The 71,639-nt window shown below is 47.8% G+C and overlaps 1 protein-coding gene, 1 non-coding gene and 1 pseudogene across 5 annotated transcripts; 2 read left to right on the plus strand and 1 right to left on the minus strand.

Annotated features, from left to right (window-relative positions):
• Nucleotides 1–3,137: 3,137 nt before the first annotated feature.
• On the minus strand, nucleotides 3,138–44,564 carry KLHL25 (kelch like family member 25). 4 transcript variants are annotated; one of them, XM_037832985.1, is made up of 3 exons: nucleotides 44,426–44,564; nucleotides 11,839–13,643; nucleotides 3,138–5,006 (listed from the first exon to the last, which is right to left on the minus strand). In XM_037832985.1, the coding sequence occupies exon 2, from the start codon at nucleotides 13,630–13,632 to the stop codon at nucleotides 11,863–11,865; it is 1,770 nt and encodes a 589-aa protein (XP_037688913.1). In that variant the 5' UTR covers nucleotides 13,633–13,643; nucleotides 44,426–44,564; the 3' UTR covers nucleotides 3,138–5,006; nucleotides 11,839–11,862. The 4 variants fall into 4 exon arrangements, with proteins under 4 accessions (XP_037688913.1, XP_037688914.1, XP_037688915.1 ...); XM_037832986.1 differs by lacking the exon at nucleotides 44,426–44,564 and adding an exon at nucleotides 15,504–15,525; XM_037832987.1 differs by lacking the exon at nucleotides 44,426–44,564 and adding an exon at nucleotides 15,500–15,517.
• Nucleotides 44,565–58,115: 13,551 nt separating this feature from the next.
• On the plus strand, nucleotides 58,116–59,718 carry LOC119532729 (annotated as a pseudogene).
• An 11,291-nt stretch (nucleotides 59,719–71,009) lies between these two features.
• LOC119533561 lies at nucleotides 71,010–71,114 on the plus strand. Its single transcript, XR_005216687.1, has one exon. It is a non-coding gene; the product is annotated as a U6 spliceosomal RNA (small nuclear RNA).
• The last annotated feature ends 525 nt before the right edge of the window (nucleotides 71,115–71,639 follow it).

Raw genomic sequence — 71,639 nt, forward strand, 5'->3', positions numbered from 1 at the left:
GTTCTGGGCCCAGCACAGAGCCAGGAGCACACGCACGGTGGCGGCGGAGGCACGGGGTGGGGGCTGGGAGCAGGAGCTCGGGGGGCAGCAAAGCTGGCCTTTACAGGTGACTCCACGAGTTGTATCATGCAGTCGACACACAGCCTTCCAAGCTGATTATCATTTCCCTTCCTCCACAAAGGACAGTGAGAAGGCTTGAGGAGGGTGGTGACTGTTCAACGGCCTTTAAATGGCAGAGCCAGTCTGTAAGCCCCAGGATCTTTGAGACCTGGTGTTGGAGACCATTAACTGTTATCAGTTACGGTTTAATGAAATTAAAGGTGTGCTCCCCTCCCCCCTTTGAAGGGCAGAGACCCCTGGCATTTGATCCTTAAATCCCAAGCTAAGAATGCCTGTGGCCTCTCCAGGCTTCTTTCTTGACTGTTAATGAGGCAGAGCCACATCCCAAAGCCAGAGCAGCCAAAGCAGACTCAGGAGTGGGGTGGGGCTGGTTTTTACCCAGCAGAAGAGACCGGCCCTGCCCTAGCTGCAGGTGGGGCAGGAAAGCACAGGGAGGCCAGGTGAAAAAGCCACCAGCATGTCATTGGAAGAGAACATTTCCACATCCTAAGGAGCGATCAGGACTGAGACCTGGACATGATGGAATTTGGAAGTTTCTTTGTGTGCAAAATCCACCTAATGATGACCCAGAAGAACCCATGTGGGCCCTTTCCAAGCCACACTTGTTAAAGACAATTGCTTCTTAAAAGGTTCCTTCTTTTTCCATTACGATTTGCAGCTTTGGGTGTTGAGCAAGGGATGGTTGGCACGTGCCGTTGGGGTGATGGGTCTGGGCTTGCCTTCTTGCCAGCTCCTGGCTGAGGAAGGGCTGTTTGCATGCTGGGAGGCCTGGCTGAGGTGCTGTGACAGGGTGGCAATCTGTGCAGGTAACATGGCATGCCTGGGCAGGGCCCCTGGGTGTTGAAGCCTCAGAGGGGCCTCTTCTCTTCCTGAACCAGACCCCATGGCCCAGGAAACCTGTTGGTCATCTTGGGACTGAGATCTCCAGGGACTCCTGACCCATCACTGAGTCCAGCCCTTGGGCAGCTAAGGAACTTGGAACTATGCCCACTGGGCAGAGACTGGGGCATTTTGCAGTATACAAGTCAGCTTCAAATCCCAGTTCTGCCACTGCAATAATGGTGGCTATTCTCGCCATGTCAAGGGTTACCTGGATGCCAGGCACGGTGTCTAGTGTCTCGTGAAATACTTTTATCTCAGTTCCCTGTTAGACCTGCTGCCATAAAGTCCATACTACAGGTGGGAAAATGGAGGCTCAAAGAAGTCAAATGATTCATCCAAGCTCATGCATGTTTGAGAGAGCTACAACCCACACCCAGGCTGGCCTGACTCGAGCCCACCCTGTCGCCTCCAACCACTAGTGTGAGACCTTGGGTAAGATACTTTAACCTCCCTGGGCCTGCTTCTATCTCCTTAGTAGGAAAGGGACAAAAATGTCTACCTCATGGGTCATGAGGATTAAACGGGGTAATTATGCAAAGCACCTGGTCGGTGGGCAGCACACAGTAGGGACTTCCCAAATGCTAGCACATGCATGCACACATGACCAGGCTCTGGAAGGGGACTGAGGCTTTGCCTGTGTGTCCGGCTTTAGCAGCTCCCCAAAGGGAAAGGCAGGGGATAATCAGTCAGTGTAAGCAGACTGCTTGGCAATCCCAGAACTGGGGGCGGGGCAGATGGGGCAGAGACTGTTACTAGTTCCTCAGTGTCCATTCTCCCCTTAGATATTTCTTAGTGACCCTGAGTTTTAGCTGGGCCCTTCACAGCCTCCCTTGCAGCTGGTATGGCCAAGTTCTAGCCCTGGGAGTTGTGCAGAAGTCATGCACGCAACCTCTGGGTCATGCCCTAAAGGAGCTTGCCCAGACCTTCTGCTCCTCCCCTTCCCACTGGCTGGAATGTGGATGGGATGAAAGGGGCTGGGGTGGCCATGTGAAAACCTGGCATGGAAGATGGCAGAGCAACAAGACAGAAGGAGCTGGGGCCAACCCGGGTGCCTTCACTGGCCTCAGACTGCTCAAACTCAGATTGTTCTTGCACGAAGGCAGGACTCCTCTACCTCACTCTGGGCTGTTTTTGTAGCTGTCTGACTGGAGGCCACCCCCCTGGCTTCTGAGGTGCAGTGCCCAGCACCAGAGCCTGCTCAGATGGGAGGTGTTTGCCTGCTTTTTCCCCCTCTGTGAGGAGGCCAGGATGTCCTTCCCAGCCCCCTAACTCCCTCAGCGTCCCAGTGGGAGGTGAGAGGGCGCCTCAACTTTTGGAGGATTTATGCACATACTTTTGAGATATGCCCATTCATTCTGGGGATAAGAATTCAACCTCCACCTCAGCATCTGAGGCACCTCTTCACACTTGTAAAGCCCAATGAGGATGGTGTGGGCCTGCACACAGCCCAGTAGCACTGAAGACAGAGCCCCTGGGCAGCCAGCTGAAGTCAGAACACACCAGGCCCCCCCAAACTGTACTGCTTTTATGATCTCCTATAGCTCTCCCATGCTGTCTGGGGGTGGGGGGCCTTAAAGGCTAGACCACCTGAACATGAACCTCTATATGTTTTTTTCTGTAGGCAGACACGCAAGTTTACGGTTCCTAATAGCTACCAAAAAACTTAACCAAGAGCAGATAAACAAGAGCATTGTAGCATAATTAACTAAGGGGAACTGTTTTGTCAGGTTGTGTTGAGGGCCGATGTCCACTACCTAAGAAATTAGGCCCATCTTAACAGCATTTCGGTTATTTTCGCAGAGATGAGCGTCAGCCAGGGGCTCACAATGAATATACGTTTTATCCACTGAAATGACTGGAATTTTCAACTTAGAACTCAGCACTCAGGGTTTTCAGGAGAGGAGGACCGGATTCTACAAGTGACTCAGTTTAAAGGCCTCTGCAGCTGAAATGATTTGAGGAAACAGAAGTGCATCCTCACCTGGGTGGCCTGGGGGTCCCTGGGGAGGGCTGGCAACCTCCTTAGAGATGCCGCTGGGGTGGACACTGAGTTCTGGCAGGTCGTGGGACAGAAATCAGAGCCTGCTCTCGCCTTCCCTCCCAACAACTGGTTCCAGCGCCCAAAGGAGGCAAAGGACTTTCACAACTGTTTTATTAAGTTAGGAAACTGATGAAAGCAATACAGCTTTGAGGAAAGCACCACCACGAGATCCTCTGTGCTGTGTGAAGAAGTGTGCTTATCTTGACCAGGCTGTTCCAACAGGCCGAGGGCACCCAGGGCAGGTCAGCTTCCCGCGCAGCTCCCTCCAGGGCCCACCTTCAGGCCTCCTGGAGTTCAATGCAGCGCAGTCTCTTGGGATCAGAGCCAAGGGCTGCAGGCACTGAGATGAAGCACCCACGGCAACGGAATGGGCCTGATCTGGGCAGGGTCTGCAGAACCTGGAGACCAGCCTTCTGCCTCAGGTGGCCGGTGGCCGCAGGCAGCCCTGCAATCCCTTTCCCCTGGTGGAGGAAGCCAACAGGGCCAGCATGGAGGGGAGGGACCTGAAAAGGGGCAGGGCTGGAATTTGAGACAGCCTCTGGTTTGTAACTGGGCTCCCCAGGCAGCAATGCTTAAAGGAGGGTAGCACCTTGTGGAGCCACAGCTCCTTACCTAGCCATGCAGCATTATGCAAAAGGTGGCTGCTTGGGAAGCCCAGGGGTTGTGGCACCTGCGTGGTGCCCTACGCGGGCATCAAAAGCTTATGGCACCTCCCTCCATCCCCTGCAAATGGGGTGAGCAGGGTATGAGCCCAGAAACTCTAACACTAGGTGTCAGGGTGGCCACTGTAGGAGCCTCAGGGGCTGGGGACATACTGAGGGACCCCAAGGACTCAGGAGGTGAAAAAAAAATGGACAAATGTTTGGTGGTTCCCTTGGGACCAACTATACTTTTCTGATCTCAGGAAGCAAAGGCAGTCCTGACCCAGTGTTACCAGCCAGCAGACCATGAAGCCAGAGAGGACCACGGGTGGGGGCAAGGGGCAGGACTGTGGGCCATGTGGCTGTCCCAGGGAGCTGAGACAAATCCAGCCCGGGTGGGGTCTGCTGTCCCCAGCCCACCATCCACTCCAGGTCTCCCCGAAGGAGCCTCCAGTGCTGTGGGCAGGTGTTGGCCTGTCAGGTGGTGGCATCACGGTTGCCTCTTAGGGAGGGTTCTGAGGAGGGAGGGTGATGGGATCGCTCCCAGGGTACCCCATCCCGAGGGCACTCCAGGGCCTGAGTCCTGCTGACTGACCCCAGCTCCTTCAGTGTGACCGGGCACTGAACATCGGTGGCCAACGCCTGGGGTGGGGGGGGGCACAGTTACTGAGGGGCAGATCCCCAAGGAGACTTTCCCATGAACCTTGGGGGATCTGGGTGTCATGTGAATGAAGCCTGGTGAATGTCACTGAGGTTTCCCTACAGGGCTTTTGTCCCTTAGAAAATCTTTCCTTGATTTTCCTCTTGACAACTCTCTGTTCTCAGTCCTGGTGGACCTGTTCCCCCGAGGCCTGGGCCCCTCTGTGGGGTGATGTTACAAACCGTGACAGGGCAGCTGGGCTGAAAGGCTGGATCCTCAGAGCTGTGTGGTCCTTGGCACCCCCAGTGCTGCCCCTCCCCATTCTGAGTTGTCTCCTCTCCCCCACGCCCACTCTGCCCTCCCTGGCCCAGTCCAGGACTTGCTGAAATAGATGAACTCAGAGCTCTGCAAATGCTTTCTTCTCCCTGAGGGAGAGTCCTGGGGTCCTCACCCCTGCAAACCATTGCAAAGCTGAAAAGGCCTTCAGTGGGCACAGAACGCTAGAGACGGCTTCTCTTCTCTTGTCTAAAACTCACAACAGCCCCTGAAGCTGGTGGGGTCGGCTCTGGCCACTCAGAGTGCTGGTCCAGGGCCAGCCTGAGTGTCCTGCCCTGGCAGGCGGGTGAAGGACATGCTGTAACGTCAAGGGCTGTGGCCATGGGGAAGGGAGAAGCACCAGAGCCTGGGAAAGAAAAGGAGAGAACATCAGTGTCCACGCTGTTCCACCCTAATCTGGAACAAAATGATAAATCAAGGGGCTATACATCAGGGCCAGAGCCCAGCCTTGACACCGGAAGGCCTGGGTCTGCGAATCTAGCTCCATCATTTATCAGCCATCCTGAGCCTGGCATCCCACCCTGGAATTGGGGATAAAGCTCATCTATCCATTCACTCATTCGAACCCCACTGCCTGAGCAGCCATGGCCTGCAGGCACCGTGCCAGACTCACAGGACACACTGACAGCCACCACCCCATCGACCATCCTCCAGGGGATGAAACTGCAGATCTGTACAAATACAGTCAATAATTACACATTGTAAGATGTGCTACACATTTAAAATAAAAAGGTTAATGAGAGATCAAAACCAAGACCTCTATATTATTTTGGTGGAGGGTGTGGGAAGGAGGTTTAGGAAAAAATTCCCTAACAAATAAAGGTTAAGTTAGGGGTTAGCTAGAGAGGGGAGAACAGGAGTCCAGACTGAAGGAATGGCAGGTGCAAAGGCCCTGAGGTGGGAATTTGGTATATTTAGAAACCTCAATGAAAGCAGGCCAGCGAGGCAGAAACCCAGTGGCCGAGGGCAGACAGGGGTGGTCTGGGAGCAGGGAGGAAGACAGGCCACGTGGTGTGATTGGCCACATTAGGGAGAACTGACCTGGCACTCAGCATGTTTGTCTGTGCACTTGACCAGTATCTACTGCACAGCATTCGGATTACAGCCCCAGGCTGTGGGGGCGCAGCGGTGCACAAGGCAGGGCAGTCAGTGGGGGACTCTCAGTGGACGCAGGGCCCACACTCTGAGTGTCTTCACATGGGAAGTGAAGCTACTGCCTGCCTCCCAGATAAGGACCAAGTCATGCCACGCTTTTGAAAGGCTTCGTGGACAACACCCCTAAAGCACTTGGTAAGGAGAGATTTGCTGGTGTGATTGTTTCTAAAGCCTGACCCACAGCCATGGCTTGGTGTATGCCCCAGCCTGAGGCTGGGCAGGGCTGTGGCTGGAGACATGCTGGCCAGAGCAGGAGCTCCTGAGCAGGTCAACATCAGACCTGGCAAGCTCTTGAGAAATAACACGGCAGGTGCTGGAAGGGGTGGGAGGGGAAGGAAAGGGGACCATGCAGGGCAGCATTGGGGGTGCATCTACTCAGCCCTCTCGGCCTCCAAATCCCTGAGAGGGGTGGAGGGTCAGTGTTTTCAAAACTAGGTTCTCTGGAGTATTGTATGTGGTGGTGGGGGTCTCCAAAAGGATTTTCTGGTGCTCCTGCATGTCCACAGCAATGTTGGCACCCGATTCTGCGTTCGCTCTGGCGAGCAGTGTGAGGACCACAGACTGACAGACGGCTTTAAACCCAGGAGGTGCGGCTGAGTCAAGCCAGATGGTGCCCCACACCACCGAGCTGCCCAAGGTCTCAGGGCAGCTCCAAAAGAGAGAAGGGGAGGAGTGAGTGTTCATGGGCACAGGGTGTCCCAAGTGGGCTGAGCTCTCCATCAAAGCTGCCTAAGCTGTCCAAGAGGCAGAAGCAATAGTCTCAGCAAAATATCAGTTAAGGGAAGCTCTGGTTGCATTTGCCCCATATGTTTGCTTGGCTTTATTGTTGGGTAAGAGCTACAAACTTAAGTTGCTTGTACCTAGTTTCAAGTTTGTACACACATAAACAACAGTGTAATAAAAATAACTTAAGCCAGCACCGGGGATCCAGGGACCTCTTTTCCTTTAAATGGAGTGTGTGCTCATTCACATTGTCCTGCCCAGGCATTCAGCAAGCTCCCAGATGCTGGGCAGGGCAGGGTGGTCACTGTTTCCTCAGCTGGACCCCCAAATTCCCCCAAGCTCCTGACATGCAAGAAACTGGGTCCCAGGCCCCTAAACACCGTGATGTTGTCAGACTGCTAACTGGGACCTGTGGGCCTGGGACACCTATTAGGCTGTCCCTGGAGAGGGGCTGGGCTTGGTCCTTCCCCCATCCCAGCACACCAAATGCTGATATGTGGGTCCCCTCAGGGCAAGGCTCCACTGCACCCCCAAACTAAACCTCAAAGTAGCCAAACAAGGGCCAGAGGCCTGACCTACCTGGGGGCAGTGCCCCACCCTGGGCTGCCCTAAGGGGCTGAGAGGAGTGAGGGATGCACCCTGAAGGCAGAGGGAGCTGAGGAGCTGGGCAGGGGCCCCTGCCACCCTCCCGGCTCGCAGGCCTCAGTGTCATAGTCTGGGCCCCTATTTTTGGCAGCATGGCCCAGGGCACACTGCTTCTCAAAGACCCAGTTTTCTCATCTGTGAAATGGGGCTAATCCTCCGCCCTGTGAGTAGGCATGGAGTTAGCGCACCCCTACGCTGCCTGGGCATGGGGGCCCCCTACTCTCTGGGGAGTTAGTGTAGGGTCTGCCCTGTGGACCATGAAGATAGAAGTGGGAAGGCACCTGTTCCTAGGCCCAGTACAGGATCGGGCCGTGGCTGAGGGGCGGAAGGAACTACTGCAGGAGTGGGGATGGACAGACCTGGAATGTCTGGAGAGGCCCGAGTCCCTGCCCTGGGCACCTTTCCCACCATAGCAGGTATGTGCATGGCACCATCCCGTGAGCCTGAGGAGAAATCTTCATTCTGGACTCTGGGTCACCTCTCTGTAGCAACTTCCTTTAAGGCAGGACAGAATGTGGTGGATTGCCCCTCCTGCGGCAGTGGCTGGGCCCGGGCCGGGCCCCACAGTGACTAAGGAGTTCAGCCCTTCCCAGAGCTGGGATTGTGACACTCCAGGCCCCCATCCCCCTCCACCGGGCACCCCAAGGGGCTGGGCCTCAGCAATGCCTGCAAAGGGAAGACAAGCTCCCAGGCAGCCTGGCTGCCTGCCCTGGGCCCTGGAGAGCTGGATCAGGTGGGAGGCAGACAGGGCTAAGAGAGTGCAGGGGCAGGACATGGGAGAAGGGCTGCATCTTTAAACGGCTTTGTGGAAGTGGGGAAGGAAGTGGGAGACTCAGTGGGAGAGAAGAGAAAAGGACACCTGTTGATGGTAAGTCCATGCTTCCTGGGTGACCCAGGGAAACAGGTGCCCACACTTGCCCCAGGGGCCTCCTGCCACTTCAGGCCATTGTCACCTGGACTCACAGATCCTGGACAGGGCACTGGAGCAAGGCTGCTGGCCCTGGGAGGACCTGCTGGCATCGTTTCCTATATGACATCAGTGCTTGGTACTCGATGATCCAAACGCCCAAAGGCATGGGGCCCATTGGGGTTTGCAGCCCCCCAGCACCTATTAGCTGTTCATCCAGTAGCTCTCCGAATTTCAGCTGCCCCATCTGTGATAACAGTGCCCCTGACAAATGGTTGTGGGAGGATTCAATGCATTACTGACTCTTTGCACTCAGCACAGAGCCAGGTGCCTGCTGACCTCAAAAATGGCAGCCAAGAAACCAAGCGCAGTGCACGGGGGTGGGGGAAACATCATGCCTGGTGATAAGGGAAGGCTGCAGAGTGGTGAGGACATCTGGCTGGCTCTTGAAGCTGCAGAGTTCTGTTTGTGAACAGAGGTGGGGATGGGAGACTGGACGAGCACTCCAGGCAGAAGAAGTACTGACATGTGGCACGGAGGCAGGGAAGTTAGAAAAGCTCACAGGGACCGGCGAGAGCTGGATTTCTCAGCAGGACCCTGATCCTGGCCCGACCCTGCTGCCTGGCAGGAGGGAACCAGGACAGCAGAGTCAGGGATGGCGAACTAGAGAGGATGTGCTGGGGGGAGGGACAGAAACCATTCTCTGGCCGAGGCCTTGCCAGACGGTGAACACATTTCATGGAGCGTGCTGACACTGATGCACTGGGCTGGGTGAGGGTTTTGCAGCGGCAGCCAGGCTTGGTGGGAGGCTTTGGGGGTCGACTGGTGACGTCTGCTTCTGCCCTTCCTCTGCCCAGGCTCCAGCTGAACCTTGTTTTGGTTCTTCTGCTCAGCTGCCATGCCAGGCTCTCTCCTGCCTCCCCACTAAGGGTCCTCCCCTCTAGAGTCCTGGTCTGCGGCTTGCTGGGTTGGGAGCTCGTCCTCCAGCTCAGTCCTGGCAACACCACCGTGGACCCCAGAGCACCAGTGGCAAGAGGTGGCTTTCTGCTACCGCTGCTCTATTGCCCAGGGAGGGTCACCAGGACGCAGGAGGGCCAGGCACCCCTGGGTGTCTGCTTCCTGCCTCCCCAGGGAGCACCAAGTTTAGGCTCCTGCCTTTGAAGAGGGACCCAGGGACTCAGACAAAGGAAGGCTCTGCAGAGTGTGGAGACAGGGTCACTCTCATGGGAAGCCCCAGGAGGTGTGGTCTCTGGCTGAGAAGCAACTGCAAGGAGGGTCTCTAGTTGGTTGCCGGGGCCTACGAGAAGGAAATGACTGAAATGCAGGCAACTGCTACAGCCTAAAATAAGCTTGCTGCTCCGAGGCAGACTAGAGGCTGGTGCAGGAGTTTGGGAAACCTCCAGCCCTGGAGATGCCTCAGCTCTGGGACGGGAGGGTCCTGGGCTTTCCAGTTGGATCTAGGACAGGCTAGGCCTTGTGCTGTTAGCTCTGTGCCTGCTTGCTCATCCTAAATTGGGCTGCTGGGACCACTTGTGCTGTGGGCTGGGGGGGCCTGTGCAGCTCTCTGCCTGGCACATGGAAGGTGCCTCCTGAATAATGAGGCCTAGGACTGTGGAGGGTGGAACTTTCTAGAGGGAGGGGCTGAGCTGGGGGATATTGAGAGGCTCCTACTGCCCAAAGCATCCCAAGACCATTGGCATCACCGTCTTCCTCCAACTCACTACTTCTTATGAAAGCTGACTCTGAAGCGGGCACCTCATTCGTTCTCTTCTATTCAAGTGCCATGAGTAATACAATTATTCTTCCAGGCGGGAAAGCCAAGGTTCAAGGGAGGTAAGTAACCTGCCCAGGGTCAAGCAGTCACGAGTCAGAGCTGAGAGGTGATGCTTGTTACCGTCCAGGGCCCATCAGGCAGGCTGGCAGGAGGGGCCTCTGAGCTGGGGGGTGGGTAGCCTGTCCCTGCCCCTCACCTCCCACACTGGTGAAGAGCTGTCATCAGGGCCCTGGGGAGGGGTAGCAGCAGAAGGGCTGGGGGGGGGGGGGGCGGATCTTCCACCCCGGCCCTGAGCTGGCCTGAGGTCCAGAGAAGCCTTAATTTCCCACGGGGTCCCAAGTAACCTAGAAAGTGAGAACAGGGAGCTGATGTTGAAATGCTAGTATCCACTTGAACACTTATTTCCCCAAGAAATTTGGCAGATCAGATTTTTCTCCCAAAGACGAAGAGAGCAGATGAACAACAAAAACAAAACACAAACCTTAGAAGAGAACAAAGCTGTGTTCCGACTCATGCTGGCTTTTCTGAACCCCACTGCTCTGTGTTTGCCACACCCACAGCCCACCTGCTGCCTCTGCTCGGCCCTCCCTGCTGTGGGTGCATCCCTTTAGTGGACCCAACAGCTTGGTGGGATTTGATTAAAAGCAGAAACCCCAGATTCCATTTAGAGGCTCTCCCAGCTAAGTTGGATTGCTTTTGCTTGGGAAGAGCTTTCAGCATTTCAGTGTCTGCAGGCACTGGTTCATCGAGGAAATTAGTTTTTCAGCTCCAGTTGGTTCCTGCAACCTGGCCAGGATAGTCTTTGCCCTGGGTGTCTGTGAGTTACAGCTGCAGAGCCATGGGGGCAGGCGGGGGCCAGGAAGGCTGCTCTTCTTCCTCCATGGTCTCCTGGGCTGGAGCCACTGGAGTAGCAGGTCATCACCCCTACCCCCCAATTCTCAGAGCCTCGGGTCTCATGCCCTCGCCCCACCCACACCATCCTGGGACCCCGGGACCCCGGGACCTCCCAGACCTCTCAGCCCACAAACCCTGCTCTGGTGCCTACAAAATCCACCGCCAGCTCAATGTGGCCACTTGGCCTGTCACGTCTCATGGTCCCCAATCCCTGGAGCTCCTGCAAAGACCGGCTTGGGACATCCTACTTCAATCTACTCCTGCCCTTGGGCCAGCTGCAGGGAAGAAAAGGCCGTAACAGACTGAGTGGGCCTCCCTTCCACCCTCTCTTTTCTGCCCACCAGACTCTTTACCCACTCCCAGGCCCTGGCTCAAGCTCCCCCAACCCAGAGCACTGGACTGAGCCACCCGCACTCCCCGTCTGTGGCTGCCCTTACTCGTCATTGCTGTTTTCACAGATGGTACCAAGGACAAGGAGCAAGGACAGTAATTCGGAAGGATTCCCTGCAGCGAGCCCTGCTCTGAGGGCCCCTGAAGGATCCCTTCACTTCACTGCAATGCCAGATTTCGAGGGGGGGCATTCTATCCACCTCACTGAAGAACGGGAGGCAGGGGCCCCTCATACACCAGCGAGCACACAGGGAGCCCCAGGAGAGGCAGGACTCAAACCCCAGGCTGCCTGGTCCCTTTGCCTCGGTGCCAGCCCCCACCACCCCCAAAGAGGGCCCCGTGCCCCACAACACCAACTCGGGGGATGCTGCACCCCTTGCCTCATTCTCTCTCATGAGAACCCCAGCTGTGGTTCTCAACGTGGCCACACACCGGCCTCGCCTGGGACTTCAGCTGCTGCCCTCATCGAAATTCTTGGCTGTAGAATTTCTAAACGATTCCCTGGTGGTTCTAGGGTGCAACCAAATTTGGAAGAGGCTAAGGACTTGCTCAAGGTCACCTGCAAGTAAGATGTAGAGCCAGGATTTGGCCCCAGAGGGGAAAAAGGGCCCTGCCGCCCCACCCGGCCTCTGGAAGACGTGGCAACCTGCACCTGGGGTGGGGTAGAAGGAGACATGTCCACCGCCTCACCTGGCTGAGGCCCGCAGGGTCGCCTCAGGCGGGCAGGTGCTTCCAGGTGCTGACGAAGGCCGTGGGGATGAGCGAGTAGGGCACGGTGGTGATGCAGTTCCACGTGTCCGAGGTGGGGTCATAGCAGTCCAGGGTCTTGCACCGCTGGGTCCCGAAGTAGCCCCCCACCACGTAGAGCTTGTTGCCCGAGGCTAGGGCATGGCAGGACATGCGCTTGGCGGTCATGTCGCCGATGCGCGTCCACTGGTTGGTCTCGCAGTCGAAGCGGTAGGCTGAGGCCGCGGTGAACTCCGTGTCACCCCCCATGATGAAGATCTGGCTGCCCAGCACAGCGGCTGCAGTGTACCGCCACGGCTGGGGGCATTCCGCCTTGATGGTCCAGCGGTTCTCCGAGGGGTCGTAGCACTGGACTTTGGACACCATGTCCCGGTGGATGCTGGTGCCCCCGAAAACAAAGAGCTTCAGCTTGGCGCTCACCACTGCAGCGTTGCTGACGCCATCCCTCAGTGGGGCCACCATCATCCACTTGTTGGCCCCGGGGTCATACTTCTCCACCTGCTTCAAGGACACCGAGGGGGAGGCTGGGAAGACGCCGGCCAGGGAGGTGTGGCCGCCGACCACGTAGAGGCAGTTCTCCAGCTCGGCTGAGCCATGGCCGAAGCGGGCGATCAGCATGGGCGCCGCCTTGGACCACTCCTCGTGGACGGTGTCATACACCCAGACGTCTTTGGAGACGCCGTTCTCGGAACCCCGGCCGCCTGTCACATAGACCTTGCAGCCGATGGCCGAGGCGCTGAACTCCTTGCGGGGGCTCGGCAGGTACGCCTTGGGGATGATCTCCTTGGCCTGGTGGTCCACCTGGTAGATTTTGTCACACATGAAGGTCTGGCCGCCTAGGATGAGCAGTGTGTGGCCGGCCTTGCGTGGCCGGGCGTAGGGGCTGGTCACCACCCCATCGTTCTGCAGGATCTTGGCCTTGCAGCAGAGGGCCTCATCGACGATAAGCTTGGTGCGCTCATCCTCTGCCAGGAGGGCCTCGCCAGAGACGGCCTCCTTCAGGCTGTCAGAAGGCAGCAGGGCCAGCCGCACAGCCCGGAGCAGCTCGGGCAGGTGGGCCTGGCGCTGTTCTAGGTTGTGCTTCACCCACTGCAGGACAGCCTCCAGGACCACTCGCTCGTCCTCGGCCTCCAGCTCGTCACTTGAGATGAGGTCCAGCAGGGTGTCCTTGGACAGGCTGTTGAAGTCCTCACTCTGCCGCACGGCCTCAAAGTGCACCAGGCACATGCGCCAGGCGAGCTCGTACAGCCGGCGGCACTGGTGGGCGTCCGAAAGCAGCATCATGCCCAGGCAGTTGGAGGGGAAGAGGTTCTTCTCGAGGAACTCGGCAGCAGCATCGCGCACGTCGTGGAACTGCAGCATGTCACCCGCCTCCAGCAGCGACTCGGCGTTCTCCTCGTTGATGACGATGCGCGAGGAGTAGGCGAAGTCCAGTAGCAGCTCCAGCACCTCAGGGTGCAGGTTGTCCTGGAAGTTGACCGTGTCGTCTCGACTCTCCCGCAGGCCGTGGCTGAACATGGCCTCGAAGTAGCGGCTGGAGGCGGCCAGCACGGCCCGGTGGCAGGGGAAGGCATGGTCGCCGGCCCAGAGGGTGACGTCGGTGAACATGCAGTGCTTGCGCAACGTGTTGAGGTGGGCCAGCACACAGTCGGGGTGCGAGGCCTTGTGGAAGAGCGTGATGTTCATGGAGCCTGTGCTGCCCCGCGACTTGCGGGTCTCGTGGACACTGACCGACATGGCGAGCCCACCTGTGGGAGACAAAGGCCCACGGTGAGAATGCCACTCCTGGGGGTGAGCCCTGCAACCCATTCCACCTCTCCTCTCTGCTCAGCAATGCCAAGCCCCTCTCCCTCCTCCAGGACACCACAGTGGCTGCCCTTCAGAAGCTGGGTTCACTCTCATCAATTTGGTCCAACTCTGGAACCAAACATCCTCAGCATGGAGATGGGCCCTCCTTGGGCCCAGCTCCAGAGAAGGCTGTCTTCTAAGGTTCTGAGAAGATACAGAGGGTGCCCCTGTCCAGGTCAAGCCCATGGGAGGGCAGTGCCATGCAGGACCCACACCCCACCACAGTCTACTCTCAGAACAGTCCTCTGGGGAGGTTCTGTTGCCAAATTATTAATAGCTGGGGAAGCCAAGGCTCAAGGAGGCAAGACGGCTGCCCAGAGTGACAGGCTGGGAAGCCCGATTCTGACCCTCTGCTGGCCAAGGAGGCTCTGCTCCCTGCAAGGTTCTCTGCAGAGCCTTTGAAACGAAGCTGCTTGGGAGCTGCGCACACCCACCCTGAGCCTCCCTCCCTCTGCTCCCAGCACCTGTCCTGAGCTGGGTTCCCAGTGTAGCTGGCCACACCACCTTGCCCTTGGAAATGTGCCCAAGAGCTACCACTGTGGCCAAGCACTCAGCACGGACAAATTCTCTGAGTCCAGGGGGGTCTCTAGAGGCCTCTCCGCTTGGGTGGGATGAGTGAGGGTTCAGAGGCCAGGATGACTGAGCAGTGGCTCAGCCCACAGGGTGCCCTGCTACGTTCTGAGGTCCCCACAGGAAGCCAAGACAAAGGCCTGAGACAGCAGGAAATGCTGAAGGCTAAAACCATCCAGGTTTGCCTCAAGCAAAGCAGCTGGAAAACTCGTAGCTGCAGGACCCCTGGTCCTGGGAGGCAATCCGAGGACCCAGCCATGGTGGGCACCTCACCTGCCTCCCCATCTGTCCCTCACTGCCAGCCCAGAGCAGGGTGCTCAGACAAACATGGGGTCACCACCTGGCCTGGGCTGGGGGATCCAAAGCAGTTTAAGTCCAGCCAGTGGCATGACCAAAGACCCCATTTCATAGCTATAGAAACAAGGCCCAGCCTATAGGCAGGCAAAAATCATACATGAGAAAAAATGGCCAAAAGAAAACCAGTCGGCCTCCTGACTTGCAAAAGCCTGTGCCACCTTCTTTCTACTGGTAATGAGGCAAAAAGAAAAAAAAAAAAAAAGAAAGAAAAAGAAAAAAAGGTGGTCTTTTTCATTTGAAAAAATCTGTAACTCCCCTTTCCCTGCCTTGAATCAATTTTCTACTTAAGTAATAATATGGTAAAGGAAGGAAGCGATTTCATGCAATCAAATTTTAAGTTAGTGCCCAATTACACCTCTATTTCTCCCTCTCTCTCTTTCTGTCTGCCCCGGGGGGGGAACCAAAGAAGCCGCAAACCAGTACAATCAGTGCTGCTTGGGCAATGCCTCGCTCTGTCTGTTCCCCAGCCCATGCTGGGCATGGAGGGCAGTGACCTGCTGGCCGACGTGGCCACTCTGCCCAATTTTGCCACTACAGGGCTGCAGGGCTCCAAGAGCAGCTCGCCTGTGGGGACTGCCGGGAGATGACTGTTGTCCCCATCTTCCCAGAAGCTTCTGTACAAGTTGGGGGTGGGGGGAGGGGAGGCATGGCACAGCATAGGGGTGCCAGCCCCAGGCCCCAGGTCCTCCCTGCATACGGCGGTCCTGACTCTGTCCCCCATGCTGGGCCCCTCTCCCCCTCCTCTGTGCCCCAGTTTTCCCTTCTGTGAAATGAAATCCCCACCCGGCTCAGGCCTCCCCGATCCACGAATTATTTGGGAAGTATTTACTGACTGCCTCCTCTGTGCCAGGCCCTGGGACTGGACGTCCACCTCACAGCAATGGAGAGGCTGTACTGACCCGGTCACAGAGGCGTTACTGATAGCTCAGCCGACCACAATTGCCCAATAGGAGTTTGGGCCTCTGCAACACGTTTACCCAAATCATCCTGTGATTGCTGCATCCTCTTCTGGCTCCCACTTTCCCCACTGTGGTCGTCCATCCGGTGACTGAGTCCCGCCCTTCCCCACCCACACCCACTGCACCTGTTTTGGAGGTGCACGCTCCGCTGGGAGACACAGGGCGGAACCAGGATTCCAAGTCAGGTCCCGGGCTCCAAGGCCGGGTAGGGCTCAGCTGCCCTAAGGCTGGAAGACTGGCTGGTGGTGGTGGGGGGCGGGGGGGCGCTGCCACCAAAACAGGAGGTGGGAAGGTGGGGAACACAGCTACCTCCCCTCCCCCCACCCCCATCTAGGTACAGCAGGGCTCCAGGCTCACAGGTGCTTGGGGGTGGGCAGGGGAACCTGTTTGGGGTGTATGTCTCTCTGGCTGTGTGGGGGTGGGGCTCTGTGTACAGAGGTGGTGTGCTGGGTCCCGATTTTGGCCAGTTTCTGGGGGGGCCCTAGGGCCACCTGCCTACTCAGCACTGGCCTTGGAGAGGTCACCACTTCACTTTGTTCTCAGGGCAAACTCTGTTTGGATTGCTCTTTGGCACTCTCCATGTTTTATGTTTCCCAGCTGCTAAAACAAGTACCATACAATGGATTGGCTTAAACAATCGGATGCTAAGAGGAGTCCAGAATTGAGGCATCAGCAAGGCAATGTCTTCTCCCCACAGACTGGCGTTCTGGGGCTGGCTGATAGCACCCCTTGGTCCTTGGCTTTTCTGTCATGTGGCAACGCACATGGCAGCGTCTTTTCCTTTCTCTTCTGGGGTTCTGTTGACTTCCAGCTTCTGGCTGCTCCTGTGATTTCTCTCAGGGTCCAATTTCCTTTGCTTATAAGGATATCAGCCATATTGGATTAAGGTCCTCTCTCATTCAGCTTGGGAACCTTAACTAATAACACCTTCAAAGGCCCTGTTTACAAATGGGTTCACACCCACAGGACCAGGGATTGGGATGTGAACCAGCCTTTTTTTTTGGGGGGGGGGTGTGGCCTCATATTTAGGTTTATTAAAAACTGACACAAACAAACAAAACCTGTACAAAAAAACAGCCCAAATCACTTACCACTTTGAAACACTATTCTTGAGAGACATCACTGCCTAGGACCCCCCCCCCCCCCTTCCTCTATCTTAGCCACGTGGGGGATATGATTCAATCCCCATAGTCTGCTCTCTGGACCCCAACAAGACATGTTCTTTTCACAAGCAAAATACATTCATTCCATCTCAACATTTCAAAACCTTAAGTCATTTCAATAACAAGGCTAAGTAAGTTCAAAGCCTCATCAAAATAAATTATGGGGGCAGGGGATGCTCAGTTATGGCTGTGGTCTGTCCTGGGGTAAAATTCCTCCCCAAGGGACCGGTAAAACCTAGAAAACATGTTATCTGCTTCTAATATACAATGGGAGCACAGGCATAGGATAAAGATTTCTACTCCAGAAGGGAGAAATTGGAAAGGAAACAGGAGTCACAAGTCCCAAACAATTCTGAAACCCAGCAGGGCAAGCGCCATTAAATTTTGAGGTCTGACAGTCATCTATGGATTGATGTTTTGTCCTCTGGGCCTGAGGGAGTAGCAGTCCCACCCCTCCCAAGCGCTTGCACTGCAGCCATGCCCTCCCTGAACACTGGGGTGAAGGCTCCACCCTCTCCCAGCGAGAATCAGAATGGTGGCCATGCTGCCTGTGAACGCTGGCGCACAGGCCCTGTCATCTTTGAGCACTGGGGGTGGCTGTACTCTCTGGGGACAATGGGGCACAAGGCTCGCCCCTCCAAGCGCAGGGCCAGACCCACCCCTCTACCCCACTCTCTTGACCTTTGCGTCCATGGTTCTGCCCTTGAATCATGCTTCTTTGAATTTGTTCCTTCTCTGTCCCTTTCAGTCAAAGCTGGCAGTGATTCTGCTCATACAAATTTTGCAAAAAAACTTGTTGGCTTTGCATGCAGTTCAAGATGGTCCAAACCATCAGACAATAGATCCTTCCACAGATCCTTTCTGGATAACTGCATTTCCAATCCTGACTTCCACTGAAATGGTTGACTGTATCATGTTAGCAAAGTGTTAGTTCTTTAGCAAACGGTTGTTCAGTTAAACCCCACATAGAGCCCAGTCTTCACTTCCCAAAAGCTCAGGGAGGCCCTTCCTAGAGCCACTTCTGGCCCTAGTCTCAGAGCACGTGGCCTGAATAGGCTGAGAAGTTTCCAAATCAATTGCTGGTTTCCTTGTGTTTAACACTGTTCGATCCTTAGCTTATCCCTTTCCTCTCCCATTTTACTATAAGCTGCCAGGAGAAACCACGCTGTACCTTCCACACTTAGTTTAGAAATCTCCTCAGCTAAATTACACAAGTTCATTGATTTCAAGTTCTGCCTTCTACCCAATATCAAAACACAATTTCCCCAAGTTCTCTGCCACTTTATAACAAGGCTTACCTTTCTTCTAGTTTCCAATAACACATTCGTCATTTCCTTCTAAAGCCTCATCGGAAGTACCTTTAATTTCACCTTTAATTTCCATACTCCTGCCGCCAGTCTCTTCAAAGCAATCTAGCCCTTTTCTACCAAACACTTCATAATTCATCCAGCCTCCACCCATTCCAATTCCAAAGCCATTTCTGTATTTTAGGTTGTCTTAGCAGCACCCCACTTTCTAGTACTGAAAACTGTTTCAGTTTTCCAGCTGCTAAACTAAAACTAATACCATACAATGGGTCAGCTTAAATGATGGGAATTTATTGGGTCATGATATCGAGGTAGGGTTAGTCGAAAATTGAGGTGCTGGCAAAGTGACACTTTCTCCCTGCAGCCTGTGACGGGCCGGGGCTGGGTGCCCTGGCGGCATCTTCCCCTTTCTCCTCCGGGTTCTGCTAGTTCCCCGCTCCTGTCCTCTTGCCATTGCTTCTCTTTCAATCCCCAACACTTGGTCTTTGAGTCTCGGTTGTCCCCCCCTTAACCCCCTCAAGAGGGGTGTCTCCACCTGGATACCTCGGGCAGCTTTGATAACAAAACACCCTGAGTGGAGACCAGGGCCCTTCCAGTGCTGGCAGCTGTGAGGGTACAGACAGGACACTGAGGGGGACTGTGGGGGGCGGGAGATGTCCCACCCGAAGGGCACTGCACAAGCCAGAACGCCAGCAATGATGTCTGCCTATGGGGTGGGATGCCTTGTGGGCGACACCCTGAGTGCACGGCCCGGGCCTTGGAGCAGCCCTCAGAGCCTCGCTCCCCAGGAGCAGGTGCTGGTGATGCCTGGTCACAGGGCCACGGCTCACAGAGCGGAAAGCTGGGATTCTCCCCAGGTCTGTCTATAAACAAATCCAAGAGGAGTTGCCCCATGTGCAGGGTGTCCAAGCCCAGTTCAGGAAGGGATGGGTTGGGGTTGATGGGGTAGGGCAGGCGCAGCGAGGTGCTCAGGCCACAGCTGCATCCTACTCTAGGAGGTGGGCCATCTTGTTATTCCCAGTTTCCAGGCGGAGCTAAGGGTGCAGAGGCCCAGGTCCTCAAGACGCCAGGACCCTGCAATGGGGGGACCAGCATGAAAGCTGGGAGGCTTGGGTGCTGCTCTCCAGACCACAAAATACCTGGAGGACTGCGCAGGTTTGTATATATTATATCCCCCAGAAAAAGCCATATTCTTTATCGCAATCTTGTAGGTGCAGACGTATTAGTGCTGATTAGGTTGGAACCTTTGGATTAGGTTGTTTCCATGGAGATGTGACCCACCTAACTGTAGGTGATAACCCTGATTAGATAATTTCCATGGAGGTGTGGCCCCGCCCATTCAGCATGGGCCTTGATTAGGTCACTGGAGCCCTATAAAAGCTCAGACAGAGGGAGCTCACTGCTAGCTGCAGCTGAGAGACACATTTCGAAGACAGCTGTTGGAAGCTGACACTGACATTTTGGAGAAAGCCATTTTGAAATGCAACCTGGGAGCAAGCCACATGACTTCTCAGCTAACAAAGGTTTTCTGGATGCCAATGGTCTTTCTCCAATGAAGGTTTCTGATTGTTGATGTCTTACGTCAGACACTTTATGGCCTTAAGATTGTAACTGTGTAACCAAATAAACCCCCTTTATAAAAGCCAATCCATTTCTGGTATTTGCAAAATGGCAGCATTAGTAAACCAGAACAAGGACTAATCATTACCTCAACTTCAACATGTCCAAAAGGGCACTCTTGGCATTTCCCCAAACTTGCTCCCCTCTGACTAGCCCAGCTCAGGAAACAGCACCAACCTTCTCCTGGTTGCTCACACCAAATACCCAGGCTCCCCACCCCCATCCCACACCCCAGCAAGTCCTGTGGGCTCCATCTTCCAAATGGATGCTGGGCCTGACCCTTCTCACCACTTCCACTGCTCCCACCATTGTCCCATCCCTCCCTGTCACCAGCTTCCTGCTTCTTCTCTTGCCCTCCTGAGGTCTGCTCTCCACCTGGAGGCTACAGTCATCTTTTAATAATCATCAACCAGACCACATCATGCCCCAGTTCTAAGCTCTCCAGGGGCCTCCCCTAAGCACCCTTGGTCAAACCCCAGTGACCTCACTGTGTCTTCCAGGTCCCTATGTGTGCTGACCCTCCCCACCGACTACCTCTATGTCTGGTATCCTGTCCCTCTCCAACCTGCTTGTGCCCCTCAGGACACCTGGATGCTCCATGAGCCTCGGGGCTGCTGCACCTGCTGTCCCTCTGCCTGGACCTCTCACTCCATTCAAGCTTCAGCCTCACTGGTCTCTCCCCACACACCACCCTCTTCCACCTTCCTCGCAGCATCGCCACCCCTCAACAGGATACGTTTATTGCTTACTGTCTCCCCGACTAGAAAGGAAGCCCCATGAAGGCAGAGGCTGTGTGGCATGTTCACTGGTGTGGCCTCAGCCCCAGGCATGGGACCTGACACACAGCAGGTGCTCAGTGTGTTGACTGAATGAGCCTTTCTCCAGGAAGAAGCTGTTGAGACACATAAAACACATAAAATGCACAAGACTCATCTCCTTCAACATCTACCCTGACTTCAAACCTGGATGCTTCCTTGAACCAGAGAAGACAGAGGCTGATATGGCGGCAAGAGGACAGCAAGGTGGCTGGCCCCTGGACACCTGTGGTGTACAGCCCCTGTCTGGCTTTAGCCAGACAACATCCCTCCTTCTGGAACGACACCCTGGCTATCCTCTGGGATCTACCTCCTCTGGGTTTGGTCCCCATGGTTGAGGACACTGAACCCCAGGAAGGCCGTATCGCCCCAGCTGGACAAAGCAGCCACTCCCTGGGCCACAGGGATTGGTTCAATAGCAGCTGCGACTGAGGCCTGGCCCTGCAGCCTATTCCACCCCCCACCTCCACCCCACCAGGATGGGATGGCCCCAGACCCATGATGGGCCAGTGAGACTCAATTCTAAGATAGTTACTGGGACTGCTGGGGATAAAGCAGGCTTTTTCTCAGGACTGCTGAGAGGACCAGACGAAGGCTTAGAGCAGGAGCAGATGATGGCCATGCTACCGTACAAGGGCAGACCCTAGGCTGAGAGCCTATGGAAAGGAAGGAGAATGGGGCAGTGCCTTCACCGGGCCCCTCGCGCCCACTGGGCCCGAGGCCAGTCTGCCCCTAGACATCCAGGCTTGTTCGAGAGGAGTTTCTGTCACTTGTCACCAAGGGTGCCGACGAATACAAAGGCTACTGCTTGCCTAGGGACCCCCAAATGATAAAGGGTCTTAGCTGTGTGAGACCCCCACCCTTTCCACTTCCAGGGAGCCCACCTAGTCAGTCTCTAAGGAGAACTGGTTTTGTGAGATTATCTTTTCCAAACTTGGGATGTTTGTCAAGCTAGGATAGCTGGGGCTACCAGGTACAAAAGGAATGTGGGAGGGAGGTTCCCAGCAGAGGGAGGATGGGCACCTGAGAGTGTGTGTGCACAAAATCAGCTCTGCCCAGCCTCTCGGAAGCCTCAACACCTCCACGGCTCCTTGCCTTAGAGGGGTTACAATAAATCAGACCCTTTCATACTGTATAGGCCATACAACTATTTTGACTACGTAAGCATCATCCTGGACTTTGATGGATTTAAGGCACATAATATAACTGCATGGGATTGTAATGCTAGAGACCAGCAATTCATCACCTGCTAAGAGGTATCGACCCGCCTCGGACACCTCCCCTCCACTCGGCCTTCAGCACTGCGGCCAGGCAGTCCTTACCTACGAAATACACAAAACATGCCCAGCTCACAGCTCTCATTGTCCTTGGAAATTTAACTAAACACACAAGGGAACAAAGCAGCCAAGGAGCAAGACCTCCAGAAAAGAACTTGCCTCACTCAGAGAAGATTCCAGTGACTAAAAACTAAAGGCATCCATTCTTTTAGAAGCATGAATCAGCGGTAAAGCTGCTATCTCGGTGCTGTCTCTGGAAGGGCTGATCCCATCTGGTTGTGGCACTAGTCCCCGCCCCCTTAGTCCACCAGCCAGAGGTCAGCAATCCTCAAAATGAGGGTGTCAACTCCGTCCTTCACTAGGCCACTAGCGAGCGAGGTGAGCACAGCGCTCAGCTGGTGGGCTGATCACACTCTACCTGGTTCCCAGGTTTGAATGACCCCAGCCCACTTTGGGAGCTCAAAGCCATGGCCAACCCACATGGGCTCCCTGTGCATCTGGTCTCTTGGTTATCAGGGAAGCATCTTTGGAATGTTAGAAAGGCCAATCCTTCCAACGGTGGAGCAACTCTGGGCTGGGCACGAGGCTGGGCGAGGAGACTGCAGGCTGGATTTCAGTCTCACCAGACCACTGCTCATGTGCAGTGAACAACCTGCATGGTGGTTTGGGACCACCCTGCAGGAGCCAACACTGTCAGCCAAGACAAACCCTCCTTTCCTGGGCCCTGCTCCAAGGCCTCAGATGGGGCCCCAATATCTCCCTTCCTCAGAGCAAAGCCCTGCCTTTCCTGGGCAAGTTGAAGATTCTGGCAACAATGGAAACACAGAGCTGCAAGGACCTCAAGATGTCCCTTTGCACATTCCTGTGGCCCTGCCCCAGTGAGATTCACAAAGAACCTCTCCACTACTAGCTGACTCCGATCAAGTCCTTCCAGCACACCACGGACTGTGCTGGGAACTTTACTAGCTTATCTCATTTCATACTCCCATATTCATTATATAGATAAGGAAACTGAAGCTCAAAGCTACACTCCTAGAACTCCAGCCTGGTTGCAGGCTCTGAGCTCTGAACTCCGCTACACTGAAAAAGAAAGTGTGGCTAAGGGGTAGGCTTCGGAGGTAACGGCAGGAAGGACGACGGAATGATAGAGTTCCTTCCCTCCACTTTCTCCTGGGAGCCTCTTCCTCTCCCGAGAACTGGCAATGCAGAAAGAGAGGCCTCGGCCTGCTCTGGTTTCAGCAAGGCTGTGCCAAGGTCTGTCTGAACACATGCCATGGTGGTGCCAGGGCTCGGTGGGGTGGGGGTGGGGGGGGGCTGGAAACCAAAGGTGGGTTGTCAGAGGGCTTCCAGCAAAATGAGTTCCAGGAAGCAGAGAAGCAGCTGAGAGGGTCAGTGTTGCCTCTGGGAGAGGGTCCGTCACCCAGGCGCCCTCACACTCCTCTCTTCCTGCTCGCCTGCAATTTTAATCACAGGTAAACGTGAGGACTGGCCACTGTGTGAGGACTGGCCACTGTGTTCTCAATCGTTCATTCAACTCAAGTTTCCTGAACAATCCCCGAGAGCCACGTAGATGGTGGAGGATGGAAGAGACGAAGCTCCTGCCCTCAGGGACCCGCACTCCGGAGTGGAGGCATGGGGGGGTGGACAGACCATAAATGAGTAAACAGATCCATGAACAGGACATCTTCACGTCGCGTAAGTGCTGCAGAGAAAATAAAACAGCAACGGGCTACAGAGTGGCAAGGAGAGGGTGGGCTCACTTAGCTAGAGACATCCAAAAAGGCCTCTCGGGAGGGGGTGTCTGAGCTGACACTGAAGTGACGAGCCGGAGCCAGTAGGTGAAGGGGGCTAGAAAGGAGGGCTCCAGGCAGAAACGATGAGTGCACAGGCTGGGAACAAGGTTGGCACATTCAGGGAGAGCGAGGCCAGGGCGAGACCCCAGAGGGCCAGCGGGGTAGGTTAGAGATGGCCACAGACTCTCCGACGTGCCTCCCATCGGGGTGGGGTCCATGTCCTCACCCCTTGAGCCTGAGCAGGTTCTGTGACTTCTCTGGCCAGCAGAACAGGACAGAGTAACACTGCCTTTTTCTGAGCCTTAAGTGACTGGCAGCTTCCGCTTCCTGTCTCTTATGACACTCACTCCAGGGGAAGCCAGCTACCCCAGGACCACAATGCTGTGAGGAAGCGTGAGCCAGCCCCGTGGAAGGAGAGAGACCTGGCCAATTCCAGCTGTCCTAGCTACATCGGCGCAGGTGCTAGACGTGTGAGTGAGGAATTCCCCTTGGATACAAGGTGGAAACTGAGGACCCAGCTGCAGCCAGAACATACATCTGTGCAGCCCAGACACATGACCCTGTGACTGCAACAGTCACATGCCACCCAATCTAAACACCCAAAACAAGTCTTGATTAAGCACCTGCTGGGTGCTATGCTGGGCTGAGGGCTAAAAAGTATGTATAAAAATCAAGACAGCATGGTTCTATTCTCTTGGGTTTTAAAACACTCAAGCAGAAAATGAGGGCTAACCTATGACCAAGATGGGAGGGAGCCAGCCCCAGAGTGGCAGACAGTGATTTTGGATATTTCTTTCAGGGTATTCTGACCCAGTTGAATTGACACAACCAAGATAAAGTTCCTCAAGGCCAATGAGGAGGAACAGGGCCCCCAAAGGCAGCTCAGCCATTACTGTGAGACCTTGCGAAAGTTAATTTGCCTTCTTGGTTAAGTTTCTTCAACCATAAAGCAATGATAAAAGCAGTACCTACTTTTATGTGTTCAAGGAACATGGTGGGTATACACAACCCACCTTCAAGTGTTCAGAAAACATAAATAGACACAGAGAATGATACAGCAAAGGTGGCAAAATGTTAAAAGTGGTGGATCTTAGCATAGGGGTCAGTTTATGTTGGAGTTTTCTGTATGGACTTTGTATTATTTTTGCAAGCATCCTGTAAGTTTGAAATTATTTCAAAATAAAAAGTTTAAAACAAAAAAACAAACACCTACCTACTTTTTAGGGTTGGTGTGAAAAATAAACAGATGAAGGGATAAACGACATGTGATATATACATACAATGGAATATTATTCAGCAGTAAGAAGGAATGAAATCCCAAAGCAAGTGACAACATGAATGAACCTTGAAGACATTATCTTGAGTGAAGTATGTCAGATACAAAAGGACAAATATTGTATGATCTCACTGATATGAACTAATTATAATATGTAAACTCACAGAGTTAAAAACTAGAATACAGGTTACCAGGATATACAATGAAACTAAAGAATGGAGAGCAATTGCTTAATATGTGCAGATGTTTAACTAGGTTGAACTTAAGGGTTTGGAAATGGATAGAGGTGACAGTAGCATGTTATTGTGAAAACAATTAACAATGCTGAATGGTGTCTGAATGTGGTGGAAAGGGGAAGTTTAGAGTCATGTATGTCACCAGAAGGAAAGTTGGAGGTTAAAACATGGGAGTATATAACATGGGAAATCTTGAGGTGGACAATGTCTGTGATTAACTGTACAAATATTAAAAAGTTCTTTCATGAACTAGAACAAATGTATACCACTATTATAAGGAGTTAATAATAAGGGAAAAATGTACCTATTGCAAACTATGGATTATAGTGAACAATAATATTTTAATATTCATTCATCAACAGTAACAAATGTACCATACCAATAATATGGGTCAATAATGGGGGAGGGGGGATAAGGGGTATGGAAGGATTTGGGTTTAATTTTTAATTTTTATTTCTTTTCTGGAGTAATAAAAATGTTCTAAAATTGATCATGGTAATGAATGCACAACTATGTGATGATGCTGTGAGCCGGTGATTGTACAATTTGGATGGTTTGTATGGTGCGTGAACATATCTCAACAAAATTGCTCTAAAAAAAAAAAAAACTTACCTACTTTATAGGGTTGTTGTGAGAACTAAATGAGATGATAAATGAAAAGCAGTTAAGCAGCACTGCGAAGATCTCAGTCACTCTGTAGTTGTTGATATTTTGTCTTTGTTGCCACTGTCACCAAATAAAGACAGAGCAGAAACTCCAGATCCTAAACCCCCACTCTGAAGAGGGGGATTTCCACTGTCTATTCATTTTAAGTTCTCTGGACTTCTAATGAGTAGGGATATATATTTTTAATAATCTGGAAAAACACTAAAGGTTTTTGTCAAATCTACAGGATCTGGGTCTCTCTGGAAATCATAATGACAAAGGATTTCAATGATATTTAACATCACGGATGTGGCGCACCAATAACTGCTGCAACAACTGTCCCCGACTGGGCTTTCTCGGGTGAAAGCACAGGCTCTGACGTTGTGCGCAGCCCCCCAATTTGTGATGGAGTCAAATCAGGAAGCCCTCAGGGGGCAGAGCTGTCCATCTTTTAAATATTTCAAATGGAAAACAAACTGAACCTCCTTATTAAGCAGCCAAATCAAACTGTTAATTTAAAGTAAAATGAGCAGGACCACTATAACTGAAGCACAGACCATTCTAGATGAGTTGCTTATCAGACAATGCATTCCCCAGATGTTTCTGCCTTTATATCTATTCATTTAATAAATCTGACATCCCCTGTTTTAAATTTAAAATGCAACTGATTAAGAATTGTTTCTATTGTTCGCTATCCATGCATTTATTTAACTTCTGGTTGTTTTTCAGCTTTTTATTGTGAAAAGGATTCAAACCTGCAGTACGCCTGCAAGAATAGTGTAAACACCCACCTTCTGGGCTTGTGGGTTAGTCCGCTGGATGGCACGTGGCTCCACCCCAGCTCTCCTGCAGGAGACTGAAGAGGTGGCCTCGGAAGGAGGCTCAGGGAAGGGATGAGGATGTCCAGGTCGCATAATGCTCATGGGTTTCCAATCCAGGCATGACCTGACTTAACCAGCTTCCCATGAAGGGAGGGCCAGCCCATGCCCGCCTGAGCTCATCCCACAGTGGTGGCACCACAGCCCCCCTTCTACATGTTCCCCAGCCCCTCTGATGGCGTTCCATGGGACTACCTGATTCACGAACGCGCTTCTGGGGTCACTTGAGTCACGAGCAGTGGTGCCACAGAACCCTCTCAAATGTGTTCCTACCTCCCTAAGAAAAAGTCCCACTTGAGCAACGAATACCAGGATTCCCTCCCATTTGGTCCACCTGTCTTCTGCAGCCTAAGCTAGAAGAGGAAGAGGAGACCAAGCAGAGCCAGGGGGCAGGCAAACGTTTCAGCGCTTTCTCCACACGCTCCAGGCTTTTTACTTAATGCACCAAACTGTTAAGCATGCTTGAGGCAAGGAAGGTACTTTAGCTTCCATGACTGATGGCCTTGTTCTCAGCAGACTGCAGCCTCTCAAGGCCAGGGAAGCAGAATTATTATTGCAACTTGATGGACGCTACTGAGATTGATGCCCAGCTCCACTAATGGGAAACCACCTGCTCTTGGACAAATGATTTGGGCGACTCCGCTGTGGGTGTCACCTCCAGGACAACAGACTCTGCCTTTCCAAAGAAGGTAAAGAGCAGGAGGTAAGGGGTCAAGGCACGTGAAATCTTGTTGAAAGATGAAGCAACACTTGTTGCAAAGAATCAGAAGGGAATTCTGGTTGGGGAGGGAGACAAATGAAATGAGCGACTCCTTTGTGCTGAATACTGTGCTGGGCATTTTACATATAAAATTTCATCATTGCAACCAACCTTGACAGGGCTATGACTATTTAAATCAGGATAGGCTAGGTTACGCTGCAGAAACATACAACCCCCAAATCTCTGTGGCTTTAAGGACAGAGAATACATGAACAGTGGTTCAGTTGGGGGATGGTGTTATTCTCATCACTGTCACTCCCAGGAACCCAGATAACAGAGCAGCCACCATCTTGAAAGTGAGCCAAAGGAAAAGTACGCTCTGGAGAGTGTGGCACCGACAACTAAATGCTTGGCTTGGAGGGAAACACATAATTTCTGCTCACATCTTACTGGCCAAACCATTCACATGACTTCACTCACCCAAGGAGCCAGAAAATACAATCCTACCATATGCCCCCCACAATCTCTGTAGATAGCAGGTTAAGAAAACAGAAGTTCAGAGGTTAACGAGGAAGACACCACCACCAATACCAACTTAACTATAATTTATGGTTGCTTTGGGTATTTATTGTGTGCAGGGCACTGTTCTAAGTGCTCTACATGTTAAATCATCTAATCCCTACAGCAGCCTCAGGTAGGATTATTGTTGGCATTTCTCATGTTAGGAAACCGGGCAGGGAGGTGTTGGGCAATCAGCACCAGGTCACATGGGGTGTGGGTGCAGAGTCCAGGGCTCTGGCTCTGAGTCTGTGCTCTGCCACACCTTGTGGGCTGAGGTCACCAGGCTGGGGAAGGGGCGGCAAGCAACTCCAGGTTAGCCTCACTCTTCCTGGTTCACAAAAGGGGACAGAAGAGGAGGTCTGTGGAGGCTCGGCCTCACGCTCCCCATCGGGTTCCAGCCACTGAGGCAATTCCCTCTAGTGCCTACCCCTTAGAGCAGTCCTCACCGTCTTCCAGAGAGAATTAAGCCCAATATCCTAAGATATCTACTACACGTAATGAATGAACTCTCTCCTGTGCATCAAGAATGCTCCCAGTTTGGCACCACCCTGGGAGAACTGAGAAAGCAACCTCTCGGGTTGTCTGTGCCCCGTGGTCAGAGGAGGGACCCTGTGGAGAAAGAGTATCTCAGGGAAGGACTGTTCAGGATCCAACACTCTCACGGACCTTGTCCAGCAGGGATTTTGCCAGTTCCTCACCAACATGGTGTTTGTTTTTTAAGAGAAGCCATCTTGCAAAGGAGAGTACCAGGGAGGAAAGCTAGGCAGCCCGCAGCAACCCCACCCCACGGGGGGACCATCTGGGTCCCCGTCTAGCCCATAGCAGCAGCCGCCCTGGATGTCTGGGTCACTTTTTCCTTTTTGTTTAGTGTCCTGTTTCTCTGTGACCGTGTGAGCTCCATGAGCCAAGTCAGAGAGGCTTAAAGGCATGCCCAGGGCTCAACCATTTCTACACGGCAAACTAAAGAGCAAGACAAAAGGTGTACACCCCCTAGAATCCAGCCCCCTGTCACAGGCATTTTGAGTGGTGGAGGGGGAGGAAGGAGGAGGGCGAAAATATGTTCTTGGGGATGAAAACCTCTCACCCTTTTTATTTATAAAGCACAGTTATACATAGAGTATATAAAACAGACAGTATATCCATGGTATTAAAATTTAATGGGGTGGGGCATGATTAGGGAAAAAATGCCCAAAAAGGTTCAGGGTGTGTGTGTGGGTGATAACAACACAAAACGTTCAACAACAAAATGCAACACTGCAAACAGAATAACTATTTTCACACTGGCTCATTATTTTCAGTTTTTTTCCAAAATGAACATGTTTATATTGTTGCAATTATAGAATACTGTTTTACATTGTTTTTAACTTAACTTTGCACATAGTTTCCATATTCCTACCCTTCATTCACTGCTGGACCCAGATTAAATGCCTTTGAGTGCAGATGTGGGGTTCTCAGTGAACAAGGCAGATGCAGTTCTCAGGCTACCTCTTGAAACTTAGTACAGTCTCTGTGGTTGTCAATTACAACTTTTAATGTCACTATGAAATATATAGTAATCATTCACCCATAGTTTTATTTTTATCCAAAGAACAAATAACATCCTATTTCTGTTGAATTAGTTTATTTTCTTGACACATTGTTTAGAAAATTACAGATTTTTTTATACCATATTGTTGAACTAAAAGTTCTTCATTTCCCATGTATGCCGCCTGCCAAGCCATGTTTAAACCACACCTGCAACAAAAAGCCTTCTTTCAGCTCCAGGAAGGGTGGCTCAGACATCTCCAAATTCATCAGAGCAGTGGCTGCAGGGCAGCTTCTTTCTGCCACATCCTTCTCCCCCCTCAGCTTGATGAGGCTGCCTGAACTTTCTCTGGCCCCCAGAGATAGGAGTTGTCTGCAAGCCCAGCTGTTGCTCCAGATGGGAGCAGGGCAAGTGAAATGGACACCACTGCTCTAATCACAGAGGGGACAAAGAACTCGGCACTTGGATTCACCCATCTGTTGACATAATTTGTTCACTTTTACTTATCAAGAATGAGACAGAGAAACAAAGAGGGACAGGGCAAACAGCCCCCCTTCAAAGCAAACACTGCACTAACGTCATGGGTTTTTCACTCTACAGGAGGACTGGCCAGAGCCTTTAGCAAGCAGAGAGGGTCTGGGGATGTGGAGGTGGGCTCTCTCTCCTCCTGTGTGGTCCCCTGAAAAATCCTCCAAGGCCCATAGATGGAGCCACTAAAAGCACTCTGGCCTAGATATCACTTTCAGTGACCCACATGGAGTGATCATCTTGTTGGAAAATGAACAGATAGAACGGAACAACAACAAAAGGGTAAAGGTGTCAGCTGCTTGCTGGTAGCCGATTTCCTTCTCCCTGTTCACTGAGGCTTGGGAGATAAATCTCCAGAAGCTTTCTTCTTTTCCCAGCTGTCAGTGTTAGTATCAGATCAGAATCAGAATGCTCCTCAATTTCTCAAGCCCAAGACACAGCTCCTTCTCTCCTCACTGAGAGAGACGAGAGAGCCATGGGAGCATGACTGGCACAGCCTCTTGGGAGAGCAATTTGGCAAAATCTTTCAAAATTACAAATGCACATGCCCTCTGCCCTAGCACTTACTCTCCCAGGAATTTTACCCTCAATTACACATGCCCACACACAAGAAAGGCTGGGAACAATCTCGGTGTTCATGATTAGAGGCCAGGCTACATAAATGTTGGTATATCCCTAGAGCGGAGTACTATACAGCTGTATAAAAAATTAAGTAATTGGCTTTATGTACTAAAATGAGAAAAGCTGTGTACAGGATGCTGTCTTTTATATATGTTAAAAACCAGACTACCTATTTACACACACACACTATACATCTATGTCTGGAAGGCTGTGTAAGAGATTTGCTGATAACACTTCCCCTGGGGAGGAGAGCAGGGGAGATTCAGTTTTCACTGTATACCCTTTTGAACCTCCTGACCTGTGTACCACATGCATGGACAATCTTTTTAAACCTGGCTGTAAGGGAGGCTTTGAGGGAGGGGCTTTCCATTCCTTCTTTCACTTAATCCTTACAATACCTTGTCAAGACGATATTGCCCAATTGTACAGAAGGGCGAACTGAGGCTAAGAGAAGATGAGTAATTTGTACATATCTTCGGTTTGGTTACAGCCAGTACTCAGAGCTGTTTCACTCTGACATCCCTGCTCAAGTGGCAAAATGTGGGCTATTTGTGAAGACGAAGCGCCTCCCTGCCACAAATGCTGCAGGTGCCAGAACTGGACATGCTACTGCACATGAATGACACTCGACTTCTCAAGCATCCTGCTGCCACTTAGCACACCCAGGCCTTCTTTCCTGGGCCTGAGGAAGGAGGGTTTGTGGAGAGGTGGCTCCCGGCCAGGGTGGTGCTGCCATGGCGTGCTTGCTGCCCACGAGGGCGATGACATGAGGATGCAGACCCATGTACATGGCTTTCTCTCAGCCATGTACCTTCCTCCCATCCTGGGGAACAGAGACTTCAGCCCGGGACCTCCTGCCTTGCCGGCACTGCCACCTCCCAGCTATGAGACCCATGCCTGGGATTCAATTCTCAGCGCCTTCATTTCTTATTTGTAATATGGATGAAATGGGGAACACAGACATAGAGACCTGGGAACAGGGTCCAATACACAGTTCCTGGTTCACAGCTGTGTTCACATCGCTCGGTAGTGAGGTCTTCCTACAACTTTAAAAATGACTGAGGACCGTAAGGAGCTTTTGCCTGTTGATATTCACTGTATTTGAAATTAAAACTGAGAAGGAATTAAAATATATATGAATTCGTTTAAAAATAACAATAATAAATTCACTGTAGGTTGGCATAGATAGTTACTTTAAAAAAAAACTATATTCTAAAACAAATAATTTAGTGAGATAGCATGATTCTCACATGTGCTTCTGCATTCAGCGTGTTGTGATGAAAGGATGTGAAGAAAATCCAGTCTCACACAGACCTGAGGTTGGAAAAGCGGCAGTTTCTTAAAGGTCAGCTGCTCAGTAGAATCCGAAAGGCTGTCGGTGAACAATGCGGTGAACAGCCTTCGTGGCGTGCAGATGGAGGGCTTCTAACGGCAAAGTACAGGGGCTGTGCGCAGAGGCTGCACTTGGGCTTCACAGTTTATCATTATTGGTCTCTTGAAATTATATATGTACATATATTTATAGCCAAATACATGGGTGCCCATAAAAGGCACTCATTTCTATGTACACTTTCAGCAGATCGCTCAGCCGCTGAGTTCCACTCAATCTTCCTTCATGGGTCTCTTGCACTAGTGCTTTCTTTCCCAGTCCTATGTCCAGAGACAGGGTGAGGCTCTCACCTCTGCAAGCTGGGTAGTTACTGGGCCCCTGTCCAACCTCTCCGTCAATCTGATGCCACAGGCTTAGCTTTGACCACAACTCTTTCTGGTTTAAAAGCCTTTGATGAGTCTTTGACACCCAAGCCTTGTTCAATCTGTTCCCATTTCTGGCTTCACCACCCTGCACAGCCCCTCTCCCTCCCACTCACTAAGACACCGAGATTTCTTGTCCCTCCTCTGCCCTATTCTCCTCCCTCCACAGTCCCTCTGGTTCAATGACCACACCTTCCTCTGGATACTTCATTGGTCAGCCACATGGAGGGCCCTGCACATAGCAGATGCTCAAAAAATTGATGCAATGAGTCATTCCAAATCTACTATGTGTTCAGTCCTGTGCTATCACTGCACTAGGGATGTAGCAGTAAGTAAATAAAAGAGATTTTTGTCTTAAGAATTGAAAGCAGGGACTTGAACGAATATTTGCATGCTGAGCCGGTTTGGATATATTATGTCCCCCACAAATGACATGATCTTTTAACCCAATCTTGTTGGGTGGAACCTCTTGATTGTTTCCATGGAGATGTGACTCACCCAACTGTGGTGATACCTTTGATTAAATTATTTCCATGGAAGTAGGCCCCGCCCATTCAGGGTGGGTCTTGATTGGTTCACTGGATTACATAAGAGAACTCGAGAGCCGACACAGATGCTTGCTGACGCTTGGAGACGCTAGGAGATGGGAACAGAAAGAGGTCTGGAGATGCTAAGAGATAAAGAGATGAAGCCCAGAGTTTGCCCTGGAGAAGCTGAGAGGACCCCCAGGTGCTTAGAGAGAAATGCTCTGGAAGAAAGAAGCAAGGATGCGCAGGAGCTCACAGAGAGGAGCAAAGACAGAAACCCAGAGACATTTTGGAGAAAGCCATTTTGAAACACAACCCAGGAGCAAAGGACCAGGAGATGCCAGCCACGTGCCATCCCAGCTGACAGAGGTGTTCTGGACACCATTGGCCCTTCTTCAGTAAAGGTAGCCTCTTGTTGATGCCTTAGTCTGGACACTTCTATACCTTAGAATTGTAACTGTGTAACCTGTTTAATCCCCTTTATAAAAGCCAATCCATTTCTGGACTTTTGCAAAACAGCAGCATTAGCAAACCGGAACATACACCAATGTTCATAGCAGCGTTATTCACAATAGCCGAAAGGTGGAAGAAACCCAAGTGTCCATCAACAGATTTAAGGATAAACAAAATGTCTATGCAATGGAATATTATCAAGAAGTATAAAGGAATGAAGTTCTGATGCATGCAACAACACAGATGGACTTTGAAGACATCTTGTTGAGGGAAACATGCCAGACACAAAAGGACAAATATCATATGATCTCACTGATATGAAATAATTAGAATAAGCAAACTCACAGAGTCAAGAATCTAAAATATAGGTTATCATGGGCTGGGGTGGGGTAGGGAATGGGGAATTAATGCTTAAATTGTACAGTTTCTATTTGGGTCAATCATAAAATTTTGATGATGGCGGTGACGACAGCACAACATTGTGAACAGAATTAACAGCATTGATTTATGTATTTAATGTAGTTAAAAGGGGAAATTTTAGGTTGTATTATGTTACTAGAATAAAAATTAAAAAAACAAAACAAAAACCATAGGATTGTACAACACAAACTGTGAGCCCTGATATAAACCATGAACTACAGTTAATTGTACAATTATAATAGTATTCTCTTATCAACTGTAACAAAGGACCACACTAATGCAAAATGTTAATAAGGAGGGGTGGGTATATGGAAACTAATTTTCTGCATGATTTTTCTGTAAACCTAAAAGTTCTCTAATTTAAAAAAGGAGAGAAAGCTTTTTATCTACCTCCTGGAATTAACTTTCCGATACCCTGTTTCTCTGATGCAGTTTTTTGATCTTTCTTCTCCTGCTTTCCTGCATTATTTACTCCTTTGGTTCATTACCTATTGTGCCCTTACCTATATTTTCAACTCCTGGAGGGCAGTATTCTGTGCCATCTTTGCTGCCTAGGATATATCAGATGTTCAATAAGCATTGCTGAATGGAAAGTGGATTAACTACAATATCCAGTGGAATAAGAATCAAAACGATCCAGAGATTTGTTAAACCTAGGGGAGAGGCCCCGGTGTCTGCCATTTACTTAGGAAATGATCAACATGCTTCATGGTGAAACATTTCAAATGCTAGATGGGAAAGCGCAACCTTTATCCCTGTCTCAAATGGTGCTCCACAAATCTTATGAGTCATATTGGAGATGCTGACTGTTGTGTATTGGATCACATCCCCCAGAAAGACACGTTTTCTAACAATCACCGGAGTGTGCCTGGAAGCAGATTCCTCCCCAAAGCCTCCAGGTAAGAGCCCAGCCCAGCAGACACCTTGTCTTTGGCCCTGTGAGACTCTAAGCAAAGAACCCAGCTGAGCCAGCCTGGACTTCTGAACTGCAGAACTGCAAGCTAATAAATGAGTATTGTTTAAGCCACTCAGTTTGTGCAGCAACAGAAAACTATGCAAGCCCAATTAGCTTCTAACCATAATGCATATATATGGACCATTCAAAAGGTACAGGACAATGTGCACCTTCTGCATTTTTAAATTGCTGGATGTGTGTGATCCTAGATAGCAAGGTCTGTCTTATTTATCTCTATCCCTAGCATCTAGCACCTAGCAGAGCGGGTAGCACATAATAAGTTCTCAGTAATTTCATTTAACAAAATTTACATGTCCTGGGCAGTCAGGAATAGCCATGGCTCATTGCTCCCTGGCCAGCCAATTATGAGGGGTTCAGGTTGCAATTATCTGGGCAACTTTTTGGTCTAGAGGATACCTCTAGACACTGGAAGCGATTCAGAGGAAGCTGCCCGGCGACAAGGGCAGGTGCATGTCCATGTGCAGATGTGTCTTGCTTTACACACCAGCTGACCAGCCGTGCAGAGTGGCTCCTCACTCAACCTCCTGGGGCTTCACCAACCAGCCAAACCCTGACATTTTACTTGTAATTGTACCTTGCAGTAAAAAGTCCTAGTTGGAGTGGTAAAAATAGCAACTGCCACTTCCTGCAACACAGATATACCACTTGATCCTGGGGCCTGAAAGGAAACTAGAAGATTCGACTTCAGTGTAACTCAGTTGAGAGACCGTCACACACGCTTAGCTCAGGAGGTGGGGATGGGGGGCAGCCAAGGCAACCAGGCTCCAGGAGGACCACCCTGGACACCAGCTCTAGAGCCAGCTGCTTTCCTTGCCCCCTTATTAAAAATTCAACCCCCAGAATAAGGAGTTGCCTGATAAATGGAAAAACCTGCCTTTGGCAAGGATCTCCACCCTTCCCTCCTCTTGGCTCACTAGCTGCAGAGGCATAAAAGCAGGAGGCCTCTCCACCAAAGCCCTTTGGGAGTCCTGCTGTCTCTGCATTTATACGCCCACCCCCACCTTTGTCTGTGCTCTCTGCTGTCTGTGGCTGTCCCAACCTGGCCAGGCTGATGGGAGAACAGGAGCCTCCTCTGGGGCTCAGGTCTGAGACATCCCCAGGACAGCAGGGAGATAGCAGCCAAACCTCCAATTCCCAAAGGGTGAGGCCGAAGCTGTATTAGGCAGAGTTCACTTGGGGGGTTCCAAGGAAGCCTGGCAAAAACGTCAGTAGTAATGAATTCCTCCAGGGGCCCAGGCTACCAGGTCCAGCAGCCCCCTCACTCCCTCATTGGAGGGCCTGGTGCTGCCCAGGCCTGGCGTTCCCCAGCCCGAGTCCACCTTGCCGTCTGATTTTCCCACACCTGCCGCCACCCTCAACCCAGGTGCATTGCCACCTATGGCCCAGGGAGGCCATCAATCTCCACAGCTTCCCGCCACTTCTGTCTCCAAATCAAGAACACAAGGGCCTATGCAGTAAATTTTTTGTTTTGGAGTTTCCTGTTACAGGAAAACAGAGAAGAACCCTCCCAAAGTAACAAATGTGGACATGCTGTTTTCTGACCCTTTTTCTGAACCAGCTAGAGAACTTTCCCTGCCCTCCTGTGCTCCTTTCTTTATTCCTGCAGGCGAGACAGGAGCAGCCCATCAACTCAGCCAGCCCTGGGAGGAGCTCTCAAGTCCACCCAGACTTTTCTTTCAAATCAGGTGAGGCCTTTTCCATCTCAGAGGGCGCCAGGCAGATGCATCCCACCTGAAGACACCTCTACCTCACATGGGACAAGTCACCCCAACCCTTCTCCAGACACGGCTTTTAGAAGAAACACTTGGAGTCACTCAAATTCTGGGCTTTAGATACTTGGCTTTCACTAGTAAAAACAATGCCTCCTGATGTTTGCAAGAGCTTTTCAGCATAAAGTGAACTTTCAGGAATGTTTTCTCATGCGCAATGCACAGCAACCTGGCAGGGGGCAGGGCAGGGATGAAAGGGCCTCATTTCACAGATGAGCACACAGGTTTCGGAGAGCTTCGCCCGTCCTCAGCCTGGGTCAGGAGACCAGTAAAAGGCTGAACTGGGACTCGCTAAACCCTGATCTTCTGGAAAACAAAGGTGGATTAGAATTTAAAAGAGGACGCCTGAATAAATGGGATAACTGTTTTTTTGTTTTTTTTTCTAAGAATAATGCAATCATTTTTCATCCATCACATTAGCTAAAAGTGAAAACGTGGCCAATCTCAAGTGTGGGTGATGATGTGGGGGCATGAGCATCCAGACACCATTAATGGGGGAGTAAATCCAAGGAGTTTGCAAAAGCCATTTGGACTTAACGGTGAGGATTTAAAATAATCACGCTTGCTCATAAAGATGCTTGATCGAGGATGTTTAAGGCTTCATTGATTGCATGGAAGGACATTAGACTCAACCCAAATACCTTTCGGTAGGGAGACAGTGAAATGAAAGATGGCATTTCAGCCACACTACGGACTATTACATCACAGTGAAAAGAGAAAGAGCTTGTGATGGTTAGGTTCATGTGTCAACTTGGCCAGGTGATGGTACCCAGCTGTCTGGTCAAGCAAACACTGGCCTAACCGTTACTGCAAGGATATTTGTGGCTGGTTAATAAACCAGAAGGCTGGTTTATTAAATCATCAGTCAACTGGCTGCAGCTGTGAGGGATTACATCAACGAAGGCGATGTCTTCCACAATGAGAGAATGCAGTCAGCTGGACTTAACCCAATCAGTTGAAGACTTTTAAGCAGGACACATAGAGGACCTTCACTTCTTCTTGGGCTGACCAGAGAAGCATTTCCTGAGGAGTTCATCGGAGTTGCCAGTTTGCTGCCTGAGGAGTTCATCGAACATTCTCATTGGAGTTGCCAGTCTGCTGCCTGCCCTACGGAATTTGGACTCGTGCATACCCACAGTTGCGTGAGACACTTTTATAAATCTTATATTTATAGCTACCTCTTGTTGATTCTGTTTCCCTAAAGAACCCTAACTAATACAGAGCTCTAAGGTACATTCGGTGGGAGAAGTTGTAGAGTACTGAGTACTGTCCAAATCACGTGAAAACAAAACCGGTATATAAAAAGGGGACTAGAAATGTATGCAGGAAACTTGACAGATATGTCAAGGGAAGTGGGGGACTTTCATACTGTGCCCATTTTTTTCTATATTATTTGTTTACAAAGGTAATCTGTTGATACAGTGTTTAAATTTAAACAGGAAACAAAACAGCTATGAATTGGAAGGTCATGGCCCATAAAGGCTGCAGCCTCTCGGTGAGCCCCAGTCCACACCCCGCCCCAGCCTGGGCAGTTCACTCTTTGCATTTGCTGTGCTCCTGCCTGGTGTACTTTGCCTCGGACCTTCCCGTGGCTGGCTCTCTCTGGGATTGCAGGTCTCTGCTTATACGTCACCTACCCAAAGAGGCCTTCCCTGACCTCCTCTGCAAAGTGGACCCTGTTCACTTTCACACCTCCCCCTCCACTGCCTTTGTGGCCCTTATCACAGTAGTATTTACTTGGCCTCCTTGTTGTCTGCCTCCCCACTCAAATAGAGGCTCCAGATGAAGGAGTCTTTGCCTTGTTCTCTGCTTCTTTCCAGCGCCTGGCAGAGAGTAGATGGCAGAAAATATTCAGTGGACATAGTTGGAACAGAAGGCTTGAACTGCAGTCCACTTCCTCACTTCTCCAATAAGGAACCGAGGCAGGCTCTCTCTAGGCATGCCGCTCACACCAAGTGCTGTGCTACAACCACCTGACTACCTGCCTGCCTCCCATGCCAGACGCTGAGCTCCCTTGCAGGGACTCTTTCTGAACCTGCCTTTTCTTTCCCCAGTTTCTAGTTCAGGGCGAACCATACAGAAGGTACTAAATAAATGTTTGTTGTGTGAATGAAACTGTACCCTTTCTCCCTCTGATTTTCAAGGCTACCGTCAACAGAGGCTTTGACAGGTGGAGGGGTTGGCTGCCTAAGGTGTCAGGAGCCCAGCTGGGACACAGCAGAACTCAAATTCTGCATGAAATGAGGATGAAATCACCAAGACTTTCTAGAAAAAAAGCTCCTCCATCTCTTGGCTGTCTCCTCCCATGACAAATGGGCCTGGCCAACTGCAAACCTGGCAGGCAGCACCGCCTGGGTTTGAACAAGCAAAGCTTCTCTTATCTTAATTAGGGAATTAATTTTGTTCTGTCTTGATTGATCTGTGGTCAGCTTTCCCTTGGGAGCCCAAAAGGGGCAGGCAGAAAACAAGTGAGGCTTTCTTGTTTCCATCCCACCCCTGCATCCTACTCCTGACGATGCAGCTGGCAGTGGAAGGAGTCTTGTTGGCAGAGGTGGGTGGGGACGGCACGGTTTTAGTCACACAGCCCTGCTCCACCCCCACCTCCCTTGCAGGAGGAGCCATGCAACTGGTCTTACAGGGAGCCGTGCCACCTCCTACCCCCTCGTCCCTGAGCACCCTCAGGATCCCACCTGCTCCTCTGAGGTCTTGGTCCATCTTGCTTCTAGGAGATGGCCCTGGGCTCTGTGAGCAACCTCTCACTCCATCCATTCAAGGGGGAGGGGGCTGTCACCCTTGGTGCACATCTGCCCAGCTCCCCACCCAGGACCTTGGGAAAGAGTCACCTGCATGCCACCTTCCTTTGAGACCGGGCCTGCTCCACCCAGGGCCAGCCTGCTTCTTCCCTCACCCTATCCTCTGGCCTTGCCAGCCTCTCCTCCACGGGCACACCCCATGCTTGCAGGCCAGGAAGAGAGTGAGCCCTGTAAACCTGAGCCCCAAACCCCCAGGCAGTGGGCACAGGAAGGGATCTGAGAGAGGCTCAGGGAGGCGAGCCGGTCACTCTGGAGTTACTGGAGAGGTCTGACTCAGTCTCCACTCACCGAGAAAGGAAAGGATACTGCACCCCTCGCATTTTACAGGTGGAAACATTAGAATCCAGGGAGGGAAAGTGACTGGCTCAAAGTCCTATAGCACATCAGAGGCAGAGCTAGAACTAGAACCCTCAACTCCTGACTTCTAACTGGGCCCCTGTGCACTCTATTGGGCTGCTTCTCAAACGCTCCCCGCCCATGAGGGCTAAATGAGTAACTCCAGCTTTACAAAACCGCGCAACATCACAGCTTATAAGAACCTTTGAGTTTTTACAGCAAAACATTTCATAGAAACGTTATACAGAAGAGCATCCACTTATTTTACAGAAGTGCTAAATGAGGCCCCTAGGGGTAAGGACACCTGCAGGCAGTCACATAGCCAGGTAGGGCAGAGCAGGACGGGGGTTCCAGCTCCCACACCCCCACTAAAGTGCACTCTCTGCCAACAGGTTCCAGGTCTGAGGATTTCAACTGTGGGATGGTGTAGAGGCGGAGTTGGCCTCGGGCCCGGTCACACTGAAACAAGAGGTGGTCCACACTGCCTTATCCAGACTCTGCACCCAACCCAGGGGGCAGGGCCCGGGTGAACAATGTGGGGACAAAGAACAGCTGGGAAGCTTTTATGTATTCGCAGAAAGTAAAGTACAATTTCCCAACTAGTCTGGCTTTCTGGGACTACACAGCTGGCACTTTTAAGCGCAGGGCTCAGAGCCACACATGCCATCTTTCATCATCCAAAAGGGTACCAGGATTAAGCTTATGCCACAAGAAAAGTCTGGGGGTGAGAGAGGGAGGGGTATAGTGGGTGGAGGTGGCTGGGAGAGGGCAGCAAGTCACCTGCAGAGAAACAGGCACCTCTGACCTCAACCCCGTGCCCAGAGGACAGGGCAAAGAGGAAGGGGACCCTGGAATGTACACCAGACACCATTCTAGGGGCTTCTGGATGGTATCGTGTTTAATCTCTGCAATAACCCTGGAAAAGGCAGATGAGGCTCAGTGAGTTAAGGAACCTGATGAGACACATAGCCAGGATGGAATCCAAGTCTGGTTCCGGAGCCCACACTCTTGCCCTTTACCCTGTGTTGAAGGGACGCAACGGGCAGCCCTTCCCCTCCCTGAGCCCCCTCTGGGCCCCCTATCCCCACAACATCCTCAACCCTATTCCTAACAGCCCTCGAGGCACCTCTGGGTGGGTCAGTCTGGCAAGGCGATGGCCTGCCACTGAGTAGCTTTAGAACTGGTATTGGGACAGTTCTGCTCAGGGCATGAGGTTGTCCAGGAAAGGGGCTGGGACCCGCTGCAGGAGCTGGGCTGACCTCCATCGGGGCAAGTCCTGCTGGAATGCTGGGCCTAAAGGCTGGGGTTGCATGAGTGCCACCCCTCTCCCACTCGGCAGCCCTCGCTCCCCCGGCTTGTCCCAACTAAGTGTTTCCTGGCTGGGAAAACATAAAGCTTCAACAGCCCTGGCCAGCCGAGGCAATTCATTTATGAAATTTCTCACATTAGACGAAAACCAGCAATCACAATCAGCCAATTCATTTGTGTCTGGCCATTCTGTTTTCTCGTGCCAGCTCTGCCCTCCCATTCAGGCGAGGCTACCCCCACATCGTCAGCTGAAATAGAGAGACTAAGGGCTTAGGCAATCTGCCAACCTCTGGGCCAGTGGGGTGGGTTCTCCCAGGCCCCCCTGAGCAGGGTAGTTGCTTCCAGAAGCCATTCAGCTTCCTGTGGATGCCCCGGACCACTATCCCTGCAGGCTGGGCCACCCACCTCTGCGAACCTTTCTGACCCCTCTCATCTGCTCCTTCCCAGACCTGAGCCTGCTGCACCTATCTCGAGGGTGGCAATGAATTGGCCTCTGGGAGAAATGTGGGTGGGTGTGGGAGAAAAACAGCTGCCAAAGGCTGGGAATCAGGCTGGGCTGTGGCATGCCGTTCCCATCTTTACTTAGCAGAGGCATCCTTTGTCCAGGAAGCCCACCCCCCACCCCATGTCCCTCCTCTATGCCCCCTCACCTCTTCTTGCTGCCAATATCATCGGAGCACTCTGCATATGCATGGCCCAACCCCCCATCACCTAGGAGTTCCCTGAAGGCAGGGTGGCCAGCACCTAGCCCTAGGCCTGGCACATAGCAGGTGCCCCATCAAGTCTGTTCCAACAATGAATGAATGAATGAATGAATGAACCAAGCCACCCATTAAATTCAGCTCTCCCTCTCTCTCACCCCACAGTGATATATAGGAAGAACTAAGCCTGCTTTCACTGCAGACCACGTAGTCCGGGTCCTGGGTAATTTTCTCTTTCCTTCCTGCTCTCCTCTGCCCACACTAAGTGCCCACAGGATTAAGATGTTATTAAGAGTCACTGAACTGCAGAAGCTGCCTCCCATGCAGAGAACGCACGCGCCTCAACTCCTTTCTCTACACCACAAACATAAATCTGGCCGCAACCGAGACCCAAGAAGAAGGTTCCTTCCATTTCCCTCCACCTGCCTTTTAATAATCTCCCTGGAGTCACTTCATGACAAATGGAATGACTCAAGACCAGAACAGCTGCCAGGCCTTGTAGAAGGCTGGGATTCAAGGAACCCGTCTTAGAAGAACACTGACACTGCCCCTGGGTGGGGTGGACCTTGTGTTCTACTCCCTCCCAGGCCCCAAAGGCAAGCTTCACCAACAGTCCTCAGGAATCCTAGCTGCAGATCTGGGCCCACTGAGCATCCGGTCTGTCTATGAACAGTGAGGCCAAGGCCCAGGTCCCAAAGGGCCTGAGCCCAAGTCACAGGCACCAGAGTCTAGTCCATGATAAGAATGTGAGGTTCCTGCCAGGTTAAATCTGCAGGAAGTGGGTCTGCCCCCTCCCCCCCAGCCCCAATCCCTTTGGTTATGGCTCTATAGAGGTTTTCTTTGCTCAAAGATAAAATGAATTTTGAGGAGCTCTGATGCTAGAGCAAAAAAGTGGGTGGTGCCCCTGTTGGGCAGGGGCGGTTAAAAGCCCCTGATGCTTATTACTGCAAAGGAGAGGCTAAACCTGCTTATAATTGTGCCTAAGAGTCTCCCCCTGAGTGCCTCTTTGTTGCTCAGATGTGGCCCTCTCTCTCTAACTAAGCCACCTTTGTGGGTGATCTCGCTGCCCTCCCCTCTATGTGGGATCTGACTCCCAGGGGTGTAAATCTCCCTGGTAACACAGGATATGACTCCCGGGGATGAATCTGGACCCGACATCGTGGGATTGAGAACATCTTCTTGACCAAAAAGGGGATGCAAAATGAAACGAAATAAAGCTTCAGCGGCTGAGAGATTTCAAGTGGAGTCGAGAGGTCACTCTGCTGGACATTCTTACACACTATATGGATAACACTTTTTAGGTTTTAATGTATTGGAATAGCTAGAAGTAAATACCTAAAACTACCAAACTCTAACCCAGTAGCCTTGACTCTTGAAGATGATTGTATAACAATGTTGCTTACAAGGGGTGCAGTGTGATTGTGAAAACCCTGTGGACCGCACTCCCTTTATCCAGTGTATGGATGGACGAGTTGATAAATGGGGACAAAAACTAAATGAAAAGTAGGGTGGGGTGAGGGGGATGATTTGGGTGTTATTTTTTATTTTATTTTTTATTCTTATTCTTTCTGTTGTAAGGAAAATGTTCAAAAATAGATTGGGGTGACGAATGCACAACTATATGATGGTACTGTGAACAGTTGATTGTACACCATGGATGACTGTATGGTATGTGAATATATCTCAATAAAACTGAATTAAAAAAATAGATTGGGGTGACGAATGCCTAACTATATGATGGTACTGTGAACAGCTGATTGAACACCATGGATGATTATATGGTATGTGAATATATCTCAAGAAAACTGAATTTAAAATAAAAAAATATATAAAAGGTCAAAAAACAAAACAAACAAACAAAAAACCCAAACCAAAGGCTTCTAAAACAACTATGAACTAGAAAGGGGATGGGGGGTGGGGGATCGTGCCAAGGTGTGGTGGGTTCCTGGTGCCAGGGCAAAATGTGGGGAAGAGGAGAGTCAGGCTGGAAGAGGTTTGCTTTGGACCTGCCAGGTGGCTGCCACCCAGGTGGGCAGGTGGGTGTGACTTCAGGTGCGACCATTTCTCTTCTGCTCACAGACAAGTTACCCTATCGGGCGAGAGACCTAATCGGCCCGACAAGGAAAGGTGGTCAGCTCTGCCCCGGCTAGCGGTTAGACCTTCGCTCATCGCTGCCCCGGTTTTGCACGGGCGGCCATCTGTCCCTTGGCGTCAAGTGCGCGGGGGGACTTTGCTCCGCCGGGGCGCAAAGCTGCGCCGCTCATATCCTCAAAGACAAGCAGTCTCCTCTTTCCAGGATCAATATTAATTTTTTTAAAAGAGAGTCTGCGGATTCAATGAATCAATCACTCCCAGGAGAGAATCGCAGCTCCCACGCGCAACATCCATTTGTGAAGCAATTCATTCCCTCACCCCGCGCTCTTAGCAAATACCCTCACCGGGTCCCCAGGCTCGGGCGGGGCGGGAGGAGCCGGGACGGGGGCGGGGCTCACTACAGCCCCCACTGTCCCCGACCCGGGGTCCACAAACCCCCCCGGTGGCCGGGACGGTTCCGCGAACCCCAGCTGCGCTCTTCCCGGGACACGCGGCCCCGCGGAGGCTCAGTCTGTCGGGGGCTCCCCTCGGCGGGACGCGCAGGACCCGGCGCTAGCTGGTCCCGAGGCTTGGCAAGTCCCCAACGCCGGCGCCGGGAGGGGAACTTGGGGCGCCCCATTTTCTCGGGCAGAGACGGCGCCGGGCGCGCGGGAGCGGGACGGCCCAGAAGACGGCGCCCCAACCCCCAGCCCAGGTACTCACCGCCCGGAGCGCTGCCGACCGCCGCACTGAGACGCCCCACGCCGTCTGCGCAAGGCCCCGCAGCCCTGTCGCCGCCGCCGCCGCCACCCCCTCAGCGGGTCCGCTGCAGCCTCGGATAGCGTTCCCTTTGCGGTACAGCCCAGGCGCCGCCAACAAACTAGTTTCTCTCGCCTTCCCGCCCCGCCTCCCGGTCCGAAGCATACCAGCCAATCAAAGGCAGCGCGTCTGTGACGGATGGGCAGTCGAACCCGTAGTTAGTACGGAGGAGGAGAAAGGGGTGGGCGCTCAGGCCGCGCCGGTACAGAGAGTGGGCGGGGCAGGCCCAGGAGAAGGATTGCGTCCTGATTCTTAAAGGGACAGGCGCCTACGCGCCCCCAGGGCCAAAGCTAGGAACCCAAAGGAAAGACTTTCAGAAAGTGGGGACTGTGTACATTGCATATACCTCTTACTTCCGTCCCCGGATTACAAGTTTGTAGGCCTCATTACCTAGGACAGATTCACCCTCTTAGTTGCCCGAGTGTTAAGGAAGCCCTTTCTTTTTACTCCGGGCCTGTTTCAATGTTTGAAATTTTCTGCAGCCACCAAACCCCATCTGTACTTGGAATGTGCCTTTTTCAGGGTATCTCAGCGCTCCTACCCATGTCATTTCCCACCGAGCTCCTTTTGAAGCCAACCTTCAAATACTGATCCATTCATTCATTCCACAAACGTTTGCTGGACGCCTGCAATTGGCTCGTCTCCAGGAGCTAAAAAAGATCTGTAATTCCTGCATTCTGGATTTGCATCCTATTCCATCACTAAGCTTTCTATGCATACAGTTTCTTCATCTGTAAAATGGCAGGTAAAAACTCTTCAGAGGCTTATTTGGAAGATTAAAAAAGAATTTCTATGACTATGCACACAACAATTACTCTTTCTTTTCCTCTTCCACTGAAGACAGGTAAGTCAAGTAGGTCACTTAAGGTTACAAATAACTCCAGTAAAGTATAGAAAGTGATAAGAGCCAGCTGAGCATGGGGCAGTGAGAATTTCTGGTAGGCAGAGTTCACTGATGGGAACTCAAGGAAGGTTTGAGGAGGAGAAGGGAGTGAACAAATGGTTTTAAAGGAAGGGTTGGATTTTAACAGGGGGATATGGAAATACAGCCCCATGGCTGGAAAGCTCCTTAGACTGGACAAAGATTCCAGGTTTCAAAGGCTGTCAGATGACAGGGAAGGCATCTAGGGGGGTGGAAATAATATGGTGTAGAGGAGACCAGAGATCTGGGTTGGAATCCCAGCTCTGTCCCAGAAGAGCTGTGTGGGACTGTTTCTTACTGGTAAATGGAGAATTCTAAAACCTATCTTGCAGGGTTTATTGTCAAGATTAAATATGATAATATATGTAATGAACGTGGCACCCAGGAAGTGCTTGACACAGGTTTGTGTCTCAGTTTGGCACAGATCTGGAGATTTTTAAAATGCAAGAGTTCTAATATTGAAGAGCAATCTGGCCATATGTGCCAAGCTGCCTTCAAAGTTTGCCACATGTGCCAAGGTGCCTTCAAAGGGGAAGGAGGCAACATAAAAATAATTGCCTCATTAAAGAAATGACATAGATCACATTTGTAGTTTTAACATCTTGCCAATTTTCTATGGCTAAGGTATTTATATAATTGTTGGTTGGATGAAGCTCCACATGCAAAATTGATTCTCAGCAAGTTTGTAACCACTACTTATTATTCCATACAGGTTCTCTGTCAAATTATAAATGCCAACCATCTAAAATCTGGTCCACATTATCATTTTCCCCCTCTTCAACTCCAAGGCTTAAATTAGGTCCTGGAATATTTTAAATTCAAATATAGGCAGTGGAATGAAACCAAACCAAGGACATGTGTTGAATTATTGCAATTAGATATGAGTTTAAAGGAAAGATGAGATGAAGCTTGCTTTGCCATCTGTCTCAGTCCTCACTGTAGACCCTAGAGCATAATCACCATCATAGCCCTTTCCACCCAGCGTTGTAATGACCAGCTTACCTATTAGTCCACCCCACTGCATAGTGAGTTCTGGAAGGGCCATGACAATCATTTCTAAATCCTTTGTCCCTCATTCTGGTTGTTTGACATACAGTTTTGAAAACTATGAATAAATCTCATATCAGAATTAGTTTTTGCTCCATATGATAGAAAACTCAAAATAACTGTGACTTAAACATGATAGAAGTTTGTTTCTCACTCATGTAAAAGAAGTCTAAAGGTAAGCAATCAAAGGCTGGTTGGCAATTTCACTGTTATCAGGAAACTGGGTTTTTGTATTTCCATTCCACCAGCCTTAATGCTTGGTTTCTATTTCCAGGTTGCCTCATGGTCCAAGATAGCTCCTAGAGCTCCAACTATTGCATTCATATTCCAGGTAGTAGGAAGGAATAAAGGCGGTAGAGCAAAAGATATGTGCCTCCACTTAAGCAGTTTTCAGAAGTTCCACTCAATGCTTCCATTTTCATCTTACTGGATAGAACATAGTCACATGGCCACACCTAACTACAAGGGCAGCTGGGAAATATAAACTTTCACATGAGTGCATTGCCTCCCCAGACAAAATCAGGGTTCTGTTATGAAAAGGGGAAAAACATGTCTGGTGTCAGCCAACCATCCTAGCCAACACCTTCTCCCATCCATCCCCACCCCCGGCATGACCATCTGTCCTGTATTCCTGGTGGCCCAGAATCTAAGGTCTTGGAAATTCTGATGATGTGCAGAATTCAATACATATTTATTAACAGATGATTGAACTCTTGGATCTCCTACTTCTCTGGGTGTTCCTTTCAGTCATCTCTGCTGATTTCTCCTCATTTCCCAGACTTGCAAATTTTGGAGTGCCCTGGAAATGAATGCAGATAGATGGGAAAATCTCTTCCCTACCTACGGACACTCTCTGGGAGACCTCATCTAGGCCCATGGCCTTATGTTCATATAAACGCTGGCAGCTACCACATCTGTATTCCCAACCCTGATTTCTCCACAAACTCCCAGCTCCCAGGGACAACTACTTACTCAATGTCTTTGCTTGGATGTCTAGGGGGCACCTCAATCCTAACACCCCCCCACTGAGCTCCTGATATGCTGCCCTGCAAGGGGGATCTTGCTCCTGCAGACTTCCCCAGCTCAGGAAAGGACAACTCAGTCATTCTTTTTGCTCAAATAAAAAATCTTGCTATCATTCTCTGGTACATCCCACCATCAGGAAAATCTTTGCAGAGTCTGAGCACTTCTCACCACTTATGCTGCCACCATCAAGCTGGTCCAAGCCACCATCCTTCCTCACCTGGGCCATTGTAGCAGCCTCCTGACCCATCTCCCTGCTTCCCAACACCCCTCCCTGGTGGAGTCCATTCTTTTTTTCAGAGTCTATTCTCAACCCAGCAGCCGAAGGAAACTTTTTACAACTCAGATCTGATCGTGTTGGTCCTCTGCTTATAATCTTCCAAGGGCGTCCATCTTCACCCAGAGAGAGGGCCAGAGTCCTCACGGTGGACAGCAGGCCCGCCTGACCCAGCCAGGGCTACCCCTTGCACCCCGTCCCCCACCTCCCCGCCCCAGTCACCCTGCTCCAGACCCATCAACCTCTTTGTTAGTCCTCAAACCAGCCTGTCCCACCCGCACCACAGGGCCTTTGCTTCATTCTAGCTGGAATGCTCTTCTCTCAGATGTCCGCAGGCTTCACTCCCGTGCTTCCTTCAGGCTTTGCTCAAACACCACCTTATCACACGGGCTTTCCCTGACCCCCTCATGAAGTAACCACACTCCCCACCCCCAGAGATCCCTACCCCCTTACTCCATATGGAAATTACATATATGTACATACAGAGAAAGGGAGAAGCAGCCCACGGCATCCTCTTCATTGTCATTGAGCCCTTGGTGTTTTTTACGCATCTTGAGGTGATTTGGATAACCTACGCTTTCCCAGAAAAATCCTGGATATCATTGAGGTTTTCAGAATAGATCATTATACTTCAGCCTGTTGTGTGTATAGATACATAGTGTTTTTACACTTACACAATCCGGCACTCACAGCTGTTCTCCCACGGAACATAAATTATTTCTCGGAACATCGCATCAGGCCACGATGGATCAAGTGAAAAACACCACCACTCGGTAATCAGGTCTAAAACATGAACGCCATCCAAGCCACAAAATACCAAACATCCCCCTCTCCTGGCCAACACGAGTGACTGCTGCTTCTTTACTGATGACTGCAAGCCTCACTCAGGTCAGTCCCACTTCTAGGTAAGATTTGTTGGGATACCCAGTCATAGAACCATCCCCACTTTCTGACAGCACCCAATCCAGAGCAAACCCCACCTTCCTTGAGTCCTCCCCCAAATCACCCACCCCAAGTCCAAATCCTATTATAGGTTCTTCCAACACATCTATGGGATGTCCCATAGATCCCCCCGTGTCTGTTCTCCCTCATTTCAGCAAGTAACAAACCCAACTTATTCAATTACAGATGCCTGGTGGACTCTGGAGGGAGTGCTTTGGCAATACAGACACACACATATACATATATATTTATTTGGTTTTAAATGGCTGTCTTCTCTCTCTCGGAGTGTAAGTTTGCGGAGAGGAGGGCTTTGCTTTGTTCACTGCTCCATCTCCAGATTACTAACAGCACCAGGCATACAGCAGGCTCTCAATAAACCTTTAATTCAATGGATTAATAATTAATTGAAAGAAGCCTCAGAGGCAGTGTTCACCACCATTTAATCAGTAGTTTCTGATCTCAGTGTTGGATAAATCCAATCAGGTCTTCAGTTTTGGGTCAGGTTCCCAAAGGACAGAAGCCCTGGCCTGACCTGACAGGAGGTGGCTATGTCAGCTTTGCTTCCCAAGGGAGGGGCCAGGGGCCCGTGGTTACCTCCCCAGGGAGCACCCTGGATCAGGGTCAAGGGATGAGTCACCGCTCAGGCCCTGGGTGCACAAAGGAGCAGGTCAAGGCAGGGCCTGGGCAGGGACTTGGGCTGCTGGAAGCGAGCAGCTCTTGTGGGAGGGTTGAAGGGTACGAGGCCTTGCTGCTCCTTCTACCCTAAGAAGCTGCAGCCACTCAGCAGTGCCCCTCGAAGCCCCTTCCCTACATAAACTCCCCCACTGCTGGAAATACCACTGTTTAGACCTTTATTTGATATACTGTATTACTACATAGACTGGATATATTATACCAATGCATCTATACCATAAGTGCATCCTGGGGGTGCAGGAAGGGTGAAGGTGACTATTTTGGTGTGTGGGGCAGTGGGCATGTATGGGGATGCCAGAGAGGAGCTTTGGGTATCCAAGGCTCTGTCTGAGATGCCGGCAGGGAAAGGGCAGGGCTGGGGGCTAGGAACCCATTGCAGGGAGGAAGGGAAGAGAGAATCACGGGACATCCAGAAATGCTGTCGGCGCCTGCCCCACTCCCTTCCTTCCCAGAGGCCAGAAGGAAAATCAGAACGTGGAGTGATGGTTTGGAAACAACTTTGGGCCCCAAAGTGGGAAAAATAAGAAAGTACACTTGAAAATGCATGTATGTGAATAAAGGAACTCTGCAAAGGTATCAGAAAAGGAATATAAGGGTCCCTGTGAGTGAGGAGGGCAATGGGGGAAGGTGGGGCTCAGTGAAGAAGACAGCAGTGAACCCGACTGTACAAATTGCTATAGGGATAACAAGGGAATCTACCACTCATTCAAAAATAATTTAAAAATGAAATGAAATAAGACTATATATTTCTATGGGCAGATTAGGATGGGGGAAGAGAAAGGATAAAGAAGAGATGCACTCTGTTTTCTATTTCTAGAAAAATGTATTCATATTTTCTTTGTGTAATTAAAAATGGTTTTTGAGAGGGAAGAAGGGAGGGAGGGAGGAAATGGCCTTTGGAGACAGCTCTAGAATGAACTGGGTTTGTATCCAGTAAGCTCTGCCACTTACTAAGTGACCATGGGCAGGTTATTTTGCCACTCTAAGCCTCAGTTTCCCCATCAGTAATATGGGAATAATAATAATAATACCTATAATATAGAGTTCTTGAAAAGATTAAATTTTTTAAAACTCTGTGTACAGCACTTATCCCAGACCCTGGGACCTAGTAAACTCTGATAGTATTAGCTGCAATTATGACTGGATGTTTGTAAAGTGCCAAGGAGGGATCAATAAACTGTAATTATTGTTTTTTGATATTGTAACTTTGGAGGTGTCTCTGGTGACTCCCCAGCTAGAGTGCAGGAGTTCTGCACACTGTCACCCACCATCCCTGAAAAAGGCTGTCCCGTTAGGGGTCTGGTCTCAGTGGGTGTTGTGGGAGTGATGATGCCGGGCCCTGGTGGAAAGGCCCAGGCCTCCCTGTGGCCTCCCCTCAGCCTTCTGCCTCGAGTCCATGAACGCTGTGGAGCGCAGCCAGAACAGGGCTGGAAGATTCTGGGGCCTTGGCTCATGAAGAACTTTTCCAGAACAGTGTGCCCTGCAGAACTTTGTTCTATGCTTAGATAAGTCCATGTGGGGTTGTTATCTAGGAGTTATTTAAAGGCCACAAGGCTTTGTTCATTAATGTGTAGACTTGAAAACATTTATCAAACACTCAGCATGTTCTAGGCACAATGCCTGGGTGGGGTAGATCCAGAGGGAGTTGGGACAGAGAGGTGAATAAATCATAGTCCAGAGTCCTCAAAAATAGTGCAAATAATGCACAGGGGTGCGGAAAATACGCTCACTATAAAATAAAATAGAGAAGGCTATAGAGAGTCAAATAAAGCTCTATGCTAGAGTCTGGGGGGGAAAGGTGGGTTTTAGCAGCAGCATTTCTGCTGGGGCTTTTTGGGTAGCAGAAATTCAACAGGGGGTAGGGAAAGCATCACAAGATGCAAAGACCTGGCATGGAAAATTTGCAGGGACAGATTCAAGAAAAAAAGAGGAGTCCCTGGGAGGTGTATGGAGTTTATGGGACAAGGCGTGGGAAGGTAGATGGTGTGGGGAGGAGTGAAAAGACTAGAAGGAAAGGAGGAGAGTATGCATTGGTGGACTCCTGGTTAGCAGCCCTGCTAACTGTCCTGCTAAAGGTTGTTTGAGGGCCAGAAAATGATGAAAACTCACAATATGAAAAAACAGGCAGGATAAACTGTTACTGTTTATTCTCTTAAAGGATTACTCCACAACAGTTAAGAGCAATGAACTATCTTTATGTGTCAACATGGCTACATTTCAAAAACATGGTGTTGCATGAGAAAAGCAATTTGGAAATGGATACATAGTGTATGATCGTGTTTATGCAAATTATTAAATCACACAAGGCAATACTATAAAGTATATACTGTTTACAGATAGTTGCTTATATTGCATAAGTGTAAAAACAATCTATGCATACACACATATACATGAAGTAGGCAGCACTGTAATGATTGAGAACCTCAACGATATCCAAGATTTTCTGGGAAAACATAGTTTATCAAAATAACCTCAAAGATATGAAGAAAACACCAAGAACTCAATAACAATGAAAAGGATTTAAAAAGTTATCCAGAATACAAATGGCTAAAAGACACATGAAAAGATGCTCAGCATCATTACCCATTTCACATCTGCTAGAATGGCTACTAATAAAAAAACAAAAATAACAAGTGTTGGAGAGGATGTGGAGAAATAGGAACACTCGTTCATCATTGGTGGGAATGTAAAATGGTGCAGCTGCTGTGGAAAAACTGTTTGGCAGTTTCTCAGAAAGTTAAATGCAGAATTACCATCTGACCCAGAAATCCCACTGAAAGCAGGAATTCAAACAGATTTTTGTACACTAATGTTTGCTACACTAATGTAGCCACAATGAAATACCATTTCATGCCCATAAAAATGACTACTATTGAAAAAAACAGAAAATAAAAAATGCTGGAGAGGATGTGGAGAAACAGAAGCAGTCATTCATTGTTAGTGGGAATGTAAAATGGTGCAACCATTGTGGAAAATAATTTGGTAATTCCTCAGAAAGTTAAGTATAGAATTACCAAGTGGCTGGCAATCCCATGTATAAGTATATACTTAAAAGAATGCAGGGACTGAAACAGATATTTGCACACTGATGTTCATAGTGGCATTATTCACAACTGCCAAAAGATGGAAGTTACCCAAGTGTCCATCAACTGATGAATGTATAAACAAAATGTGGTATACACATATTGTGGAATACTATTCAACCGTGAAAAGGAACAAAGTTCTGATACATGCGACAACATGCGTGAACCTTCAAGACATTACGTTGCATGAAATATGCCAGACACAGAAGAACAAATATTGTATGATTTTGCTGATAAGAAATAATAGCATAAGCAAATTCACAGAGTCAGAAATTATAATACAAGTTAACAAGGGGCTGGGAGAGAGTAGGGAGTGGCAAGTTAATGCTTAATTAGTACAGAGTTTCGGTTTGGGTTTATAGACAAGTTTTGGTAACGGATGGTGATGATGTCAGAACAGCATTGTGCATGTAATTAATACCACTTAATTATGTATCTGAATATGGCTGAAAGGGTAATTTTAGGCGATATAGGTGTTCCTAGAATAACAGTTTTATTTTTTTTTTAATTTAATTTAATTTAATTTTTTATTTTTTTAACAGTTTTAGAAAACAACTACCATAGGACTGTATAACACAAATATTGAACTCTAATGTAAACCATAATAGCTCAATTATAATATTCTTTCATCAATTGTAACAAAGTTATCATACTAATGCAAAATGTTAATTAAGGGGGCAGATATACGGGAACTCTGTATTTTGTGCATGATTTTTCTGTAAGTCTGCCACTTCCTCTAGGATGACATAATGATCCTACATCTGTATGCCCCAAACAATAGAGTGTCAAATACATGAAGTAAAAACTGATAGAGCTGAAAGGAGACATAGACAAATCAACAATTTTAGTTGGGGACTTCAACACTCTTCTCTCAGCAACTGGCAGAACTTCTAGAAAGAAAATCAGCAAGGATATAGATGATCTGAACAACACAATCAACCAATAGGATCTAATTGACATTTACCGAGTATTCTACCCAACAATAGTAGAATATACATTTTTTTCAAGCACCCACAAAACATTCATCAAGACAGACCATATCCTAGGCCATAAAATAAACTTCAACAAATTTAAAAGAACTAAAGTCATTTAGATTGTGTTGTATGACCATAAAGGAATCAAACTAGAAATCAATTGGAAAATTCTGGTTCTGATGTTGTTCTACAGTTTTGCAAAATGCTATTATTACATAAAACTGGACAACACGTACAGAGATCTCTTTCTATATATTTTTTTACAAATGCAGGTGAATCTACAATGATCTCAATAAAAATTTAAATTAAAAAGTTATCAATAAAAAGATCTGAGTTCAAATGGTTTAAAAGAACAGATAATTTCAATTCTATTTAAAGTGTTTCAGCAGAATGAATTCAATCAGTAGATTGAAAGCTACCTAATTCATTTTACTCAATTCATGTCAATACTAAAACTATGCACAATCCCAGTGTATCAAGAGATTTTTTTAAATGGAGCATTTCTGCTTTAGGCAGAGTGGAGAGCTTGTAGTCATCTACTTGCTTTTTCTTCTCCTTCTACCTTTCCCCATTTGCTCTCTGCGCCCCCTCCCCTACTCCCTGCCCACCCCCACTACCCCCAACCACACTTTGGGCCTCTGGAAACTTAAGGCTATGCCGCTCACTGTTTGGAAACCATTGTCATTGCACAGTCCTAACTATTGAGAATTATAGCTGTGAAAATCCCAAACAGAACATTAGCAAACTGAATTCAATTTAAAACAATGATCTCCTCTAACAATGAAGTGGAATTTATCTCAGGAGCATTAAAATGGCACAATAATAGAAACTATATTAACGTGATATGGCATATCAGTAGGTCCAATAAGAAAGTCACATGATAAGCTTAAAGGAGGCTAAAAAAATAAATTAATATAATTAACACCCATTCCTGATTTAAACAAAGCTATTAATTTGCTAAGAAACTTCCTTAACATGATAGAATATCAGGTAAGGAAATATCCTTGGATCTTAATGACATGATCTGAGGTTTAGGAAGCTTTATCTTTTTGGAGAACATGATAAGGACTTGTGTGGGTAAGGGCTCCAGGTGGGGAGACATTTAACATGCTACTGCAGTAGTCAGGGCAAAATTAAAAGAGTCAGAAGGCAGTGTTAACTTTTCACTGAAAAGTTATCTGACATTGGCATGGGCGATGAGAGTAAAAGAGAAACTGAAAGTGACTCCAAGATTCAGGGATTGAATGAATGAGTGATGTCAGAATCGGAAACAGAGCAAAGGAGGAGGAGCAGGTTTATTGGGGTGAGGAAGGGTTGAAAATTCCTGTTTCTGTCCATACTTCAGTAATTCTGCAGAAGGTATAGTGAATGGGGAAATACCACCTCTTTAAAGACCTTCCATTGCTTTCTTCCTGACTCAAGGTCTTCTAATACCCCAGGGAAAATAATTCTTATTCTTTTCTTATTCTTATCCTTATCCTTATCCTTATCCTTATCCTTATCCTTATTCTTATTCTTATTCTTATTCTTATTTTCTCCTTCTCCTTCTCCTTCTTCATGAAATAACTCTGACTAATCAAATTGTTTCAAATAAATGCTAGAGATTGTTAATATGGATTCTAAAGCCCCAAGTGGCTGCTGGAAAAATCCCAGATGTAAGGTGTGGTCTGCATCACTTTAAAATAATACTACTGCTTTTTGGCTTTTGACTCAGAAGAGCCCAAGCTGCAACTTTCTTTGGTAGTCCCACATCTGGGTTCATCCCACACCAATCACATGTCCACCATGACACCCAAGTTCGGCCCCAACAAGATCAAAGTGTTGTTAAAAGAAAAGCTTTTCCTGCAATTTAGAATCTCACTGTTTAATATTGAGTGATTCGTGAATTGGGAAGTATCCCATTCAGAAAGTAGAAGGGAGCTCTGCCAAGAGGGCAGAAAGGGGCAGCTCATAAAGGGCAAACAGGGAAGCAAGTGAGGAAGTGTTTTGATTGGCTGATAGTAAGTTTCTGTTTTACATAGGGGCGGGTCTTACAAAGTGGGCAGCAGATATACATTGATTAGTATGGCAGGCTTGTCCATTCTGGTAAATTGTCTCTATTGGACTGAAACTGGTTTATCACCAGGTGTTGCTTATCTGTAGTTCAGTAGGGTACTTTCCACTTTCTAGGAAACCCCTGCAGGCCAATTGTTTTTGTCTTCTGGAAAATTCTTTGTCTGAAAGGGGGTTACTCCAGGCAATGCCCAATGCAGGCGGCCATTTTATTTTACTTAACACTGTGTACCTGAAGTGCACCATGGGAAGTTGGTGCCATGTCTGTCCTGGCCCCCCAGATAGGCCCCTTGGGTCTGTCTTCAAAAAAGGTTGGTGATGACATAGTCAAGGCAACTGGTGGCTGGAAGGGTCCAAGGATTATGGTGAAACTGACCACTGAGAACAGACTGGCCCAGATTGAAGTGGTACCTTCTGCCTCAGCCCTGATCATCAAAGCCCTCAAGGAATCACCCAGAGACAGAAGGAAGCAGAACAATATTAAGTGCCTTAGAAATATCACTTCTGATGAGATTGTCAACCTTGCCTGACAGTTGCGACTCCAGTCTTCACCCAGAGAACTCTCCAGAGCCATTCAAGAGATTCTAGAGACTGCATTACTGATGGATGCTCCTCTCATGACATACATTCTAATGACATCAGCAGTGGTGCAGTGGGATGCTCAACTAGGCAAGAACTACAGAGGAAAATATTTCAATAAAGGTTCATTGGACAACCAACTCCCCACCAAAACAACAACAGCAACAACAACACACATATATTAATGGCCCCACAATCTGAAGATCGTGTAACTGACCCTGATCTGTTTTTCAGACCTGCCCCTCTCCCCTGCCAAAGCAGCTCCCTCCCTAACTAGGTTGCAAAAGTTTCCATTTCTCTTTTCTCTGAAATTCCCACCTATATACCCCATAGATAAGCTCTTGTTTTAAAAGCTCTTGTCAGCCCAGCCTTAATTAGGTTTCACCGAGACCTCAACTTAAAATGACCCTGGGCCATAAAATACCCTGGGAACAAAATCAAAATGAGCAGAGACAACAAGAAAGAGGAATATCGGACCTGAAAGAAAGCAAGAGGACTGCCCATTACAAATTCCAGCAACATCACAAGCCCACTCCTCAAGATAACAGAATCCATCAGTCAATGATAATAACCAACTTGCAAACCCTAAATTAAATGTAGACATGGCCAATGATAATAGCCAACTTGTGATCCTAAATTTGAATGTTTACCAGCAAACCCCAATGTACCAATGGCCAGAACATCCCTAGCCCCATCTCCCTTTGTTTAAGCCAATAAAATGTCCCTCACCTTGCCAACTCAGAGGGACAGATCTGAGGCACTATTTATCCTCCTGTCTCCACAAGGCTAGCCTTTGCTAAATGAACTTTTTCCTTCAAAAACCCAGTGTCTACTGATTGATTTTGCATGTATTGGGTGAGGACTCACTTTTGAGTTGTAACAGTTGGAGAAATTAGGGTCAATCCTTATAAGAATTATTATCATTATCATTATCTGTCCCTGAATTAACAATAATTGTCAGAAGCTCCTGCTTTTGCTGAAAGATGCATTCTAACTCAAAGTACAGGGAGGAAGAGAGAACTAGACACGTTCTCCTTGATCATGGAGAATACTGAGAGTTAAATATGCTGGGAGCATTTTAAGTGATAAAAGGAAGGCTTCAAGCAGGACAGATGACATTGGAGGGAGACCCACTTGTCCCCATATTTCCATCTATTAATTGTAGTTCCAAGATCTTCCTTAATCAATTTTCGATACCAATGGCAAGGGCAGCACAATAACATTTGTGAGCTTTAGCAAAAATCAAGTTTCTTACAGGACACAAGAAATGACCAAGAAAAATTTCCCTTGAATTTTGTCTAGGATAGGCCCTGGTGGTAAATTTTGAGGGGGGAGTAGGTTAGAAGAGGAAACAGGAATTGGAGGTGAGAGTCAAAGCAACTCAAGGGAACTCAGGGTTCAATCTCTGATGTTGAAAAAAGAAGAGACAAAAGAATTACAGGAGAGAAGTGGTCCCCAATAAAACTAAGAAAACTTTGTAAGTATTTGTGCAGATACTTCTTGTTCTTTCAAAGCAGTTTAATTTCTAATATCTCACTTAATCCTCACCCTATGAGGCTCCCAAAAGGTATCCTAATCTGCAGAACCACCTCAGGAACTCTATAGGGCCTCGCAAGACTTCAGAAGGCCATGGCACTCCTAATTTTAGATGCTACACTCCCCACTAAAGTACATTAAAACATACCCATGTGCCATTCTAAGTGTAATTCATACAGAACCATGTAAGAACTGGGTTGAGTTGCAATTGACTAGCCATCTAGTGTTACATTTTATAGACATTTGGACACATATTCATTTTGATTTTTGAGTTGCCTTTTTATGTTTTAGAGACTACACATTTCTCCAAGTTTCTGACATTACAGTAGGCCCTTTAAAACACCATCAACCTTGGTGGCTGTGATTGAAATGCCTTGTGGATAAAATGCCCTGGGAGCATTGACAAGTCAGGTTCTTAAAGTCCCAAAGAATTTCTTTATAAACTCTGATGAAGAACATAGGACAAATGGTTGGAATACCCAACCAGAAAACACGTCCATTAGCCAGACAAAAACAAAATGGTGGCATTGGCAATGTGAGTGCTGGGCAAAAGGCAAGGTGTGGGGTTGCAGAGCGCGCAATTCAGGGGTCCCTGTGTGGCCGGCGAGGCTGCGTCTGCGCTCACTGTCCCTTGCCTGGGTCGGCGGCGCTCGGGGCTCTCTTCCAGCACAGGCAGCCCGAGCTTGACAATCAGCACAACTCCAGCACCTACCTGCGCCATGTCCTCGCTCTGCCCATCTTCAAGCGGGAGGAGCCCCAGCTGTCCCCTGAGAACGAGGCCCACCTGCAGCCCTTGCAGTATGTGCTGTGTGCCCCGACGTCCCCTGGACGAAGAGACGCTGACCTACCTCAACCAAGGTCAGCCTTATGAAATCCAACTCCTGGAGAATCGAAAGTGGGAGATTTTCTAGATCTGAACACAAAATATGTCAAGAACATCATCTGCATGGTTTTCCATGACCATCGGCTGCAGTATATGGAGCACCAGCAGCTGGAGGGCTGGAGGTGGAGCCGGCCTGGAGACCGGATCCTGGACCTTGGTATTCTACTGTCTGTTGGTATCTTGGACCCCAGGACCAGCCGAACCCAGTTGAACACTGTCGAGTTTTTGTGGGACCCTTCGAAGAGAGCCTAGGCCTTCCTTCAGATGCACGGCACATCAGCAAGGAATTCACCCTGAGGAAGCACGCGGGCTAGAAGGGGGTGACTTTCCGCGTGCAGATCGATAAGCAGAAGGCGATTGATTACCTGCACTCTGCCAGCTGCCTGGTGAAGGTGTTCAAGCCAAAGGGAGCCAACCGGAAGCAGAAGACTGACCAGGAGAAGAAGGAGAAAAGAACTGCCCAAGAGAAGATGTACCAGCTGTCCTACAAGACCACTGTCCTCATGGAGTGCTCTCCATGGCCTGACAGCTACCAGGTGACCAGAGCCCCGTCCCCGAGCTACAATGGCTCTCCCAACAGTTTCTGCCTCAGTGAAGGCAACAGTTCTCTGACCCACCCAGTGGAGACCCTCTCATGGGCAGTGACCACCTGCTCCCATCCACCTCCATCCAGAAAGCCTAGCAGTGGCTGCACTGCAACAGTTTCTCACCATTCTGCAGGCTCTTCACCAGCTTTTCTGGTGCTGACTTGCTGAAGATGACCCAAGATGACCTGATTCAGATCTGTGGACCCACAGATGGGATCTGGCTCTTCAATGCCATCAAAGGCAAGAATGTGAGGCTGAAGGTGACTGTCTATGTTTGCCAGGAGCTGGAGCAGAGCCCAGAGCCCCTGTAGCAGAAGCAGGATGGCAGTGGGGTCAGCAGTCTGTGTGTGTACCATGCCATCTTTTTGGAAGAGCTGACTGCCTTGGAGTTGATTGAGAAGATTGCCAACCTGTACAGCAAACCACCCCCACCCCCCACCCCCCGCCCCCAGCACATCCAGCAAGTCTCCCTGAAGGGACCTAGAGGCATCCACATGGTGATGGTGCAGAATTTCCAAGATGAATCTTGTTTTATCCTTAGCATGTTAAAAGCCAAGAGCAATGATGGCTACCACATCATCCTGAAATGCAGACTCTGAGCAGAAGTAGGACGTGCGCCTGCCTCCAACTCCCAGCCCTCAGGATCCCCGTGGATGTAGAAGTTGCAGCAGTGTTTCATGTGGCCTTGCCTGGTCAGCTGAGGCTAGGAGGGACCTTGCTGAGTCCTGACAGACAGACCATCCACCGCTGAACCCCTTGGACAGACAGCCTCTGGCATGCAGAAAGCCAGTTGCTCCCCTCTCCCTTCCTCCCTGCCCAGCTTTTGAACACTTTCTTGTTCTTTTTTCCCAACCCTAACGTTCTAAAGCGGCAAATGGGGGACCACCTTCTCTGAAACCTCTCACCCCCTTTGTGAGAGGCTGTTGGATATCTTGGTGGCACTTGTATAAGTTCTTTCTGACCGCTCCTTCATCTCACCCTGGACCTTCGGCTCCTCTCTTGTAACTGAACCCCTTGGCCAGGTGTTAACTGGACAGTGTCGATTGCCACTGAGTTCCTGTTTTTGTGTGTGTTTCCCTTCTCAGGGACTCTGGCGAGTGTTTGTCTTCCCTCTTCTTTCACAGATTGATGGGAGTCAGGGTTATTTCTGTGCTTCTGCCTCTTTTGTCTCTGCCTCGTTTCTAAGGATTTGCTCCTGCAAAGACCAGAGATGGGCTCATATCTCTGCACTGGCCAATGTCTGTGTAGGACCCACCACACAGACACTACTTCTGAGGCCCTCAGGGCAGAGAATGAGCATTTTCAGGCATGTTCCCATGAGTAAAAGAAGCATGAGAGCAAAATGCTTCCTCTTGAGCTACTCTGGTATAATGATATTTTATAAACAGACATCAGTAAGGAGGACTCAGAAGCATTCTATTGCATCATCAGATGACCTTGACCTTTGTAATACAAGCTCCTCTTGCAGTAGGCTTATAAACCCCCATTTAGGGAAGACCTTGGTCCTACCACTGCTAAATCTGCCAATTTCCCTGCAGACATTGCATGTTCTGCCGGTACTCTCATTGAAACGTTTATCTTTTTTCATTTGGAGGAAGTATGTTTAGGGTATCTAGCCTGGCTTGGGGTGCTTGGATAACCTTTTGCAGTCACCCAGCTAGAGTGCAATTTGACTATCAGTAAGTGTGCCAGACTCAGGACTTGGTCTTGGTCTTGCCTCTGGGTCCCAGGATCCAGGGATCTGTACTGGCCCAGGGCTTCATCTCTGCTTATTTAGGATCATCTTCCAAAGCACGGTGAGCCCTGGACCACTGAGCAGTTTTTTGTTTTTTGTTTTTGTTTTTTACAAGTTTTCTAAAGTCGAGCTGTTGAGAAATTGAGTACTTGACTCAAAGATTATCAGAACTGGGTAGTCCTCATTTTACAGATGGGGAAACTGAGGCCCAGATGGGCAAAACCACCTTCCTGATGTTACATAGTGATAGGGTAGTCACAGAAATTTATCCTATGGACCAGGACACTTCTGAGAGTGAAAGGGGGCTCTGCTAGTAATTATATTGGGACAACAGGTGTGGTGTTACTGCAGCATAGGGGCAGGCCCCTGAGCCTTTTTCTTTTGTGTGTGTGGTGGTGGGGTGGGGGTGAGGTAACAGCTTTATTGAGATACAATTCACACACTACCCAATTCATCCATTTAAAGTGTACAGTTCTGTGTTTTTTAGTATAGGCACAAAATTGTGCAACCATCACCACTAAGAACTTCATAACATTTTTTATCATCCCTAAAAGAAACCCTGTAGGCTTTAGCAATCAACCACCTTCCCAATCCTAACACCCCTAATCCCCCTAGTCATAGACAATCATGAATATACTTTCTGTCTACAAATTTTCCTATTCTGGATATTTCATGTAAACAGGCTCATATGTGTATTTATACATTGTATACACGGTAATTGCTACCTTTTGTGGTTGGCTTCTTTCACTTAGCATAATGTTTTTAAGGTTCATCCATGTTGTTACATGCATCAGTACTTCATTCCTTTTTATTTCTGAATAATAATCCATTGCATGGATAGACTGCATTTTGCTTATCCATTCATTAGTTGATGGGCATTTGGGTTGGTTCACCTTTGGCTATTATGAATGATGCTGCTATGAACATTTGTGAACAAGTTTCTGCATGTACTATGTTTTCATTTCTCTTGGGAATATCCCTAGGAGTGGAGTTGCTGAGTCATATGATAACTTTGTTTAACTTTTGAGGAACTGCCAGACTGTTTTCCCAAGTGGCTGCACCATTTTGCATTCCTACCTGCAGTGTATGAGGATTCCATTATCTCCACCTCCTTGTCAACACTTGCTGTTATCTGTCTTTTTGGTCCCAGGTATCTTATTGGGTGTGAAGTGGCATCTCATTCTGGTTTTGATTTGTATTCCCTAATGACTATTGACATTGAGCATCTTTCCTTGTGCTTATCAGCCATTTGTGTATCTTCTTGGGAGAGAATTCTATTTAGATCCTTTGCCCATTTTTAATTATGTTACAATCTTTTTATTATTGAGTTGCAAGTGTTCTTATATATTTTAGATATAGTTCTTATCAGATACATGACTTGAAAATATATTCTCCCATTCTGTGGGTTGTCTTTTCACTTTCTTGGTAGTGTCCTTTGGAGCACAAAAATTTTTAATTTTGAATGAAGTCTGTTTTTATTTTGGTTGCTTATGTTTTTGATGTTATTTCTAAGGAACCATTGCCTAATCCGAAGTAAAAAAGATTTACTCCTATGTTTTCTTCTAAGAGTTTTAGCTCTTTCATTTAGGTCTTTGATCTGTTTAACTTTTTTTTAAATTATGAACTTTAACATATATTCATAATAGTGATAACTTTCAAAGTATGATTCAACAAGTAGTTAAAGAGCAAATTTCAAAGAATGTCATGGGTCATAGTTCCACAACTTCAGCTATTTCCACCATTGTAAAATATATCATACATACAAAAAGGTATTAACTTTCGATGTACAGCTCGACAAGCAGTTATATAGGTAATTTCAAAAATTGTTATAGGTTACAGTTCCACAGTCTGAGTTCTTTCCCAATTATGCAATATAAGGTATAGACAGAAAAGTGAAGACTTTCAAAGCACAATTCAACGACTAGCTATAGAGCAAATTTCAAAGGATTTTATAGGTTCCAGTTCCACCAGGTCATTTACCTCCTTCCAGCTATTCCAACACTCCTGCATCTAAATATATATATATATTTGATCTGTTTAACTTTGTATCTATAAGTAGGGTCACTCTTGTGCATGTAGATAAAGCATAGAAGAGTATGTTTTCCCCATGGAATATTCTTGGCAACTTGGTTAAAGGCACTTGATTTTTCTGACACTGGTAAACGGTGCTGTCATTGGGAAGCTCACTTTTCTCAGCCAGTCCTGTTTGGCACCACCGTTCTTACAGCTGGCTCCTAACTTACCTGTCTGATGATACCCGGTCAGATCACCACTTGGCGTTCCGGTCTTTCTTGGCACACGTTCCAGCTCCACATACCAGTCCTGGGGAAAGGTCAGGACTTTTTTTTTCCCCCCTCTGTTGAATAGTGAGGAAACTGAGTCACTGAGAAGAAGAAGAATTTACCCAAGATCCCATAGCCCATTTCTGGCAGAACCAGGACTAGAAACTTTGTTCTGACTTCCAACCTTTCGAGATGGAATCTGTAGTTGCCATACCTGAGGGCCGAATGATGGCAGGCTAGCTTCCTAATTCTAAACAATGTGGTGGTCTAACATTTTCATTTCTCAGTTCGGAAGGGGGTCTGTTAAAGGCCTGGCAGCTTTTCTTTTGGTGATGTCTCCCATCTCTGACACTGCCCACTGCAGCCTGCTTTCCTTACCTGCTCCAGTGGTTACTGTTAAATCTTGCAGCGTGATTCCTTCCACTTATACATGCTTCCTGGTGGAGTTACAAAGGAGCAGTGAATAATAAATACCAAAAAATAGTATGCTTGTTTTTTTTTTTTTAATAAAAGGCAAGGTGTCAGGGTTGAGTAAGAAGGGATCCTTTGGGTGGGATAGTGGAAGATGGTACTCAAATAGCTTCCAACCAACTCCAGGGGAACTTTTCTAAAATTCCTTCAAAAGACATACACTTTCCTTCTCTCACAACTGAGAAAAGTCCTTCCCCTTTTTACTGACCAAGCTATAGGGCAGATCCTATTACCACCAAGCCTAAGTGAAGGAAAGAGAAGGCAAGAGCTTCTCATGCTGAGCATCTCCACCAGTAAGTATTTCAATTTATAAAAAATTCTTCTTTCAGATTCCAGTCTCCATGTGAAATCCACCCATGAAACACATTTTGTTTTTCCCCAGCAAGCCTTCAAAAGTAGCCTGGTGGCAGTATCTTTCTTTCAATCCATAGAACAGGTCTTATCACATTTTTGATCCTATCTCTCATTTAAGAACATTAGTTTCCAAGAGATTTGGACCCGAGAGAGAAGGGAAATTGATAGCATGAACGGGCTCCAGTACCATCTGGGCACAGCTCTCTGCTCTGTGAGGTTCTTTGTTTTGGTTTAGGTTTTGGGTTTTATTTTTGTTTTTGCTTTTAAATGATCCTCTTTGAGTTGGTTGTTTTTTGATGCTGTTATAAATGGCATTTATTTTAAAATTTTATTTTCTCCTGGTTTGGTGCTCCTATATACAAATATAATTGTTTTATTTATCTACTTTTTTATTAGAGCAGTTGTAGGTTTACAGAAAAATCATTCACAAAGTACAGAATTCCCATATACCCCTCTCCCACATAAAGTTTTCTCTATTATTAATATTTTGCTTTAGTGTGGTACATTTGTTACAATTAATGAAACAATATTGTTATAAATGTATTATTAATAATCTATAGTTTACATTAGGGCTCACTCTTTGTTTTGTATAATTCTATGGTTTTAAAATTTTTTTATTCTGGTAATTTATATACAACTTAAAATTTCTCATTTTAATCCCTTTCAAGTATCTAATTCCATGGTGTTAAATACATCCACAATGTTGTGCTATCATCACCACCATCCATTACCAAATCTTTTCTGTCGTCCCAAATACAAATGATCTTTGAATGGGCCTTTATCCCCAACATCCCTGATACATTTATTTTTTAATTCTAGTAGTTAATCTACAGATTCTTTTGAGTATTCTAAGTTCTCCATCTCACTCCCTGTGAATAATAACAGCTTTATTTCTTTCTTTCCAAACCAAATTCTTATTTCTTTCTTTTGCCTATCTCACTGCCTCTGACCTCTGGTACATTTGCCAGCTGTAGGAATCCTCCCTCATACCCAGAGGGCTTCCCTGCTGATTCTGAGGGTGTTTTAGTTTCCAAGGATGCTCAAAGCAAATAAATGAAATGGGTTGGGTTAAACAATGGGAGTTTATTAGCTCACAGTTTTGAGGCTGGGAAAATGTCCAAATCAAGGTGTCATCAAGGTGATGCTTTCTTTCTGAGGGCTGTGGTTTTCTGGGGCTGGCTTCTGGTCAGTTCTGGTCCTGAGTTTGTCACATGGAAAGGCACAGGGCAGTGTCCCTTCTCTTCTGGGTTCCCTTGAATTTCAGCTTCTTGCTTCTCTTGGCTTTCTCTCTTTGTCTGAACTTCATTCTGCTTATAAAGGACTCCAGCAATAGGATTAAGACCCATTCTGTTAGAGGTGAGCCACACCTTAACTGAAGTAACCTCATCAAAATGTCCTACTTACAATGGGTTCACACCCACCGGATTGGAGTAAGTTTAAGAGCATGTTTCTCTGAGATACATACAGCTACAACCCACCATAAAGGGGAGACACTCCCTGTCCCACTGGGTGTCCCCACAAGTACAACCCAGGACAAAACTTTTACCAGTGGGAGATGGGAGCCTGTTGATAAATTCTTCCCCTTTTCTCCCTTCTGAGACAGACTGTGCTGAGAAGCAGATAAATACACATGGTTGCCCACAGTGGCCAGCTGACCATCAGCTTTCCCGCCTTCCCTACCTTGCTCTCCTTTCCCCTACTCCAGCTTCTTGGGATTGCCTCAGGCTGGACTATCTGGAAGGCTCAGACTGAGGCAGCAGAGACCCTCAGAATAGAATTTTGGAGGTGGATTACTCCCAATCTGAGGCACTATTAAGGACTGCATGATGAGTAATTGGGGAGCAGAGGTGATAACAAATCCATTGTTGATTTGGATGTGACACAGGTGGGAAGTGAGGCATTCCTTTAGTTACTGGCTGCAATATTTGGGTGCTATGAGGCTACAATAAGTATGTGGTTTGTGGAGCATACTGGCTACTGCTAACAGCATTAGGAGCCTTAGAAAAAATGATAGGCTCAGAGCCACCACTTGTCAAATCTAGGCACAATCCAAAAGAAATAAATAGGAGCCTTATTTCCTAAAGACTCAGGGAACTAGGCTGAAAATCAGTTCTGTCAATTTTTGTTTCATGTATCTGGGAGCTTTGTTAGAAGGTGAATTTACAGATAAGACTGTTACATTTTCTTGATGATTTGATGCTTTTACTGTAATGAAATGACTTTCTTTTATCTTGGTTAATACTTTTTCTCTTGATGTTTACTTGCCTGATATTATTATAATAATATCACCTTTCTCATGCATAGAATTTTTGTAGTACAACTTTTTCCATCCTTTTGCTTTCAACTTGTCTTTATCTTTATTTTTAAAGTGTGTTTCTTATAAAAAACATATGGCTGGGTGTACTTTTTTTTTTTATCTAGTCTGCCTATCTCTGCCTTTTAATTTGGATGTTTAGGTAAGCATTTATTGAATTTGTTTTGTTTTATTCATCCATTGTATACTTTTATAAACATAAATAAATATGTTTTTATAGTTATGGCTCCCCCTTTTTACACAAAAGGTAACACATTCTAAAAATTGTTCAGTACTTTTCTTTCTTTTCTCTAACAATGTGCCATGGAGATTAACTCAACAGTTTATAGACATCTTCCTCATTACCTTTTGTGGTTGCGGACTTCTCTATTGTTTTAATGAACTGCAGTTTATTCAACCCATTATTGTTCATGACATCTGGGTTATTTCTAGTCTTTTGCTATTACAAATGGAGTTGCAATGAACAGCCTTGTGCATAAGTCTTTCTCATAATTTTGTCAATTTATCTTTTAGATACATTCATAGAAGGTGACCTTGCTGATCAGAGGAAAAAATATATATAATTTTGCTACATATTTTTAAATTTCCCAGTCATAGGGATTGCAGTTCATAGATGGGACTTCTTAAAAGGAAGACTCTGAGATGAAATGGACAAATTCCTAGAAGCACAAAACTACCTACACTGTATCAAGAAGAAATAGAAGATCTCAACCAATTACTAGTAGAGACTGAATCAGTAATCAAAAACCTCCCAACAAAGAAATGTCCAGGACCAGCTGGCATCACTGATGAATTTTATCAAACATTCCAAGAATTAACACCTATCCTACTCAAAATCTTCCAAAAAATTGAAGAGGAGGGAATACCCCTTAGCTCATTCTATGAGCCTAACAACACCCTCATACCAAAGCCAGATAAAAATACCACAAGAAAAAAAAGACTACAGACCAATATCCTTTACGAATATAAATGCAAAAATCCTCAACAAAATACTAGGAATCCTAATCCAACAGCACATCAAAGATTTATACATCATAATCAAGTGTGATTCATCCCAGGTATGCAAGAGTGGTTCAAAATAGGAATATCAACAAATGTAATATAACACATTAACAGAGTGAAGAGGAAAACTCACATGATCATATCAATTGATGAAGAAAAGGCATTTGACAAAATCCAGCAGCCCTTCTTGAAAAAAACACTTTGAAAAATAGAAACAGAAGGAAACTTCCTCAACATGATAAAGAGCATCTATGAAAAACTCAACTTTTCCTCTAAGATCAGGAGCAAGACAAGGATGCCCACTGTCACCACTTATTCAACATTGTACTGGAAGTTCTAGCCAGAGCAATTAGGCAAGAGAAAGAAATAAAAGATATCCAAATTGGAAAGGAAGAAGTAAAACTTCCACTATTCGCAGACAACATGATGCTACATACAAAAAATCCTGAATAATCCACAACAACACTACTGTAACTGAATTCAGCAAAGTGATAGAGAACAAGATCCACATACAAAAATCTGTGGTGTTTTGATGTACTGGTAATGAACACATCTGAAGAAGAAGTCAAGAAAAAAAATCCATTTAAAATAGCAACTAAAAAGAATGAAATACATAGCAATAAATCTAACCAAAGATGTAGAGGACTTGTACACAGAAAACTACAAGACATTGATAAAAGATATTAAAGAAGACCTAAATAAATGGGATGACACTCCGTGCTCTTGGATTTGAAGACTAAATATTGTTAAGATGTCAGTTCTACCCAAAGTGATTTACAGATTCAACACAAATCTGATAATGTTCCAACAGCCTTCTTTGCATAAATGGAAAAGCCAATCATTAAATTTTTATGGAAGGATAAGAGGCCTTGAATAGCCAAAGCCATCTTGAAAAAGAAGAATGAAGTAGGAGGACTCACACTTCCTGAACTTAAAATTTATTACTAAGTCATAGTATTCAAAACAGTCATGTAACAAGGACAAACATATACACCAGTAGAATCAAATTGAGAGTTCAAAAATCAACCCTCACATTTATGGCCAACTGATTTTTGACAAGGGTGCCAAGTCTACTCAATGGGGAAAGAATAGTCTCTTCAAAATATGGTGCTAGGAAAACTGGATCTCCATTTGCAAAAGAATGAAGGTGGACCCCTACCTCACATCAAATACACAAATATCAACTTAAAATGGATCATAGACCTAACCATAAGAACCAGGACTATAAAACTCCTGGAACAAAACATAGTGAATCATCTTCAGGACTTTGTGACAATGGGTCTTAGACTTTACACTCAAAGCACAAGCAAAAGAAGGAAAAATAGATAAATGGGACCTCATCAAAATTAAAAACTTTTGTGCATCAAAGGACTTTATCATGAAAGTGAAAAATAACTCAACAGGAGAAAAATTTAGAAACAAAATATCTGGTAAGAGTTTAATATCCAGAATATATAAGGAAATCCTACAACTCAATAATTAAAAGACAAACAACCTATTTAAAAAATGGGCAAAATACTTGAATAGACATTTCCCAAAAGAAGATATACAAGTGGCCAAAAAGCACATGAAAAGATGCTCAACATCACCAACTATTAGGGAAATGCAAATCAAAACTATAATGAGATGCTATTTCAAACCCAATAGAATGGCTACTATTTTTTAAAAAAGCAGAAAATAACAAGTGTTGGAGAGGATTTGGATAAATAGGAACACTCATTCATTGCTGATGGCAATGTAAAATGGTGCATCTGCTGTGGAAGACAGTCTGGCAGTTTTTGAGAAAGTTAAGCCTAGTATTACCATATAACCACACATCCCACTTCTAGGTATATAAGCAAAGGATTTGAAAGCATGGACTGGAACAGATATTTTCCCACCGCTGTTCATAGTAGCATTTTTCACAATTGCCAAAAGATGGATGCAACCCAAGTATCAATCAAGCAAAGAATGGATAAGCAAAATGTGCAACAACCACACATTGGAATATTATTCACCTTTAAAAAGGAATGAAGTTCTGATACTTGTGACAATATAGATGAACCTTGAAGACATCATGTTGAATGAAATAAGTCCGACACAAAAGGACAAATATTTTGTGACCTTACTGATATGAAATAATTAGAATAAGCAAATGTATAGAGTAGAAATCTAGAATATAGGTTACCAGGGGATGTGGTGTGGGTAGGGCATGGTGAGTTAATGCTTAGATTGTACAGAGTTTCTATTTGGTGGGTCGTAAAATTTTGTTAATGGATGGTGGTGATGGTAGCACAACATTGTGAGCATAACTAACAGCCCTGAATTATATATTTGAATGTGGTTAAAAGGGGGAAATTTTAGGTTGTATATATGTTACAAACAGTGAACCCTATTGTAAATGATGGGCCATAGTTAATAGTATGATTATAAAAATGTTCTTTCATGAATTGCAGCAAATGTACCATATTAATGCAAGTTGTTAATAATAGGGTGGCATGTGGGAACTCTGTAAACCTACAACATCTCTAATAAAAAATAAATTTAAAAAAAAAAAAAAAAAAAGAAAGGCTCTGCTTCAGGGTGATCAGGAGGGCTGCTCTCCATTGTCCTGGACACTCAGAATGCCAGAACAAAAGTACTTTCCCCTGGAACACTCCATTGCTTTAAGGACAAAGTTATCTGATTCTTTGCCTGGAGGGACTATCTGTTGCTTCCAGATGTCTGTCTTTGTACATGTGTGAATGAGATGGGGTAGAGGTAGAAGGAGAGTGGTTGTGAGTCTACTTGTTCCTTGTGCACATCTATAATTTCCTTATTTCAGCCTCACATTTCACTTCCATCAGCCTTTTCTGATCCCAAGTGTCTACATTTCTGCAAGACAGGCTGACGCCCTTTCGGGTTGCCATGCTAGCTATCTATGTCACTCTTGGCTGGAACTTCTTCTGTCCCACCCAGTAGTTAACTCTTCCTCTCCATGGGCTCTCCATCTTCCAGAAATTTGTTGAAATCTTTTGCCTTATTTGTGTCTCATCTTTTATTCTCTTTATTGTTGAGATCTTAGACCTTTTTGAATTAATTTGGTACAAATTTATGGGTTTCAGGTTGGGGAGGAGATAACTCTGTGGTGTTATTCCACCATTTTGGCTCAAAAATGTCCCAAGAATGTCTCTGAGACTGAGCTACATGGGTTCTAGATACTTAAAAGGTTAATGAACAACTAAGTTAATTCTGAAAATAGAGCAGATCTTTTGCTTAGAGTAGTTGTTCTGAGACATGCTAAAATATTTGATTTCAGTCAACCCGGTAACTGACATACATATAATGAGGTTTAATTTTATTCAAAAGTAAACAGAATAGGATACTTGAAGAATCCTGTTATGCTTCTGACAATTTATGGGGACTGTTGCATAAGCCATAAGTTTTCTCAGATGCCTTGCTTCTTCTAAGACTAAAATATAAAATGAATATTTGTCATTATAGATGGTACATCTCACTTGCACAATCAATTATCTAACAACCATTGATCCAGGGCCATACTTGTAGCAGACACTGTGCTAGGTACTGGGGAAACAGAAGTGAACAAGATTATGCCTGTTGTCAGGGAGATTATGGTCTGGTGAGGAATGTAATGAGAAAGTGGATCAGTAAGGAGAGAGTTAGAAATAGTCCATGCGATATGGGCTATTATGAGAATGTACAGATGAGTCGAGAATTTAATTATCATAGCAAATGATGTACATTTTTATTCATGCTCACATTGACAGTGCATATATTAAAACTGAAGGAATATGGAGAAAATTAGCATGGTCCCTCAGCAATGATGGCTTAGAAACTCAAGAGGTGCTTGCTTTTGTGAGGCAGACTGTTGGACTTGGACCCCAAAAGCTTAGGTTTGAGTCACATTTCTACTTTTTATTTCAAATAATGAAGTCCCTTAACCCTCTCTGGGCCTCTGCTTTCTCAATTTTAAATGCAAGGGGAAAGATTAAGTGATTGTTGAGGCTCTTCCATGTCAAACATCTTGTGGGGTGAATTCCAGCCATTTTCTGATGTGAAACTAGCAGCCTGGAGAGGAGTTGGGCTGGGGTATCAAAACAACCATCTGAAGTCCTTCTTAGATGTCAGTGTTAGATACATCAAGTGCCTTTGTGGGAGCAAACTTGACAAGTATAATGGAACTGGGACTACATTGCTCTTTATTTCAGAAACTGGAAAAGCTGTCTCCTTGTGAAAGGCTTTTTAACACATAAAAGTAGGGAGGCCTTGTCAATAGGGTGAACAGAGCAGAGAAAGTGCACACTGTCAAATACTCCTGTGTCCGTTCAGGCCACCAACTCCTGCATAGGCTGTGGAAGGCCATGTCCATTCAAGGCTGCTAAA

The sequence above is a fragment of the Choloepus didactylus genome, chromosome 4 (genome assembly GCF_015220235.1).
Source record: "Choloepus didactylus isolate mChoDid1 chromosome 4, mChoDid1.pri, whole genome shotgun sequence".
In the NCBI taxonomy this organism is placed as follows: domain Eukaryota; kingdom Metazoa; phylum Chordata; class Mammalia; order Pilosa; family Megalonychidae; genus Choloepus; species Choloepus didactylus.

Bases quoted from the DNA above. Each gene is read 5' to 3' on its own strand.
- KLHL25 (XM_037832985.1), bottom strand. From the start codon at position 13,632: ATGTCGGTCAGTGTCCACGAGACCCGCAAGTCGCGGGGCAGCACAGGC.